Source organism: Callithrix jacchus, chromosome 16, assembly GCF_049354715.1.
Source record: "Callithrix jacchus isolate 240 chromosome 16, calJac240_pri, whole genome shotgun sequence".
NCBI lineage: Eukaryota > Metazoa > Chordata > Mammalia > Primates > Cebidae > Callithrix > Callithrix jacchus.
In genome coordinates, this window is record NC_133517.1 from 41,164,900 (window position 1) to 41,236,988 (window position 72,089).

The 72,089-nt window shown below is 37.5% G+C and overlaps 1 long non-coding RNA gene across 1 annotated transcript; it reads left to right on the forward strand.

Moving 5' to 3' along the window:
• The first annotated feature begins 2,311 nt into the window (after window positions 1-2,311).
• Window positions 2,312-44,747, forward strand: LOC118148629 (uncharacterized). Its single transcript, XR_004735553.3, has 2 exons — window positions 2,312-2,356; window positions 37,415-44,747. It is a non-coding gene; the product is annotated as an uncharacterized LOC118148629 (long non-coding RNA).
• The last annotated feature ends 27,342 nt before the right edge of the window (window positions 44,748-72,089 follow it).

Consider the following 72,089-nt stretch of genomic DNA (forward strand, 5'->3'; position numbering starts at 1 on the left):
TTTTCAAAGGTGAAAAATGGTGTTCTTCTTCTGAAGGAAGGAAGAACAGAGGAAAAGCATTCATGTTGATTTTCAGATCAACTGAAGTGAGAGCTGCTGATCCACTTGCACTAATTAAAATCGGTATCCCAACCAATGAATTGCCAGGATCATCTGGAAACAGGAGATGCTTGCCAAATGTAATTCTGTATTGACATGCAGGAAGAAGCCTATGTTTATCCTAAACAAACAGAGGGAAAAAAAGCCAGCCGTGAATTTAGTAAATCCTGGCAAACTTTTTTTTCCACAAAATTGATTCTACATATTTAGTTTTGAATGAAAGTAGAAATATCTCATCTATATTCTAATTAGCTCTTGTTAATTTTATTTTACTCTAATTAATTCTAACTATTCAGGTTGAAACAAAGGATAAATAAATATCTCAGAAAACCTCAAGACATCCTAGTGTGAGTTTCTCTGTATCACTTAGGAACACATGCAGAGTTCATTTTATTTTGAAAATAAATTTCAGAGTGGTTATCTATTTGTTGTACCTCACATAATAAATCAATTATTAGATAAGCTAAGAATTTAAATTTTGATTTGCACAGTTTGTGAACTACATAGTCACTCTAAGCTCCTTTCAAGAGTATAGCATCAACTGTAAGAGAAGCTTTTACCAGAACTGGGTCATCCAGTGAGACTTGGCTACTGTTTATCTTTAGTTACTCACACAGCTGGGAACACATTCCAATTTTTTTCACATTGTCTTAAAACATTTAAATCTTAAAGTCTACAAACAGGTATAAAAACTTTTATTATTGCCTTGACATAATCATCATTAGTGGAAATAATGTTATAAATGAAGTTTCTAATGTTTTTCAGGATAGATGTCCTTTTCAGTAAATGGCCTCTTGATAATTGCTCTGTGAACATCTAAACCCTGTGATTAGAGCTCTTCAAATGACCAGAAGTCATTACTCAAAAACTTCCTTACCACACAATTACTGGATCATGTGCTTCTCTTGTGCTTCTGTGCTACTCCAGCATGATCCAACTTTTGTTTGGGAAAAAATAGATGTTGTTTGTGTCAGTAACAAAAAAATCATTGTCTTTTATGGTAATTTGAAAAATTAAAACTTTCAGTCTTCTTATGAAATCAAGCAATGAAAAGTATGCCTTAGAAATATTGATTTCTATTATGTTACCAAATGTTTATTAATTATGTGCTTGATTTAACATTTTTATATAATTTAATCTGGACATCATTCTTTTGAGGTGGATTCTAAATTTAACTCCATTATGAAGAGAAGGAAACTGTTTAATAGTAATTCCTGTGTCACCCAGAGTCACATAATAAGTAGGGATATGTAAATAGTTCTTGGAAGAGATCATGAGTATCCTAATAGTAGTGACAGTGGAGAGGAGGAGGCCAATAAGGTGAAAAATAGACGGAACTGAAGGGACGATCGGGAACCCCTTGTTTGAGTCACCTGTCGGTGCCAAAGAATTAAAGGGGCCATTTCTAAACTTTCATGAGGCCTGTCTGTGATCTTCAAAAACCATCCTCTCTTTTGAGTCTTCTATATATGCCTTTAAACCTCTCTTTTGAGTTGAAAAGCACTACATAGGTTTGGGCTGATATTTCCAGTAAATCTCTCCAAATCTCCAACTAGGCCCTAGGGTTATCTGGAGCATGGGGACATAGGTTCCTATGTCTCCTTGGGGTTACCCTTAAAAAGACCACTTAACACACAATGGAAGTTTAAGAGATGGGTGATAGAGGGCAGAAAAGTGTACAGGTAGATTTGGGAATTGTCAAATTGGAGATCAATCACCTACAATTTTTACTTTATCATCAGCTTAGCCTTTCTTCCAAAGTTAAAACTCCTTGTCTGATAAAGGAGAAAATCAGACAATAACTTACAGTTTGTTTGTTTTTTTACTTTAAATCCCAAGTTGAATGAGACTAGATCCTAGTAAGCTACAGTTTTGTCTTGTTTTCCCCAACTAGAAATTACAATAGATAATATGTTGTCTTTTGTTCTTTGTCAGTGTTGTCAGATTCTAGTCTTTACATCTATTGTTAATTTTCATGATCACTACACCCTCCATATTTGGTTACAAAGCTCCAGGCCGCATATGTACAAACCAAGCAATAGGCCGGGAAGGACAAAAGTTCATTCATGAGACAGTGTCAGAGCTCCAGCAGCATATAGAAGCTGACTTTTTTCTTTTAAATGGGAATACAACACACAGGACAGATTGTTCTTGTTGTTTGTACTGTCACAAGGACAGATAGTTGTATTTGCAGCTCATTATTCTTTCCTTTATTCCTGCTGATAAACATCCACTCAGGCCATTCAGTGGAAAAGAGGTAGGAAAGATTTTACTCAAACATGAATGTTTATAAAAATGGTCAACAGATTCTCACTGGATTTTGAAATTAGTTTCATTTAAAATATTATTTCTGAGCTACCTTTTAATATTTAACATTAATATAAAATTAATCAAATTTAATAAATTAATCAGTTCATAAGTGATAATATAACACATTAATATTTAATATTAAAATCATCTTTTAATAATATTAACAATAAGTAAAATAATAATGACTTTTCATAGTATATAAAGAGAAGGATTTGATACAGGACTTCTGGGCATGAGGTAAGAAGAGGCAGTGGGCTCACTTCGATGTAATGGATGAATAATTTAAATTCCCTTCCTTGTTCTGTTAGACCCGGCATTTGGATTCTGGTAACAGCCATGGATTTAGGTGTATAAAGGAGAGTATCTCATAGAAGTCTTCAATATTTTGGTATAAAGCCCGATCTATCTGCCTCAAAATGTAATTGGCCTATTTCATTTCTCCAATTTACTACCATTTCTCAAATATAAGCCTTTCCTTAAGCCACCTCTGCAAACTAAATGACCAAAAAAAAAAAAAAGATAGAGAGACTTTGTTCAACCACTCATTCATTTATGAAATACTTACTAGCATGTACTATGTGTCAGGTACCATGCTAGAGGCAGGAGAACAAAGACGAATAAGCCATTCTCTCTTGCCTCAAGAAGCTCACAGATATTTTTCATAAGACCAGTAGTGGAGATCATTATAGTAGTAGCTAACATGTATTGAGCACTTACTATGTGGCACGCAGTTTTCTAAGAACTTTACACAAATAAACTCTTTTAATATAAAATAGTATCTTTTTGAGGATAGATATATTATTATTCCCATTTCCTTGGTGCTTAAGTTGAGGCACAGAGGGATTATGTGACTTGCCCAAAGTCACACAGGACAATGAAGGGTAGAGGTAGGATTTGAACACTGGCAATCTGATGCAGAACCCATGCTCTCACACACTGTGCACTGATTAATATGGTGCTATGGAAACCGTAGAAAGGGTGGGTGCCTCACCAGGGCTTATGACGGAGGCAAGCCAGGGAAGAAATTCCAAATGAAACAGAGCTGAGGCTGAACCCTAAAGAGTGAGTAGAAGTTAGCTAAGTAAAGAATGACAAAGAAAGGTCAGGGACATTGTAAATATGGCTGCAGGGTCAAACCGAGGTATGAGAGTGATGGCAGGGAGAAGGGGCATTTGGTGGTGGGTGAGTGTATAAAGGATTGGAGATGAGGTAACAGTGAGGCTGGAGAATGTTGGTAAGGTCCATTCGGGTGGCCCTTGAGGGTTTCCTTAGAAAATGTGGATTTTATCTTATTCTTGAAATTCTTCTACATTTTGTGTTTTGTTTTGTTTGTTTTATTGTTTGTTTATCTTCATGTGAACTGCAATTCATGAGCTGAGTAACCGCCAAGTCACTTGTCTGAGGCCCTCAGTTTCTTCCTATAAAATTTATGAGGTTTGGTTACTTAGATCTCTTCTTGTGTTGAGATTGATGCCTGTTTAACTTATCCTTTTAGTCTCTTACTTGTGTGATCAAGTTTTTTCTAAAGCTAAACCTAGCCAGGTTTATATATCCTTGCTTCAGCTCAGTGGAGAAGCATAGTCAGTGAAGTCCTAGGTAACTACAGTTTAAAGGAGTAATGCTTCCCCTTTCTCATGTCAAAGTAGACGGTCATGTTATTGAGGAATGACACAGCAGGAGTGCATTACAAGTTGTACAAGGTGCACATGTGGCCAAGTACAAGGTATCATATGGGCGAGGAGTGATTATCATAAAACATTACTACTTAAATATTAGTCCTTTGTTCTTTGGCTTTCCTGATTGGAATGAACTCTGATTCAGAGATGCAGTTTGAACTTTCATTTCTTCTCCCAATTGCTTCATTCCCACTTCTTGTTCCACCAAAATTATGCTATCCTGTAACAAATCAACTCTCTTCTCCCAGTCTCCTGTTCTCATCTGTGACCCTCCTCTATTTGGGAACCTGGCTTTGAAATCACATCTTTCATCTGCCCAGTGAAAACCCTTTTCTCTGTTAACACAGGCAGTGCGCTTTGCTTCCACCTTTCTCTAAGTATAGCTTATTTTATGTTCCTTGGTATACTTAGAATCGATTTCCACTTTGCCATAAGTTTCTCAAAAACTATTTGTTTTTAAAAATATCTCAGCTAATTTTGCTTTAAGATTTGAGAAATACATAGGAAGAAGGAAGTGGCAAATCTCACAAAGCATACATGTGTACTTTTTTCTTCCTTTCCTCTCCATTGATGCCTCTACCATTCCTTCCCCTTTTGTCCTTTCTTCTCCACCCAGAAAGGATGTAAAATGGTTTACAAAAGAAATATAACATGACTAGATGCAATCGAAGTAAAATTTTCTGGTTGGGAAGTCAAATCAGGGGAAAGAAAAGAGAGGGGTCAGGAATGTGGTTACTTTTAAAACAAAAGATACGATGTTCTTGCTCCGTGCTTGTAAGCGGCAGCCACAAATTTGGCTCTAGCCAGTTTAACAACTAATGCTTAGAGGAAATTCGGATTCACTGCATCTGAAGCATATAAACGAAGCCGCAACTTGAGGCTGAGAATTGAGAGAAATCGCTCCCATGAATCCTCATGAAGAAGACCATCTATGTACAGCATTATCCGCCATCCTTACAAAAACCAGCCACACATATGAGGCTTTTTACTGGTCGGTATTTGGGGGGCTTATATCATGCCAAAGCCAATTCACTAAATGTAACTTAGGGGTCTGGGATGTGCCACGGTAGCTCTCTGCTGGGCCAGTTAACTCAAGGATAGATTTTAGAGGCTGAAGAGCAGCCGTTATGTATTCTGCAGTTCATTAATCACAAGAGATGATCTGTGGGGAAAGAAAAGCTGGTAGGGTCAAATTAATTTGGATATGCAAATTCTCTTTAAAGATTCAAAGTGCACATTAACATAGAAGGGTTGTGAAAAGTGCTGTGGTAAAGACATATTTTTACTTTTCAGACGTTTGAACACAGAACTGGTTTTCGGTGTTACTTGCCGTTGCCTCTCAGGTCATCATGTGGGCCACTTCACTATGTTCAAGGAAGGCATGCGTAGTTCATGAAATTAATTGGGTTAATCAAACACAAATGTATTAGAAATCATACCAGCTTTTAAATCGTTACAAAATCATGATAAAAATGAGATGAAATGGAGTTAAATTTCAGAAAAGATTTCAATAACATTTACTTTAGGTCAAACAAAAGCTGTTCCCTTTGAAAACTAAGATGTCCATTTTGATATTTTAAAAATGACTGCTTAAAATATTACTGACATAAATTTAACCTACTTATTTATATGTATTTTCAAATATACTGAACATAATTGAAAAGGAAAGCCTTCAACTGGTGGAGGCTGAGGTTTTTGGAACAGCATCTCTTCTTTCTTTCTCTCTTTCTTTCTTTGTTTCTTTCATTCTTTCTTTTTTAGATGATCTAGTTAATCATTTTTAATATCATAGAGATATACCATACTAAATTTATAAAACAAATATTTCTTAGATATGCATCAAAAAACTCTTTCAGTGAGGCTTATATATTTAATCTCTGGGTATAGATGAACAATTAATAAGTTCTAGCCTAGTTTCCTTTTTCGGTGTAAACAGACAGGAAATTAATGAAGGATATTTAAAGAAACACTGTTGCAAGTCTTCTGGTTTTATTATTAGATGCAAAAATTTCACCAAAACTATTTTTCCCCCTAGCAAAAAAAAAAAAACCAAATAAATAAACATCAATGAATAAATTGTACATTAGTCAGAAGTTCTCTCAAAAAAAAAAAACTCCCAAGCAGCACCTTTGCAGGAATTAGCTGTTTCCCATTTTCAGTCCATTCTCTCCTCTTTAGTTATACAAACATGCTATTTTGGGATCACTATTTATCTGAGGTACAATGCAGATTCTAGCCCATCTTCATTTTCAGAATCCACATAACAATTAAATCCTCTTGCTGAGAAAATTACTAGGCAGAAAAGAGAAATTCTCCTTTACTACATTAGACTGCACTGGATTAGGAGGAGTTTTGCACACTGGATATTTTTAAAGAATTGTAAACTACTGGTTAAAACTTCCAGTGAGAGATATGCTTCCCTTTTGAAAGTTATAGACAGTATAAAATACTACAACTGGAAGGGGTCCTATCCCATAATTTTATAGATGCAGATATTGACAATAAGGGAGGGAAAGGGATTTTTCCTATATTATAGACAAGTTACCAGCAAAAATAAAAATGAAGCCTGGACATTTTTATTCCTAGACCAGTGGTTTTATTCATAGAAATCTCTATAGAATAGATAAATCATTTTTTCCTTCTGATCAAATGAGTTTATAAAAACATAAAGACAAATTTATAGAGATTTATTAAGTACTGAATGTGTTTGTAAATAACATAGTAGCAACACACAGAGCCAAGAGAGCCCAAGGTCTAAAGCAACTGTGGTGTTTGGAGGAAGCTCATCCACACTCAGGCTGCTTATTGGACTGAGAAAATGTGCAACATGCATTACTATCGCACAGCTAGTCCTTATTCTTATTCTTCTCTAAAGTCCAACTGCTATTTATAAGCTGGAAACATTGAAATACAGATCCAGCCTTCTGTCTTTTGGCCTGGCATCATAAATCCAACTGAAATCACCTTGCTACATTTTAGGTGCCTGAGAATGAATGTCCCATAGGCAGTTGGATCTCTCTGTTATCTTAGCCTTCAATCCTGTCCCCACCCTGAATTCCTGTCTCAGTAATGCCCTCAACATCCCTTCATCATCCCAACCTGAGAATCTGGCAGTGCCCTGGACACTTTTCTCTCTTTCAACCCTCACATCCAACCAATCACCTTGTTGTGGAGCTGTTAATTTTCCTTGGCAGCTTTGGCATCCATGACTTTCTCTCCATCTTCCCTACAGAGCTTTAGCTCAAGCCCCCACCATTTCTGATGCATTGTTCAGGCAACAGAAAATAGATTTGCTTGATTATTAGAATCTTTTTCAAATTCTATGTAAACTATTACTGTAAAGGTGGGAAGAGGATGATTCTTTTCCTCCCCGTTGTAAAGGTTCATAGTGGGCACCTCTATAATAAAAAGAAGTTAACAAGAGAAAAACAGAGCAAGTTTATTTTGTGAAACCTTTTTAGAGAAGAAAATTTCAGAGAGAGTCTCACAAAGTGCCTCCAGGAAAGAGGATCAGGGAGACAGGGAAAGGGTTAAAAGAGACCTTGGTTCCGAGGCTTATTTTTGAGACCTTTCAGTTTATAAAGCCATCAGCATGCCTGAGCACCTTATTTTGGGAAATATTTTTCTGGACCTCCATGGTCTTCACCATAGATCTTTGCTTGGGAACTGGCTGATGCTAAGGCATGTTGATTGGTTGAAGCTGCTGAGTTTCCTCTTATTAACAATAACCACATACTCTGTTTTCTCTTTGTTTTGTTAAATATCATGGGAGATGAAGAGTAATGTGGCAGGTATAGAGTGAGATTTGGGAACACTTAATTAAATAGGCTACAATAATTTTCATGAACCAAAAAAACTCATCACTTACATGCAACACATGTAGATATATATAAATACTGAAATGACACCATGTCTGTCTTCCCCTTTTTAAAGTGTTTCTTTAGTTCTATGAATGACATGAAGTTAGAAATGTACATAGATGTTAAGCAAATAAATGTTCACAGAGGATGATACAAATGAATTTGGGTCACAATCAATGAAAGAAGTTTTAGAATACATAAGTTTATGTGTGAATGCATGCATTTGTATGATTATCTCATTTTCTCCCATTCATGACCAATGCACTTTTAAGCTATTGCTTCGAAAAATATCAAGACTGCAGCTAACAGCCCTGACTTCTGAAAAAGGGCACATTTACTTTCTGGAAGTTACAATGGAGGATAAGTTGTTTACTCTCTTAATTCTCTTTACTATAATTTTCCTCCCAAGTGTACTGATTTGATCCATTTTCTAAATTTGTTTGTCAGAAAATCCATACTTTTGTCTCAATTCAAAGAAGTTAAAGAGTCTAATTAATGACACCTGCAGAAACCCAGGCAACCATATAGACTACCTGAATTTCATAGCCTGCCCTATGAGAAAGCACTTGGAATTACAGAAGGGCATTTATGCTTCAACCAATAGATGTGCTTTCTATACCTTTCCAACCCAATGCACTCTGCCAAATTACTCATATGATTCTTATTTAAAAGTAGAATCCTGAGAAAAACTCAATCAGTTGTCTCTATTTAGATACTTAGTTACATACATAGCCCAGAATTCCTCCCTTTCTTTTTATTCGTCTCCATTTCTAGAGTACTGTAAATAGTTAACATATCTGAGAAAGCCCATAAAACTGACATAAGATTAGGTATGAGAAAGCACATCAGCAGATAGGGGACTATGCAGAAGCAAAATAGATACAAAAATTCATAGGACTTTCAGAGTTAGATAAGAGCACAAAATCCAACTTACCTATCTCATAGATAAAATAAATAAATAAATAAAAACAACCTAATTTTGTCCCAGACAGATAATTCAGACTTGGGCTACACAGCCAGTACATGAACAAATTGTATTAGTATCCAAGATTATTATTCTTTCATCTGAAAGTCACTGGGGACAGGAAGGGTGATAGGAGCTGCATCAAGACGACCTGTTCTGATGTAGCATTTAACTAATGTCTATTCCCAAGCCCATATAATCAAATTACCTCTTCTAAGCTTAAGCATGTTGGATCTGAGAAGAAACTATAGAGGTCTAGAAATATGTAAAAGCATATCAAGTGACAATTATTTGAAGAGAATTGGGAAGGCTTTTATCCCAAACTTCTCCATTATTAGTCTATGTCACTGTTTGCCACTTCTCACTAAAGGAATTCCATCATCTGGGAGAATGAGCACATCAAGCAGGGTGCATATGGCCACAACCTGTATCAGATAAACATGGCAGTAACTGCCTGCCTTGTGACCTCTTTTCTCTCTCCATTCCTCTCTCCCTGCTTCTTTCTTTCATTGCTTTTCTTTTCCTCCACCTTTCCTTTCTTCTTTCCTTCCTAATGTATCTATTGAGTGTCTACCATGTACCAGGTACTGATAACAGGCACTGCAAATAGAAATATTAAAAACTCAAAGTTTTTTTTTTCTATGAGGAGCTCAAAGCCCAGTGGGAATGACAAATATATAATAACGTGTTTCGCTGTTACAGTGTGAGAAGTGCTAACGTGAAGCTCCTCACACAGTATTGCAGGAACCCAGATGAGCGGAAACCCAATACTGGGGTTGGACTGGAAGGTGGAGAGAGGATAGAAATGGTCAGGAAAGACTTCAAAGATTTTAAGAAAAGGGATCATGTTCATATGGTCTTATAGGAAAAGAGTGTGTGTGTGTGTGTGTGTGTGTGTGTGTGTGTGTTGTAAGAAAGAGAGAGAGAGAGAGAGAAAATTAGGGTATTGAGGAGGGACAAGGGGCACAAAGGTATATAAAATAATATCATAAATTTAGAGAATTAGAAGTGATACAGATGAGTGAATTATAAGTAGATAAGGAGGTGGTAGAAGATGAGATTCAAAGGAAAGCCTTTGCACGCCTCTCAAGAAGTTTAAAATGTATCTTCTAATTAGTAGGGGGCCATTGGCAGGAATAAGAACCACATAATGATAACTATAATTATTATAAGCACATTGAGTACTTACTATGTTATAAACACTGTTCTGGAGAACGATCCAAGATGGCCGATCGCTAACATCCTGGGATTGCAGCTCTCAGGGAAGGTGCGGAGAACTAAGGGACGCCACACTTTCAGACAAATTCTCGTCGCTCACGGAGCAGAAGATCCCCCAGTGGAGGAAACACACGGGTCGCCAGTGCGACTCTCGTGGCGGGCGCAGCGGTTCCGCCGGCACCTCGGCGCGGCAGCTCTCGGAGCAGAGTAAACAGGGTCAGAGGACCCACAAGGGTCCCCAGCACAGCACCAGAGCCCGGCGCAGCAGCTGTGAGGGCACCTCGGCGCAGAGTAAATGGGACCAGTTCCCCTTCTGACCGAGGTTTGGAGCCCCGGGAAGGCAGAGTCGCCTACTATGGACACAAGAAGGAAGCCAGACAGGAGAATCCTGGGCAGAAAAGCACCATCAGTCTTAACAGCGCTGCTCTGGCCCTGGGAACTAACAACCCGGACGTCCACTGGAGAGACCTAATCTGAAAGTTGGTAATTTCAAAGACGACAGGAGGATAAATTTACAATGACGGGAAGAAACCAGCATAAAAAAGCTGAGAATACTCAAAGTCAGAAAGCCTCTCCCTCTAAAGATGATCACAGTTCCACATCAACAATGGAACAAGGCTTGATGGAGAACGAGCGCATTCTGATGACAGAATCACTCTTCAAGGAATGGATAATAACAAACTTCGGTGAGTTAAAAGAACACGTTGTAGCCCAACGTAAAGAAACTAGGAACTTTGAAAAAAAGTTTGATGAAATCCTATTGAGAATAGACAACTTAAAGAGGAGTATAAGTGAATTAATGGAACTGAAGAATACAATACAGGAACTCTGAGAAGTATGCACAGGTTTAAACACTCGAATTGTTCAAGCAGAAGAAAGGATATCAGAGGTCGAAGTCCAACTTAATGAAATAAAACGCGAAGAAAAGATTAGAGAAAAAAGGATAAAAAGGAATGAGCAAAGTCTCCAAGAAATGTGGGACTATGTGAAAAGACCAAATTTACGTTTGATAGGTGTACCTGAATGCAACGGAGAGAATGAATCCAAGCTGGAAAATACCCTTCAGGATATTATTCAGGAAAATTTTCCTGAACTAGCAAAGCAGGTCAATATTCAACCCCAGGTAATACAGAGAACACCACAAAGATATTCCTCAAGAAGAGCAACCCCAAGGCACATAATTGTTAGATTCACCAGGGTTGAAACGAAGGAGAAAATACTAAGGGCAGCCAGAGAGAGAGGTCAGGTTACCCACAAAGGCAAGCCTATCAGACTTACAGCAGATCTCTCAGCAGAACCTCTACAAGCCAGAAGAGAGTGGGGGCCAATATTCAACATCCTCAAAGAACAGAACCTTCAGCCCAGAATTTCATATCCAGCCAAACTAAGCTTCACAACTGAAGGAAAAATAAAATCTTTTATGAACAAGCAAGAACTCAGAGATTTTATTACCACCAGGCCTGCTTTACAAGAGCTTCTGAAAGAAGCATTACACACAGAAAGAAACAACCAGTATTAGCCTTTCTAAAAATACACCAAAAAGTAAAGAGCACCAACATAAAGAAGAATTTACACCAACGAATGGATAAAACAGCCGGTCAACATCAAATGGCAGTAACCCTAAATTTAAATTGACTAAATCCCCCAATCAAAAGACACAGCCAAAACCCAACGGCATGTTACATCCAGACCTGTTTCACATGCAAGGATACACAAAGACTCAAACAAAGGGATGGAGAAAGATTTACCAACCAAACGGAGAGCAAAAATAAATAATAAATAAATAAAAAGCAGGAGTTGCAATTCTCGTATCGGATAAAATAGATTTTAAAGCACAAAGATATAGTGGTAAAAGGATTAATGCAACAACAAGAGCTAACGATCCTAACACCCAGATACGAGACTTAGATTCAATGAGACAGAAAATTAATAAGGATATCAAGGACTTGAACTCAGATCTGGAACAAGTAAACTTAATAAATATTTATAGAGCTCTCCACTTCAAATACACAAAATATACATTCTTGTCAATACCACATCACACCTACCCATAAGTTTAAATGAAACATTGGCCATTATTAATACCCAATTTTTTTCAAAATAAAGCAATATTTCCATTTACTCTCCCTCTTTCTCTTCCTCTTTCTTCCTCTCCTTTACTTGTTTTTTTTTTTCCTTCCTTCTCACAAAAAAAAAAAAAGAAATCAACTTGTAAACCTCTAGATCCAGGTCGGCAATGTCTCTCTCATTGCTTGATTTCCTTCCTTCTCTTCCCTCCCTCCCTCCCTCCCTCCTTCCTTCCCCCCCTCCCCGCTTCCTCCCTTCCTTCCTTCCTTCATCCCTTTCTTCCTCCCTACTGTCCTTCTTCCCTCCCTTTCTGCCTTCCTCCCCACCCCAAAAAATAAAAATAAAAAAAAAATAAACACTGTTCTTATTATCTTACAAGTATTACATAATTTAAAACTCACGACAGCTCTACTGCTGAGAGATCTCTGAGTCTCTCAGATCATAAATGATACAAGCTGGCCCAGTGATTTATCTGTCACTCGACTGCCTCTGTGTAACCTCTAACAACCCCATTGTTAGGTGAAAGTTCACTGCTACAGAGTTTCCCAATACAGGACCTGAGGGGGAACAAATGAACAATAACATGCCAAGAGTCAAAGATTACTTTTGATATTTCCACAAGCAATTTCCTTCTCCCTGCAAAATGGTCAATTCGTAGATTGCTCATGCTGTTTGATAGCTATGGATATAAAAATCTTGAGAATATGTTAGATTTTAGCCATGGACATAAAAGTTAGAGTTAAGAAAGAAATGTCTATGAATTTGAACATTCCTATGCTCTGGAAACACAATCTGCATGTTGTTTACCCCTGAGGGTGAATTGGCTCAGTTTGATCAGCCAGCTCCACAAGGATGTCAAAGCCCAGATCCCTCTGGATTTTAGTTTATGTGACATTCTCTCCTTGGCCTCATCACAGATAGCCCTTATCTGGAAACTACAACCAGTGATTTTCGCCTCAGTTATTTATTCCAATTACTTTAAGGTCTTTAAAGAAACTAGACAGGCTGCTATGTGGCATTACCTCCGGCTAGGCTAAACGGCTTCATTCCTTGCTTCCGGTATAATCCAGTGAAAGGGAAGGCCTGGGCAGAGTTTTCTAGATGAATAATGCAACTCTTATTCCTTGTTCTGGATTGAGTCTGGATTTGTTTGATTATAAGTAGAATTAGTCTGCTTGATGTTTTAAAAATATATATTTGTGTGTATAGTCATTAAGCCTCAGGTCCCATGCTCTACTTAATGTTTTCTAAAGTAAACAGCAAATGCAAAGTCTTGTGTATGCTCATTGAAGGTCAAGCCTGGAGCATAGGACCAAGACTCACAGAACCCACTGTGATCCCTGCTCCATTCTGCCAAAACATCCCGCTCCTCCAAAACAGTCCTGCATGCTTCTTTTAGAGAGGCTGACACTGCACACAAATATTTAGAACTAGCTTCCCTGAACTGTCTACAGAGCCACTTCATAAGCCACTCCAGAAAATGTGGCTTATTTGTTACCTGAGTATCAATACCTCAATTTTATTAAAAAAAAAAAAAAAAAAAAAAAAAAAAAACAATACCACCTTCCTGCTATTATCCAGTTTGGTTCCCCACCTTATTTATAATTAACTCTTGATGAATTTTGAAGTTTCTCACATATCAAGTCCTCCCTCAAGATAATGATTTGTCACTATTGAAAATACTGGTGTATTAAAGAAAGAAAAGTAATTGGGCATCAGAAGTTGAAAGTTTGAGTTCTTACATCTCAGATGTTGACTTTGTGAACAAAGTCACTCGCTTCTTCCAGTCTCCGTTTTCGGCTATCAAACATGGTTAGAAGTCATTCCTTCAAGTACATATTGAGCAGGATCCAGTTAGCAGTGTGCTTCCTGAATGTGAATTGTGATAACCCCCTGATTAATATAAGGACTGGATTAGACAATGTTTGTGCACTGGCTCCATGAATGAAAGTACACTTCTGACCCTGAAAAACAAAGGAAAAGAAGTTCTGAAAATGTGATCATTGGCAGCCTCAACAGAGTCAATATTTGTCTTACCAAGGTGCCTGGAACTCACTATTTATCAAATGAATAAATTTACTGAGCACTGGGACTGAAGAAGAAAACCAATAGCTATACTCATGGTCTATTGCAATATGTAAATAAATTATTAAATAATAATTCTCATAAAATGTATATTACCATATGTTAGGTGAGGTATCTGATATTATTTAACACTTGAACTTCATACCTTAAGAAAGGTTATGGTCGGGCGCAGTGGCTCACGCCTGTAATCCCAGCACTTTGGGAGGCTGAGGCAGGTGGATCACGAGGTCAAGAGATCGACACCATCTTGGTCAACAAGGTGAAACCCCATCCCTACTAAAAATACAAAAATTAGCTGGACATGGTGGTGCATGCCTGTAGTCCCAGCTACTCGGAAGGCTGAGGCAGGAGAATTGCTTGAACCCAGAAGGTGGAGGTTGCGGTTAGCCGAGATTGTGCCATTGCACTCCAGTCTGGGTAACAACAGCGAAACACCATCAAAAAAGAAAAAAAAGAAAGGTTATACTTCAACATTATACTGAGAATTGAGTGAGGCAGGCTGGATGTTGCAGGAGAAATGTCTTAGTCCTAATTTCTGTTGCTATAACAGAATACCACAGACTGGGTAATTATTAAAAAAAAAAAAAAAAAAAAAAGACATGTAAGTGGCTCACAGTTCTGAAGGATGGGAAGTCCAAGAATATGGCATGAGCACCTGGCAAGGGTCATCATGTGGAAGAGCAGAAGTGAGCATGCAAGACAGAGAGAGAGCATGAGTAGTGAACTCCCTTTCATAACAACACACTCTTGCAATAATTAACCAACTCCAGTATCTACTTGATCTATTGACGAGTGCTCTACCCCCACTGACCCAATTACTTCCCAACACTGCTACATTGGGAGTTAAGTTTTCAACACATGAATGTAGAGGACATATTCAAACCATAGATGGGACCTAAACTCAAAACAATAAAAGTCAGTGAGGCTCCAGCTAATACCACTATGGTTGTTAACAAAGCCCTTTATCTTTCCCTGTGATTGCCCTGGTCTAGGGAAATAAGGGGAATATCTTGGGGTTATGTGGTTATGTTTGTTGGTGGTGATGGTTATTGTTTAAATTAGAGGACGTATCTTGGCTGGCATTAAAATCTGGTTATGGCCCAAGGGTGCATAGCAGGAGATAAAATAGAAAAGACAGCTGGAAGTGGGCTGAATACGGGTTGGGAATGAGAAAGTCAGCTCAGGATTTCAACTTGGCTATTGCTGATCCACAGGGAAGGTAAATCATATAAAGGAGACTTAACAAAATACTAAAACATGAAGGTTTTGAGGGGGAATGTTTCTCTTTTAGAATTGCTTGCATCATTTCATGTACAGCCTATTTAATAGTACTTGGAATTTTAAAAAAATGTTTATTCATTAACATCACACATTAAAAAAAAAATTTAAAGTGGATTACTATTCCATTTTTGAATTCCTAGGTTGAATTTAAAAATTTTTTAAATCTTGCTAGTTAATTTATACTTTAAAATATTTAATGATCCAATCTTTATATAGTTTTCTAGTAAAAGTTTAACTTTTAAGGATGCCCTCGAATGGTAATATTACCATTAAGACTTCATAAAGTGCTTTTAATCTTTATCTTTAAAGTTCTTTCCGGAAAAGTACATTTCCTGGCACATAATATGTCCTACTTGATTTCAAGTCCCTGGGCTAGCAAAATATTGATAGGGAAAGTTGAATGAATCCAAGACATTGGGTGCTTTCAATTCTCTTCATGGTGAACTCAAAACCCAACGCAATCATTTAATGTTCTCTTCCATATTTAAATTGGTTTTCTCACTGGGCCAGCTTGACATGCCTTCATGTCTTAGGGCTCAATGCTGATGTGAATTACTAAACATAAAACTAGCAGACTGATCAAGTGGAAAAGTAGATTATAGGCTGCAGAAACCTGTCAGCCCAGAACCCAAAGGGAGGGGAAGCTTGAGCCAGCGGGCAAAAAGACCTAGGTGATTCCTGAAACTGAAAACAGAATCCAGCACTCTTGCTCTCTAGACACATGACAGCAGATAGAAAACAAGAGTTTTTGTCTATTTTTAAAGAAGTATCTTTACCACCTAAGGGCTTATCAAAACAGTCCCCAAATAAGACACATAGAAATATGATAACTAGGTCATTCTAATAGCTACATTATCAAATCCAAATTGGCTCCCTAGTTGTGAAATATGTATGTTTTTAAAATTATGTGGAAAAGTAATTGGCCAGAATATGTCTTCAAGGTATTAATTTGTTATTTGTTTTACATAATGACCTTCATTTGGTTTGGGAGATATTAATATTATTCATCCAAAAAGCATTTTAACATGCTTCTAAAGCAATCATAACAGGATAGGGGTGTCATCTGTTCTGTGGTCCACCACAGAAATCAGCCTTGAGCTGCTTGCCGGACATTTCATAGAAAGCAGGGAGCAGAAGTAGGCTGAAACTCACTGTATTCTGAACTTGGCCATCATCCTACCAGTATCCTTAGTTTTAAAATGTAATCACTGGCTTTGTAAAATATGAATCAGTGATCTGAATGTCTGGATATCTAATTTAGTAAAGGTACTCTGGATTTTTTAAATTTTAAAAATGCAGAACTGCCTGAGAATGTTGAAGTCCCAGCAAGAGGAGGCCAGTGCTATTTTCGGCTGTCTCTGAAGGATATCACAGAGAGGGGAGGGAGGAAAATGGAGGTAGACACATCTGGGATACTATTTTGAGGCTCCTGGATTCCAGAAAAACTCTGAAAAGCTGGAAAGATACCAGAATTTTGAAAGCAAATGATTTTTGAGTTAAATCATGGCAGAGCTATAAGAATAACTGTTTAGGGTATAGCTAAGAACTGAAAAACCAAGGACAGCAAGAAAAGGCAGAAAAGAAGTTGTGTCCCGAATCAGTCTTTGAGGGGATTACATATCTTATAAGAACCGAAGCTGTAATTATGACCTTGAGGCCTGTGGATCAGATATTCTGGAGACAGAACAGCAGCCCTCAGTCCTAGCTTAAAAACATGCATACTTCACAACTAAGCATACCAGCTTCCCCTGAGAAGCTTTAGAAAAATACCCATGCCTGGATCTCATTCCCAGAGTCCTTGTATAAGAATGAATGCAAATGCCTGTGAAGATCACAAGAATACTTATAAATTACACAAGAACATTTTTGTAAAGGAATATTCAGGTCAAAGATTCTTTTGAATGGCAGCATGATATTATAATGGAAATCTTAGTTAAATGGTTAAATATGGAAACTTTTAAATTTTAATTGGAGAAACAGTAATTAATAGTAATGAAAATTTATGGTGGCATCTTTTAACAATAATTATTTAAACAAAACTATGGAGACCTTTGTACTCTATACATCAGTTCTCTAACTTTAATGTGCATGAGAATCATCTCATAAAATTTATTGAAATTCAGATTCTGATCTGGTATGTTTGGTTGGAGCTTGAGATTCTACTTTCTTTAAAAAAATTTTTTTCTTAAATGTTTAAAAAGCTTTGGCACATGATTGTACATGTGTATGGGGTACAATGTGATATTTCAACACATGTATATATTCTGCAATGACAAAATTGGGTAACTAACATATCCATTGGCTCATTTCTTTGTAGTTAGAACATTCAAAATCCTGAACCAGCAACCAGTAGAATGGGAAAATTTTTTTTGCGATCTACCAATCTGAAAAGGGCTAATATCTAGAATCACAAAGAACTTAAACAAATTTACAAGAAAAAAATAAACAACCCCATTAAAAAGTGGGTGAAGGATATGAGCAGACACTTCTCAAAAGAAGACATTTACGCAGCCAACAAACATATGAAAAAAAGCTCATCATCACTGGTCATTAGAGAAATGCAAATCAAACCCACATTGAGATTCTATTTCATGCCAGTTAGAATGGTGATCATTAAAACAGGAGACAGATGCTGGAGAGAATGTACAGAAACAGGAACACTTTTACACTGTTGATGGGAGTGTAAATTGGTTCAACCATTGTGGAAGACTGTGGTGATTCCCCAAGGATCTAGAAATAGAAATACCATTTGACCCTGCAGTCCCATTACTGGGTATATATCCAAAGAATTATAAATCATTCTATTATACAGACACATGCACATGTGTGTTTACTGTGGCACTGTTCACAATAGCAAAGACTTAGAACCAACCAAATTCCCATCAGTGATAGACTGAATAAAGAAAACATGGTACATATACACCATGAAATACTATGCAGCCATAAAAATGGATGAGTTCATATCCTTTGTAAGGACATGGATAAAGCTGGAAACCATCATTCTCAGCAAACTGAAACACGAACAGAAAACCAAAAACCACCTGCCCTCACTCATAAGTGGGTGTTGAACAACGAGAACACATGGACACAAGAAGGAGAACAACACATGCTGGGGCCTGTCGGGGGGTGGGGGGATAGGAGAGGGGTAGCAGGGGGTGGGGGAACAGGGGAGGGATAGCATTATGAGAAATATCTAAGGTAGATGACTGGGTGATGGATGCAGCAAACCACTATGGCACGTGTATGTCTATATAACAAACCTGCACATTCTGCACATGTACCCCAGCACTTAAAGTATTATAAAAAAAAGAAATATTCAATAAATTATTTTTATTATAGTAACCCTATGTGCAATAAATAGGACACCAGAATGTGGATAAACCTGGAAGACATAATGTTAAGTGAAATAAGCCAGATACAGAAAGACAAATACAATATGATCTCACTCATGTGTGGAATCAAAAAAGTTGATTTCATAGAACAGTGGTTATGAGAGATCGGGGAGGGCAAGGAAGAGGGAGATAGGGAGAGGTTGGTCAGTATGTACAAAGTTACAATTACATAAGAAATCCTGCTTTCTTAAGGAACTTTCAGGTGAGACCAAAACCGCTGCTACAGGCACGCACCGAACAGTGAGGCTGTGGAATTTTACAAGATGTTTTCCCCATATTCTCAGACCTGGAAAACTTGCAGAAAATGATTTCTACATGAGATTTGGCATGTTCACTTCCAATCCAGAAAGCAAGGTTAAAAAAGAGAGGTTTTTTTTAATGCATCATAAATGACTCGGCATTTTGAGGAAGGCACATCTTAATTAAAGAAATTTCATCCCTACTATTTCCAAAAAGAGTCAATTTTTGCACTCTAAAATTAGGTCTTGACTTGAAGTAAAATGTTAAATCCTATAAATAAACTATGAGCACACACACACAAAACCAGCAATTTCTTTCATGCTAGAAAAATAACGTGGGGTCTGGCTGGTTTGTGCTGCAAATGTAGCACCTGCCCTGCAATCAGGGTCCGTGTGTGTGGCAAATAAGGTAAAGATTCCACTGGGAGGCCTGGCAGAGGCCAGGAAGCAAAGGTACTTGAAGTTAATATTTTTAAAAATGTTTTTGATTATACACTATCCCCAAGAATGATGTGCATATTCTTTGGGAAATTTATTGTTGAGTTTTTAATTTTCTTGACACAAAGTAAATTAAGCAGACAGACTCTCACCTTTCCAGTAAGAATTCGATTCTAAGCGAGTCACTTTAAAATTACAATTCTTTGCCAACTTTTAGTTTAGTTATAGATTTTTTTTTCAAGTTCAAATTTTTCAAGGCTTTAAAATATCTTCAAAATATCTGAGTGTTATGTTCTTAAATGCTCATCAATTTTTGACCCAGGGAACAGACTAAACTAAAACTCAAAATATGTCAAAGCCATGGCTGCTGTGCTCAGAAATGACAGTAGGATGTTCTTAGAAGCCAAAGGAAATAGAAGAAGAAAATGAAGGACAGCGCAGAAGCAAAGAACAGTTGATAAACTGGTAGAAATTAAAGGAGTAATGTGTTCTTCTTATTGCATAGTTTTTTCCTAATTGTATTCCCAAATAATCTGTTAAATCAAGTTTAGCCTAAAGTTGCCTGCTTATGTATCAGCCTAAAGGTTTCTCTGTACATCGTAAACTATAAAAAGGAGGGATATGAACAGACTGTAGCCTACTATTGTGCCAGTCTCCAAGTTCTGGCCAATCAAATGTGGCCAACTGTTCAAACCACGTTTAAATAAGGCAAACATCAAGCTATAACCAATTTAGCTATTTCTGTACCTCACTTTTGTTTTCTGTATGTCACTTTTCTTTTTCTGTTCATAAATCTTTTGCCACATGGCTGTGCTGGAGTCTCTCAGCCTACTCTGGCTCAGGAGGCTGCCCCATCCACAAATAGCTCTTTGTTCAATTAAACTCTGTTAAATTTAATTCAGCTGAAGTTTTTCTTTTGACCAATCACAGCCTTTCATATTTCAAAGAGAGTTATTCAAAGGATATTAGAAACTGTCCTATACTTGAAGGTTGTGCTTTTTCCAAAGTTTCCTTATTAACAGGATTTAAAAATGCCTTCTTTTTCCACATTCCTGTCTCAATTACCCTAGTCTCCAAACATCTTCTAAGAAGGTCTATATGTGTGCTATCCAATATGGCAGCCAGCAGACATGTGGCTACTGAGCACTTGAAATATAGCTCGTCAAAACTGAGGTATGCTATAAGTATAAAATACATACTTAATTTCTAAGACTTAGTATTAAAAATATAAAATATCCCATTAATAATTTTATAATGCTTTTATGTTGAAATTATATTTCAGATATATTGGGTTTAATAACATTAAAATATTAAAATTTCACTCACTTTAAAAAATAGCTGTTTTTAAAATCACTTGGTTTACATTCAATTTCTATTGAACAGTGCTATTATATAGTGGGTATTTAGATCACTCATTTTGTTTTGAAATGATATTCTATTTACTAAATATTTGTTATATCCTTAAGCTTATTAGCATTTTACCTGTATTAAATTACTTAATTTAATTGGCTCCACTTTACAAATATTGAGCTTACATAGAGCAGGTAACTTGCTCAGATTACACCTCCAGTAAGTGTGAGGGATGGATTCAAACCTACCTCTGTCTCAATCTAAGGCCTATGCTGTCAGCCAGGGGGTTAACCAAGGTAAGGCCAGTGAGGCACAAAATTTAAGGGGCTCTAGACAACTCAACAATTAAGATGTATAATATTTTAATAGAATATTTTTTAAAACTTGAATTAGCACGAAACGATTTCAGGATGAACAAAATATCACATTATTTGATCCTGCCCTTGCATGATGCAGCCTCACTTGCCTCCCCTTAATCTTGGCCTTGGCTGTGATTCCCTCTTGCAGCTCATTCTGTATGAGTTTCCTTTCAAATACACTGTGAGTTCTTGGAGGGTCAGGTCTAGGCCTCACATTTTATTACTGCTTCCAGTAGATCTCAGGCCTGGGGAAGTACTAAACAAATAGAAGGTAGTAACAAATACATGTACAGCAAAAAGACCAAAAGGAAACATGCTGAAATGTTTAGAGAGGTTTTCTCTGTGTAGATGGACCAGAGTGATTTTCAATTCAGTTCATACACACACACACACACACACACACACACACACACATACACCCCTGTATATGCATATATACACATATGTGAAACACGAAATTAAAAACAAACAAAGTTTTACAAAGTAAGTTCTGAATGCCATTCAAAACCATAGAGTAAGCACAACTCCCTGAGAAAGGTAATTAAAATAACTGTCTTACACAGGAAATTAAAAGCCCTTCATAGCCAAACTCAACACATCAACTGTATTGCTGGGAAATCCTAACCTACCCATCTAATTCTCATTGTTCATTATGTGACTCATAGGGTGGGTCTGTTTAAAACAGGCCCTTTCCAAATACCTATTGTAGGGTATGGGCCTGTAATGAAGGCTGAAGGAAGCTGATTATTCCTCTTCGTAAGAGATTCTCAATAAGGAGGGCCAAACAGAATCTTCCGTGAAACTGAAATTCTCCCTCTCCTTCCCAAATATGCACAATATTCTATATTTTTCTATCCTTCTTCTCAGCTAAGCTGCTTGAAAAAATAATTGATCCTTTAATTCCACTTCCTTTCTTTCCTTTCCTTGGTCAATTTGCTCCCATCTGACACCCACCCCTCTATATACTGAAACTTCATTTTTCATGGTTCAAATTGACCTTGTTATTAAATCTAATGGACAGTTTACAGCCTGCATTTTTCCACCTCCTTAGCTGCTTTGCACAGTTGACCATGGCTTTCTTTAAATACCCTTCTCTTGACTTCCTTGATTCCATATTCTCCTGATTTTCCTTCACATTCTTGGATATTCCTTCTGAGTCTCCTTTCAAGGAGGTTTCCTCATGGAAGCATCCCTCCTTCCCCTGCCCTCAATAACATCTCCTGCTTCTAATGTCTCCTCAAGAGCCAGCATGTAAATATTCATTCAGTTTTTAGAAATTTTACACTGTAAAGTTAACTCTTACAATGGGTTTGCTATTGCACCCCCAGGATCCATCCTCTTCCCTAAATTCAAATCAATTAGTCAACAGTAGCACCAATTTGGAGGTCAAATAGCCATCATAAATTATTCTGCTAAAATTATCTGGTTTCTTTGTTGCTCTTCCAATTAACCCTTGTCTATTTCATATTTACCACTGTATCCTCAGCATCTGGAGGGGAACCTGGCGCATGTCAGTATTAATTTGACAGCAAGTAATAAAAACTCTAACTCAAAATAATCTAAGCAAAATAGAAATGTAATCCGTCCTTTAACTGGAGGTCCAGCATAGAATACACCAGTGATTTCATGATGCTGGCAAGAACCAAAATTCTTCTAGTCCCACCACTTAGTTATATTCTACGTCACCTTCATCTAAGGCAGATGCTGTTCATGAGGCAAGAGAGGAACACCCATTACCCATTTGGAGTTTTTTACCCAGAAGTGAAAAATTCTTGGTATAGATAATATATAATGCCAATCAGATTTCATGTATATAATATGATTAGAGGCCATACTGATCCCTTGTAAGAAAAATATCTTTGAGATTCCCTTGGGTATAAAATCTCTTTCTATTCCTTAAAGTCAAGCCCTTTCAGGAACAAGTTTATAACCTTTGCTGTAAGAAAAGTGCTTTATCTTGAAAATTCCATTCTGCTTTTCCATTCCCCAATTCCTAGGACTAAGCACCCCAGAATTTCTGAGGAATAAAGATTTTTTTCTGTGTGGTTCTCTAAGTTTTGCTCTCAAATTAAGGAAAAAGAAAAATATATATATTATATATATATGTATATGTAAAACTTCAGAAGCACCCTAAAACTCTATTTTTCAAACGAATGGTACTGCTAAACAACTTTAATCTCTTCTGACTGATTCAAATTGCCCAAACTTCAAACACTGGCTTAAAAGCCATGAAAGGCAAGCTAGTTTCCCTTTCTCTGTGGTGTAATCCTCTACATATTTCCTAGCTTGGCTGTCATCCTTCCTCTTGCTCGGTTTCAAATCTGGGTTTCCTTTCCCTTGGCTTATCTGCTATTTTTAGCCCAATGCTTGTCCTTTGGATTTGTCAGCCACATTTATCCCAGATTAAACTCTCAGCATTGTCTCAAAGCTTTGCTTGAATGCCGCCCTGGCTGGTTCTGCTCTCATCTGTTCTGGACTGTCAGGTTCCAGGATACCAAATTCCTCCAGTTGCCCTGAGTGTGTATACTTTCTCCATTTCCTCATGCCCGCTCCCCTTGTTTTATGTTTTTTTTTCTTGTAATCCTTAATTATCTAAACACTAATTCCCCCTGTTCCTCATTCATTACAGAATAGCTTACACAAGAAGGCATTTGGGTTTATGTGAGGCGCCTTTGGCTCTCCCTGTCCAGGAGCATGGGCTCAGCTCAGGTTGGAAAAGCTGTCTCACTTTAATAGGGCTGGCCCCTGTTTGCTTTACTTGCGTTACATGAATGTGTCTAATTGAAGATCTAGCTCACTCCATAGATTCAATATCTGAGCCAATAATCAGTTTTATCTAACTAATTCAGGCTTGCTTCATTTTACAACATCTAAAAGGACTCTACATACAAATCTGGGAAAGTAGTAAGATCAATTATTAAGGGAAAAGCAACACAATCATTTATATCAGGGTGGCCAAAGTTTTTCTTTGAAGAGTCAAATAGTACATAAGTTCTCACTTTAATGTCCTTGATAGGTTCTTGGAAACTGCAACTTTAAGTTTCCAATCCTACCACAGGCTAATTAATCTAAACAAGAGTTAAATTCCTCCTGCATATTTCTGGTCACAAACACATCACCAAACTTCTAAATAAAAACCTAAAACCCTTCTAATATTAAACATTGAAATAAATGTGAGCTAGATATACATTTAAAATAGATTAATTAAAACAAATGAGAGAATTATTTCCCCAACTTTTGGTGAATCGGTGAGTGACGGCAGTTGTAGTCGTCATGGGTTAAATCAAAGAATAAATATTTGCAAAGTGAAAATTGTAAGTTGTACCTCCTACCAACACATAGTTCAAACAAACAAAAACCAACGTGGCAGGCTCTCTGAGTGCTTTCATACTGCGTCATTTATTGTTGTGTGTTTTTATGATTACTGAATACTTTATGACATTTTTATTCTGCAATAATTTGTATTAATTAGTTAATTCATTCATTTTCCAAACCACTTATTCAGGGTCAGAGTGGCTGGAGCCTATCCTTGCAGCTCAGTGAGCAAGGAGGAAATCCACACTGAACATGATGTCATCCCATGACAGGGACACTCACACACACACCTATAGTCACGTCTCCTGGGATAATTTGGATGTGCCAATCTATCTCATGTACACATCTCTGGGTTGTAGGAGGAAACCAGAGTACCTGTAGAAAACCCATGCACACAATGGTAGAATGTGCAAACTCCCCTTGTCTGGACCTGGCTGAGAATAAATTGTTTTCTCATCAACAAACATTGTGTTAAATGAAATGTTATTTGAGAACCTCCTATAAATAATTTTGGCTTTGTGACCCTACAGTATCTGTGGCAACTACTCAACTCTGCCTCTGTAGTATGAAAGCAGCCATAGTGGGTATGGCTGTGCTCTAGTAAAGTTTTATTTACAAAAACATGTGGTGGGCCAGATTCTGCCCTCAGGAGTACCTGTCAGCCTCTGAAGTAGTTGACCAATATACAGGTGACCAAAGCTGTAAAGTGTTTCCTTAGGTAGTATATGATATGTACCAGGAGGATCAGAAGGCCTGAGTCCTGCTTGCTGGAAGGTCACTTTATCTAATTGCAAATAATATAAAAATACTTTTATATTAAGACAAACTCAGACATTTTATGGAATGGAATACATAATGGCTAATTTTTGGTATCAACTTGACTGGATTACAAAATATCTAAATAGCTGGAAAAGCATCACTACTGGGTGTGTCTGTGAGGGTGTTTCCAGAGGAGATTGGAAATCCCTTCTCAAATAGCTATATCTACATATCTGTCTTACTGCTTCTGTCTCTCTGGAGAACCCTAAATAATATAGAATACAACATTTACATGCCTTTAAGAGGGAAGATGTGCAGTTTTAAAGGCCTTTGGACTTTGTTAAGACAGGCTCTTTTTTAGCTCTCCTCTGCTATTATGGGAATTTTGATGGAAAAATGTGAGAGACACTGATTTACAGATACTTATGTAACTAATTACTACATGGGAACACCAATGTGATCTCATTTAATCACAATCCCTTCATTTCTCCAGAGATGTTGGAAATGCATCTAGTGTTGTTCCCATTGCATTATTTTGAGGTTAATATGCTCAGTGCTCTTCTGATATTTCACATGGGTCTCTGCCTTCTAGTCACTGGGACTCTCAAACTCTTTTGTTTCTCAGAAGAAGCCAATTATTTCAGTAGAGTCCTGAGGTTTTCTGCTATTGTTTTGCAGAATTTGCTGCCATTGTTACATCTTTTCTGGCTAACCTCAAATTTGAACATTATCATTTCATATTTAGAGCCTCTTGCTTGTCTTGTGCCCCAGTTTCAGCCATTTATTAAGCCTGTCTTGTCTTTTTGGCCATCGACTTTTCTTAGGCAGGTCTTCAGAGGTCTTGTTACTCAGACAAAGATAAACAGCATGAGCATAACCTTGGAGCTTGCTAGAAATGCAGGATCTCAGGCCCCATCTCAGACCTACTGAGTTAGAATTTGTTATTCAAGGCCACTTGGAGTTTTGGTTTTTCTTGTACAGTTCATCCAATATTAGCTAAAATGTATATTGAAACTTTAAACATTTAACATGTAACCCTAAACTTAACTGGAACTGAAAAAGATGAAGAAAAAAGATACAAGAGTTTTATTTTTCCAAAGTGTTTTATCCAAAATTTTGGCCCACAGCCTTCATTAGATTATCTAACAGAGCAAATAAAGTCTAGCAATATGAACAGGTTCTATTTCATCAAAAATATAATTTGGATTCAAATGTCTTTAATCAGTTGGTAAGTTAATGTTACTGTTTTACTGTGTCAAGACTAAAATTTTGAAATGAAAGCTAAGGAATCTACTTTTGTCTATATATTTGTGTTGTCCGTATGTTTTTATATTGTGTGTAGGTGATATTTTCCACCAGAATATATGAAAGAGCTCTGATTAATTTGAAAGGAAAGAAGTATCTAAATAAAGTATTTTATCAAAAATATAATTACAAACCCAAATATTCTTAATGTTACTTAAGTAAATATTTGATGAATTATTTGGTTTTAAATTTGTTAATAAAACACAAATAGAAATGTTTTCAGAATTGTCAATATACATTTTTACCTAGATTTACTGGTCAGACAGTTTTATATTTGTCTCTGGCAGATGTTTTAAAGTGTGAAGTTCTGATACAAAGGTTGTAAAACTATAAATTTAGCCTAGAAACAGAATAATTTTGTTTAAGATGATTGATATAATGTTATGTTAAATAAAGTGATACTCATTAAATATCTAAGTCATTTTAAAATAAGATAAAATACTTGATATGTGAGAGATAGCTTATAATTTTTTGCCTCCTAAGATTTTACTAGAAATTAAGGTTACTAGGATTTTAACATTTTAATCAATATGTAGTTCTGAAGTATATCAAAAGATGTGTTTTAATGATAAAGGCATAAAAATATGTTCTTCATTGAGAAAAAATAATTTTATCTAAATTCAGAATTTATAATAAGTTGTCTCAAACGGTAAAATTTAGGAAGGAAATAGAAACAAGATAGAAAGGAACCAGTAAGTACAAGAGGAAAATGCAAAGAAATTTATAGGTACAGAAATGTATTTTTTGGTAAGAAAGGTTAAAAAGACAATAATTTTGTATGAGATAGAATCTTGTGTAGTAAATTTTTCTTCTGGAGTAAAATGACTGGTTATTTAAGAACGGGGAATTATAGGGCAAAACAGAAATTCTAAACATGTTACCAAAGGCCTATGCAGGTTGTGAAAGGTCTGTAACGGATGAATTTATAAAAGAAAGGTTTTTGTGTGATAAAGTTGGCTATTATTAGAAGGAAATTATTTATAAGCCTTTTAAATATTGAGCTTTAATATTAAAAATACATTAATACAAAACTAATAATGTGGTCCACTATGTTAGAACAAGGTTTATTTTGTTTTTTTTAAAAATGTATTTTAGAGATGAGGTCTCACTCTGCTGCTGAGGCTGAATTTGAACTACTGGGCTTAAGCAATCCTCCTGCCTCAGCCTCTCAAGTAGCTGGGACTACATGTGCACACCACTATGCCTAGTTTCTTTCTTTTCTTTTCTTTTCTTTTTTTCTTTCTTTCTTTCTTTTCTTTCTCTCTTTTTCTTTCTTTCTTTCTTTTTAACGAATTATCGATCTGTTCTTAGTAAACATTGCGAGAGGTTTTAATGCTTATTCAGAAATCTATTTCTTTAAATTTTTAATAATCTCCTGAATTGCAGCTTCTTCCTGTTTTACAGGTTCTATTTCTGTCACATTGCTTCCTGAGGTCCACTTAATTTCTCTAGCTTCAGGTTAAAAATGTTCTATTTCATTTAGAATGGTAAGTTCATTTCTTACGGCAGAGTTTTCTTATTGAGGCTTCTCAGATTTCTTCCTCGGAAATTCAACTTGCTGCATGTGATTTGCAGGTCATACATTATTGCTTTTCCTCTTTCTCCCCTTGACAAGGTCTGGAATGATAACGCTCTCCTTCCACTATTTTATCAGCTCCTGTAACTTTTTTTTCTTATGGTTCTAACTCTACTCTTATGGCCTGATGCCGAAATGTTTATCTTGAAGTTTTAGTAAAGCAATTATTCCCTCCAATATAACTTGATTCTATACTCAGCTTTTCTTGATGTGTCTGAATTATTCCATGTAATCCCTGTCTTGGGTTTACTTCTTTTATAATACAGTGTACATTCATAAACTTGGAAACATTCTCTTCTTTTGTAAAGTTAAACTAAAGTACTTATTCATTAGGTTCAAATTCCAGGTTCTCTAAACAGGCTTTCCATAAGAAAAAGGAACCATACTTCAGAAGGTATTTGGGTTTTTTGTTTGTTTATTTGTTTATTTTTATTTTTATTTTTTGGTAGTCAGCACAACAAAGATTTTGTATTTATCAAGATAATTTTATGTTGCTTTTATTAGGTTTTTGATTACTTAGGAAAACTGAGCTTTCAAAGAGTTAAGTATTTCTTTGTTTTTTTGTTTTTTTTTTATATCCATGTAACTCCTGTGTTGCTTTTGAAGTCTTTGGTTTATCACTCTGGTTAAATGAATGTTTATTATTTCACAGTGACCTGTGATCTGTTTTGATAAAGTGTTTTAAACATTCTGGCATATCTTATGGGCTTCCTTAGGGTCAAAATTACAAATTAAATCGTTTTGACCTAAAATTAACTTTGAGATTTTCTAGTCAGGCCCCTAAAGAACCTCAAAAGATGTATCTTTTTTCTTGCAAAGATATGAGATGAGTAGGCCTATTTGGTAAGTTACATGGGAAGTATTGGCAAATGATAAATGATACTAGATCTTCTTTCAGTTACATTTATAGGTATGTTTTTTATATCAGTGTTCATTGTTTAAAACTCTTAAAGATTTAATGTCATCAGTTATAATTCTGGTTAGTATGTTGTATGCCACAAAAATAACCAAACGCCCTGTCAATTGCTGATTATAATAAGCTTCCATCAAATTTTTAACCATGGTTATTCTAAGTTTTTTTAATTCACAGTTATTGTTTTAATTTTTCTCTAAAAATTATTTAATCACAGTTAGTTAACCTCTTAATTTTTTTTTTTTTTTTGAGGACATCTGCTCAGCAACTGCTTATCCATCAGTTTTGCTATCAGATTTATGGAAAAGACTCTAATAAGTACTCTTAAATACAGGTTTGTGATAATTTTAAGATGAATGAACTAAATAAAAAACTTCAGAACTCTAATGAATAAACTGTTGAATTTGTAAAACTACTAATCAAAATCAAGCAGAACAAAAAAATTAAGAGGTTAACTAACTGTGATTAAATAATTGATAAGATACAGTCTTTATGACTTTCATTTAAACCATTATTGGTTCTTTATTTAAATATTTTATTTTCCAGATTTAAGAAAACTTTCTCTCTTGTAAGCTATCTATAGCTTACAACAATTTGGTGAAGCATACTTTTGTGAACAAATATGTAAGGCTTTGCTTTTTCTCCCTACTTGATCCCTCCAAAGTTCAGAATCTGTTCATGTGAATTCTTATGGCAATAGGGTTGTTTGCATAAGTTAAATAAGAATTTGCTCATTCAACAGGATATAATTGTAAACTTTGTTTATGTTACCAAGGCTTTGATAGAAATGCAACATTTGAAAGTGTGCATGTAATGCCTATCTTCAAGGGTTCCTAGCCTTACAGTGAATAAGTAAAAATTGTTACTTCCTACAGACCCAAGAACTTTTAGACTATAGATTTTGAATCCGTTATTTGCTAAATTTTTGCAGAAGTACAACTCCTAACAGAATAATGCTAGCCCAACACTTTGAGATAACAAAAGATATGAAACAGACAAAATTGCACTTAACAGTGAACATCGTGTAGACCTAGCCTGAGAAGCACTCCCTCTAATCCTTTCTTGCCACTCAAATGTAGCTAAAGGGGTTTTGGCACTGGGTCCTAGCTGCCATTCAATGCCTTCAATGTGGAACCAGTCCAGCAACCCAGGACAGGTCCATCCTGGCACTGGAGAACAATAAAAACGTAACTATAGTTGATTGCTCAATGATTCTTTTGGAGAAAGTTCTTGATCAAAAGAGGGAAATGTGAAAGTTGTCAGAATCAAAATGGAGTCACTTATGTTAAGAAGAAAAAAAAAAACCCTGATAAATAAAGGCAGGAAAGGCCATGAAGAAGATTCTTATGCATAAATACTTGATAACAATCACTGTCATAAAAGACTGCAAAAACCATAGCCTTGCACCAAAGTTATTGCAATCTCAAACAAAAAAATACTTCTTTGAGGACATCTGCTCAGCAACTGCTTATTCAGCCTCAGACTTGTGCCAGGCTTGTTATTGATCCTCATGGCTCCAAGGATGATTACCTGAAAACAATTATGTAAACCGGGCGCGGTGGCTCACACCTATAATCCCAGCACTTTGGGAGGCCCAGGTGGGTGGATCACGAGGTCAAGAGATCGAGACCATCCTCGTCAACATGGTGAAACCCCGTCTCTACTAAAAATACAAAAATTAGCTGGGCGTGGTGACGTGTGCCTGTAGTCCCAGCTACTTGGGAGGCTGAGGCAGGAGAATTGCTTGAACCCAGGAGGCGGAGGTTGCTGTGAGCCGAGATCATGCCATTGCACTCCAGCCTGGGTGACAAGAGCGAAACTCCGTCTCAAAAAAAAAAAATTATGTAATCCTCCTCATTTTCTTTTCAAAATTGTTGTCTTCCTTCACCTCCTTGGCCCTGCACATAGTTTACTATGTCATGTGTATCCCCATTGTCATGTCCTATTCCCAGATAAATATTATTGTTTTTAGAGAGCCTCTCCATTTTTTATTTAGGCTGACAAAGTAAAGAATATTATTCATGAAAATGTGGGTGAGCCTTATCCAATTATTTGAAGGCCTTAAGGAAAAAAAGTGAGGCTTATTGGAGAAGTAGGAATTTTGTCTCAATACAGTAATACAGAAGTACTGCCTGAGTCTCCAGCCTTCTTTTGACCTGCATATTTTAAACTCAAGATTGCAACATCAGCTCTTCCTTGACTTTCCAGTTTGCTGGCCTGCTTTATAAATTTTGGACTTGCCTGCCTCCGTAATCATGTGAGCCGATTCGTGAAAACAAAACTTTCTCTCTCTCTCTCAATATATATATTTATATATGTGTATATATTTTATATATACACATATATAAAAAAAGAAGAGAAGAGACCACCTCTCCTCCTCACTGTTATTGCTTCCTTTCTGTAGTTCTCCAACTGAGCCTGCTGTTTCTTATTAGTTCAATGGAAATAACAGTGCAAAATGCCCCTAGGGTTATCATGAGGATTACATGAGTGAAAACAGAAAACTGAGCCTCAGATTTCTTGTTAGTAACATGAGGATGATAATAGTGTGACTTCTTCATAGGGTTGTAGTGAGGAAAATAATAAAGCTCTTGGTACAGCACTTGAAGTAGCCTCAGGGACACTGTGAATAAGAGCAAACCATGGGAGAGCAAAACCCAAGGGAGAACGAGATTATTTCCTGTTTGTTGTTCTTTCTTCTTCCTTTAGGAAATATTTCCTTTAGCTACTGTCTATGCCATATACGCAGTTTATTCTATTGGCCTTGGGTCATTGATGATATATACGCCAGGCACAAATTCTCTCTTTCCCACTCCTTTTGTTCATATTTATAGAATTCTACTTGTAGAAACTTGGTAACTCTGTTAGCATGGTTTGATTAGACTCTTCACATTTCTTCATGATATTTCAACCCATAACCAGTTTGTTTTATGTGTGTGTGTGTGTGTGTGTGTGTGTCTGTATACACATATATATGTATATATGTAACAAATATAAGTATTTATTATATATAATATATATTGAGAGAAATAAAACTATGAAATAAACTATATATATATAAACATAGTATGTACTTACACAAACCTAGGTAGTATAACCCTCTACACACCTAGCCTATATGGTAGAGCCTATTGCTCCTAGGCTATAAACCTATGTAGCATGTTACTGTGTTAAATACTGGAGGCAATTATAATAAAATGATATTAGTATACCTAAATATAGAAAAGGGCAGTAAAAATATGACATAAAAATTAAAAATGGTACACCTGTATAGGCACTTACTATGAATGGAGGTTGTGGGCTGGAAAGTGCTCTGGGTGAGTCTGTAAGTGAATGGTGAGTGAACGTGAAGGCCTAGGACATTACCGTACACTACTGTAGACTTTATAAACACCGTACACTTTACAAACATTTTTTTCTTCAATAATAAATTAACCTTAGCCTACTCTAACATTTTTGCATCATAAACACTTAACTGTTTTTAAGTTTTTGATGCTTTCATGACACTTACTTAGCTTATAACACACATTATAAAGCTGTAGAAAAATATTTTCTTCGTTTATGTCCTTATTCTACAGCCTTTTCTTGTTTTTAGATTTTTATTTGTTACTTTTTGAACTTTTCTATTAAAAACTAAGGCACAAACACACACATTAGTCTACACTTACACAGGATCAGGATCATTAATATCATTTCTTCCATGTTCACACCCTGTCCTCCTGGAAGGTCTTCAGAGGCAAAAACATGCATGGAGCTGTCGTCTCCTACGACAGCAATGCCTTCTGGAATACCTCATGAAGGTCCCGCCTGATGCTTTTCAGTTAACTTTTTTTTTTTGTAATAAGTCAAAGGCATACACTCCAAAATAATGACAAAAAGTATAGTATAGTAAACACATAATCCGTAACATAGTTATTTATTATCATCGTCAGGTATTATGTATTGTACATAATTATATAGGTTATACTTTTAAATGACAGGCAGTGCAGTAAGTTTGTTTCCACCAGTGTCATCACAAACACGTAAGTAATGTATTGCATTATGACAGCTACAACATCACTTGGCGATAGGAATTTTTCAGCTCCATTATAATCTTATGGGACTACCATCATAAATGTGTTCCATTCTTGACTGAAACATCATTGTACAGCACATTATTGTATATGCATATGTTATTGGTTTTGTGTCTGTAGAGACCCTAACCAATTCACGTGCCAAACAGTAACCTCTTGAGGACGGTTATGTATTTTAGCTTGACTGGTACCATCATCCATCCACCTACTCACTAATTCATTAATTCACTCAATAAGTTTTTAAAGCATCTATATATAATGCCTGTGAGAAACACCTCAAACAACTTCCATGCTAGTAAGACAGACAGCCTGCATATCAAACCCATAAATCACCCAGTCAAGGGGCAGTAATGGAGCCATGAAAAAAGTGCAGAAGTAGCAGAGAGAGTAACACCAGCTGGAGATGTTGTGTGAATACTTCCTGAAGGAAGTATTGTGAACACAAATCAGCTTTAAACCCTGCCAAATCATTCAGCAAAGAAGAAGGTGTTTTGAAACATTCATTAACCCTTTAAAATCCAATATGTAACATCATCTATGCATCCACACCAGAACTAGATTACAATAATATTCCATTTCTTTTTTAAAGATTGAGCACTTAACTTTATTTTTTTCTCAATTTAGAAATTTTAGTAAAATGCATTTAGCATAAGAAATAAAAATTTGTGGCCAGGTGCAGTGGCTCATGCCCATAATCCCAGGCCTTTGGGAGGTGGAGGCAGGCAGATCATGAGGTCAGAAGATTGAGACCATCCTGGCCAACATGGTGAAACCCTGCCTCTACTAAAAATACAAAAATGAGCCAGTCATGATGGCGTACACCTGTAGTCCCAGCTACTTGGGAGGCTGAGGCAGGAGAATTGCTTGAACCTGGAGGCAGAGGGTGCAGTGAGCCAAGATCATGTCACTGCATTTCAGGCTGGCAACAGAGCAAAACTCTGCAAAGAAAGAAAGGAAAGAGAGAAAAAAAGAAAGCAAGAAAGAAAGAAAAGAGAAAGAGAGAGAGGAAGGAAGGAAGGAAGGAAGGAAGGAAGGAAGGAAGGAAGGAAGGAAGGAAGGAAGGAAGGATTTGTAACAATGTCAGATTTATATGGACATTCATTATATATGTTTTTTAACTTTTATTTTAAGTTCATGGGTCCAAGTGCAGGTTTGCCACCCAGGTAAACTACAATAGTTTTTCCATGTGGGAACAAAAAATAACCACAATAAAATAAGCATATGTAAGAAATAGCGAGATAATATATACAGAGAGGAGTAAAGTTTTGTCAGATTGATCTTTCAATTGTCTTTTAATCTCAGTAGAATAATCCAATTTCCTTTTCTTTTTCTTATGTATTCTGATGAGCATTTTTCTGATCTACTTTTATATAATGTGATCCTGCTCAGGTCAGAACTCAACTTTCTTTTTTCCTACATGTCTTTTAGGAACTCACAAGTTAATTTTCCTTCCTCTATTAAGTTATAGGATAAAATTATGCAACAAAACCATAAGATTATGAACCAAATGAATTATTGATGTGTTTGAACAAAGTCATTCAGACCTTTGAGAACACCCTTGTGCTGTGAGTACAAGAAAGCTACAATTAAGCTTGCTACCATTTTTCACTGCTTGTCACAAAAATGCCTCAAAGCTGGTCTGTATCAGCCACTCCAGTTTACCATTGAGAAACCTGAGCCACTAGAAGGTAAAGTAATTTTATTTTGTGAGTCAGCAGAGTCCTGGAAGGCCATGAGGAAATATGAGCTGCAGGCATTTTGGGATAAGATGGTTCTTAAGTCAGTGAGCCACCTTCTGAAGAGGCAGATGTAAAATTAAAAGCTATAATTAACTCTCTAACCTGAAGCTTTCTACTGTCCTGTTAATTATGAAATAATGAAAACAATTTCACATAATTTGAAGAAATAAGCAGAGGAAGGCTGATTAGAAATGGGGAACCTCTGCGGGCTGTGCATGTGTAATGACACCATGCTAATGACACTGCCGCTGTTGTGGCTTATGTGACTGTGATCGCTATATTCATGTGGTAGGAGCCAACGTTCTAGTGTACATTGTGAGTAATATAGTATATGCAGATAATAACGTACTCCTGAATACAGGGGCCTCTGAATCATCCAGAAAAATATTTTGAAAACCACCAGACTCCTCACAGTCCACTTCTATAGCTGGTAGGAAGCTGACGCATTATAATTTAAGTGATGGAGTTTGAGGTTTGGACCAAGAATAATAACCCAAGATGGCAGCCCAGGCAGAGATAGGAGGTTGAGAACTTGAAGAAACTGAGAGATTGGAGTGCTTGGCTTATACACTCTGCTATTCCCTGAATTGCTTCATCTTTCTGGGCAGTTTTTTTTCCTGTCTGTTTCTTCATTTGCAATGAAAGAGAGCTGGATTAGGTGATTTCCAGGGTCCCATATACTCTTACATTCTCTGATTGCATATTTGTGTAACCTGTTTCCCCTGGAGTCCCAGGAGAGACCTGCTCTGCAGCCAGCACCTGCAGGGCCACTTCCAAGCAAACAAATCAATAAACAGCTGATCATATTCTGTAAACTCAGCACTGTTGCTCTTTTCCCTCTTCCTGTGGTAGTGACCTCCCCTTCCCAAGAGAGGCTACTCTTTAACTGGGAAGACGGCTCTGAGGCTCCTCCCAGCATATGATGGAAACAGCAAGTAATTTCAAATCTGATTTGAAGAGTAGAGTTCAAATCCTATTTTCTGTAATTACTGACTGTGTGCTGGCAGTGGTTTCATATGGACTAGCTGTGTGACCTGAGTCTCTTTCTAAGCCACAGTTTCTTCATCCGCAAAATGAATATTATAATAGTATCTATTTCACAGTTTTATTGCATGGATTAAAGAAAAAAAGATAATGATAAGTGATTTTGCCTAAAAGACTACCTGGCACATGTCAGATTTCAAATATGTTAGCTCTGTGCCTACTCTCTTCACACTCCATGCTTTATTAGTGCTTACAGATAAAAGGATGATACTCCAAAAGTCAAATTTTAGACAACATCCGGTGATGAAGGACAGATTTGGCTTCTCATCCTTGCAATTTCATTATTTAGGCAGTTCTACTGAAACAGCAGGTCTAGATCTTAAGTACACCACCAATTCTCTTTTTATTAGACTAGAAACTTGGGCCTTAAGCTAGCAACCCACTAAAGACTGGGTAAGAGTAAATAGCAGCTTGAAGGCACTTTATACAAGTCTGACATTCCTTATTTATGCCATACCTGTGGAGCTGAAGAGGCAAAACAGAATGTAGAGATTTCCAATGTGGTCAATAGGGGGAATGTAATGGATGATGATGTAATGCTTTTGTGAGCCAAAAGAAGCTGGAGCAACTCAATTTTCTAGAGAAACAAAAGGAAATAGGCAGGATCATGGCCCAAGAGTGAGGACTAGGGTATGGTAATGTAAGCACTGTGGTTTTGTTCATTTGTTTTGTATATTTAAAACCAACTACAACAAGGAAGAGGTAAGATATTTACCCACTGAATTCAAATCTTCTACAAATATCATTGCTTCCTACCAAGATCTAAAGCTTCCACAAAATGAAATTTCTTTTTGGGGGGACACCAGCAGCTGCTCATTGGCTAGAGAAATCAAAACTGAATAATGTAAAAGTTCCTCACTATCCATTAACTCTGAAGAATACAAAGAACACTTAAGATAAGATGTCTATGTGGACAAAGTGTTCTTGGTCCCTTTGCTAGAAGAAACCTTTTGTAGAATGCAAATACCCTGAGGCCAAATGGTCTTGCTACTACTTACTAAGTTGGTTCCCCATCTCCATATCCCCCACCTGCATTTTTTTTAATCCATCTTAGCCTAAGTTCTAAGAAAATAAACCATGTGAAGAAGCACGGCCAAAAAAAAAAAAAGTGCTTTATACGTCACTTACATTGTCTGGGTCCTCATAAGACATAGGGAGACTAAATTGCCTAAAGCTGCACACTAGCGACTGTGCTATAAAGAGAAACCAAGTTACCTGTCAGAGAGTCAAGGATGGTTCTGGTATAAAGCTGAGTTTGGAAGTTGCAAAATATAAAGAAGGTGTGGTCTCTGACCTTACGGCACTGAAAAATGAATGAGTCTAACAGACTTTCTCCTTTGCTATTGTGACAGGTTGGAACTCGGCATCGAGAGCTTCCATTTGCAAAGGTAGATGCCCAAAGAGCAAAGTGGTCAAGGTGACTCAGACAGTGTAAACCTAAGGGCAGAATGGTGCTAACCTTGCCACCACACCCACTGCATGACTGGTCTTTACCTTTGTCTTTTCTGAGTCACATTTTGCAGACCAACGGCCAAGAATAAGGAATGATCCTGGGACCCATGGACAAGTTTGACACTATGAAGCAATTGCCAGACATCATATTACCATGGGCTTCTTGTTCACACCCTTGATTTACACATAGCAATGTACCTCTCTATGTGCTGCATCCATTATCACACCGCTTAGTGTTTCCCTAAAGAAAATGCTTAAAATTAAGCTAATGTGTTATCTTCAAAACAAAGGAAATCAAAATGCAATGCTAGTTTTGTTAGTTGTTCTAAGATCTTGAGAAATTGAACACATACAGGACCAATCCCTGCTATTCTCAGGCAGACGTATTTGCAGTCTCTAAAACGCAGAGATTACCAACGAAATGTTTTAGATTCCAATTTAAATGAATCACGGTTCTTGGTTTTCTTGGCATGAATCACGGTGAGCTTGCACTTTTGAGACAAATATCATGCCTTATGAATTATTGACTGAAAATGAAGGACAAAATTATTATTTGCAAATGCACAGTATATAAGAACTATAAGGTGTGTCTGGGACTATATAGTTAAATGATGCCATCTGAATGATTCATTTAAATTATTGGTGTTTCTCAAGCTACTTTTATTTTCTCACATTAGTAATTGTGTGAAAATTACTAATGTTTTAAGTAAAGTTGAGTAAGTTGAGTTGGTGCGATCAAGGGTCAGCCAGGATCCAAGCTTTTATTTTGTACCAACTTGACAAAATGCTTCTGCAGGAGTGATGGAGGCGTCTGTGGTCAGGCTTTGGCATGCACACAGAAGCCACAGAGCCTGACCAGCTCAGCAGTAAGAGTTTTAAGAGGCTCTCAAGGAAATGGCAGGATCTTTTGTAGAAGACAGTAGATATTGGTGGACTTACTTAAATATAAGATTTTGATCTATTTCTTCTCCATGAAAATGCACATTAGGTTAGAGACCTTCCTGAGAAAAACAATTTGAAAGAAACATCCATCCTCAGATTCTTTTTTCACTCTAGCAAGATAGGTTAATACAGGGGAAAAAACCAAGTGTGGTTGTATTAGTCCATTTTCACACTGCTGATAAAGACATACCTGAGACTGGGCAATTTACAAAAGAAAGAGGTTTAAATGAACTTACAGTTCCACGTGGCTGGTGAGGCCTCACAATCATGGCAGAAAGTAAAAGGCATGTCTCACATGGTGGCAGATAGGAGAAGAGAGGGTGCACAGGGAAACTCACTTTTATAAAACCATCAGATCTCATGAGACTTGCTCACTATCATGAGAACAGCAAGGGAAAGACCTGCTCCCATGATTCAATTACCTCCCACCAGATCCCTCCCACAACATGCAGGAATTCAAGATGAGATTTGGGTGAGGACACAGACAAACCATATCAGCAGTTAACAGATAAGTAAGTACTTTCACTTGAAGGTAAACATTGAAAGTCAAATGCTGAAGGTATTCACACAAAGCTCACTAACTTAAGAATGAGCCAGCTAACTCTTAATCTCTGAATGTGTTTGTTTTGTTTTGAGACAGAATCTCTGTTGCACAGGCTGGAGTGCAGTGATGCAATCTTGGCTCACTGTAACCTAACCTACCAGGTGCAAGTGATTCTCTTGCCTCAGCCTCCTGAGTAGCTGGGACTACAGGCATGTGCCACCACACCCAGCTAATTTTTGTATTTTTTGTAGAGATGGGGTTTCACTATGTTGGTCAGACTGGTCTCAAACTCCTGACCTCATGATCTACCCGCCCTGGCCTCCCAAAGTGCTGGTATTATAGGCATGAGCCACCACACCTGGCCAAGAGTCTTTTCAAACTGGCCATGTTTATACAAAATTAGAAAGGAGAAGGCTTTTCCCTACTCTATGTACTCCTATATACTCCCGCAAATCTAATGAACAAGTACATGAGGACTTTGTGCAAAGCAGAAGTGACCTTAATGTAGTTTGAAAGAGCTAGAGATGCTGCAGGAGATATGGCCCACAGTTCTTCACCCTGCTCCAGCCCTCTACTGCTGCAGGCACTGTTGATGTGGTGAAAGTAGAAAATATCCTTACATTAGTGAGCTCCCTTTAAAAATCACTGCTCTGAAAAAATAAACAAGAGAGCCCGTTGGGTTCTGTGCAAGATTAGAGACTTGAGTAGCGGAAAACACAAAATTGGATCTATAACTTATACTCAGTTACCAGGATAAATTCCATGTGGATCAAAAACTTAGATTTTAAAAAAGGGAAAACTCCAATAAAAGAAGAAGAAACATGAAAATTTCTTTGTAATTAGAAACCAAAATTCATGAAGGAAAAGTTGTTTTTTAGATGAAATAAAATTTTTGTAAAGTTTATTTAAGCAAAAAATTTGTGAACAAAATAGAAAACAATTGACATATTGGAAAAAATATTTGCAATTCATACAACAAAAGGTTAGTCTCCTTAATATATAACATTTCTAGAAATTCATAACATAACCCAACAATCCAAAAGAAAAATAGGCAAGAAATGAACAAATGGTCCACAAAAAAAGTGAAGAATGACTCTTACACATATGAAGAAACACAACCTCTTCAATAGTCAGATACATGCAAAATGAAACTACATTGAAACACAATTTTCTACCAATCGATAAAAATCCAAAGTAGAAGCACTGTTGTCCTAACTGCAGAGAAATGGATGCTGTGATGTATTGCTTGTGGGAAGGTAAATTACTGTGACTCCTAGAGAGAACAGTTTGCATCATCTATCAAAATTACAAATGCATCTTTCATTTGACCAAACAATTTCACTGCTTGATGTTTACCCAAATTTTTCACTACAGCACTTTTTTGTAATAGTACAATCGGTGAGATAAATTAAATAAGTTGATACATTTATATGATAGAATTCTATATAATAGTTTATCAAAGAAAGAGGAAATGAAGTATCTACTGATATGGAATAACCTTATGATTCAGTGATAAGAAAGAAATGGTGCATTCTAGAATGTACAACATGTCCATTTGGGGGAGTGGGAAATTGATGAGGAACCTGTATGCACATTTGCTGGCATATTCAAGAAGTAACTCTGGAAGGACATCTAAGATGTTGCTAACAGTGGCTACCTGGATGGTAAATGGATGGAGTCTGAGGGTAGAAAGAAGAATTTCAGTTCTCCAAAAGAATGAGTTTCCAGAACTACAGCTTCCTGGGATTAGAGATACAGAGTAGGATCATAGAACTGACCAGTCTTCGTGGCCTACTCAGGATCAGTAACATGGTTTTGGCTTCATTATCGCAGAATTCACGCCAGCAGCACTGGCCAGCTCTCAGACCATAGGAGCACAGCACATTCTAGAATCAAAGATTAAAGTTAGAAGCTACATTAAGGAGCCTTTGAAATAAGATTTGAGCTCAAGTCTTCTAAGTCCTTCTTTTATTCTACTTAACTTCCATTAGACCAACAGTTCTTAACTGGGGATAATTTTGTCCCCAGGGCACAATTATGATTGTCACTGCTAGGAAAGGCGGGAGTATGCTAGAGGCCAAGGAAGCCACTAAACATCACACAATGCATAGGAGCAAAAACAAAATAAAATAAATTTGACATAAAATATTAAAGTTGAGATTGAGAACCTTGCCCTAGATAGGATACCAAAGGAAAGATGAAACTTGTGAGGCAAATTAAGGAATCTTCTACCATAAATAACCTTTCAGTGCATCCCTGTATCTGAGGAGTCCCGTGTAGGGGCAAGAGATGGATGATTTTTCTATACGCTGGTGTGACAAACACTATAAAACTTAATCTTGACTCAAACACAAGCTAGATCTTAAAGCACAGTGCCATAGTTAAAGAATAACAATTCCTTAAATTTCTACATGTACTGGAAATTGTTTTCCAGTGTTGGCACCTGTCTTTACTGCCCATTTCACTCAAAGTCACAATGAGGCTTGATTTACAGGAGACCCGCTATTTAGAAACCCTGCAGAGAATCAGTAAAATCAGTGCTCCCACTGCAGAAAGGCTGCTGTCTCTGGGAGGTAGTTGAGCAGCTGCTAGGGAGTCTCCCTTTACTGCCGTCAGCAAAGAGAAAGAAGAACGAAGTGCTGATTCACCAACTGCCAGACAAATGGGGCGGGGGTGCAGGGAATGTGGCGAGAGACGTCTGGAAGAGATGAGAGAATCACTCAGGGAATCATTTCCGATGGCAGAAACACAACAAAACTGCATTCTGATGCCAGGGAAAGCATAATTAGAATGATAGCAAGTAGTAAGAATAGATAATCAGCAGAGTGGAAGAGAGAGCTGGCATTCTCCTCAAATGAGCACCACTGTTCCCAAGCCCCTAAAAGACTTCCCATGGGAGCTGCATGGTGAGGACCAGATCAGAACCTGGGGCATTCTGAGAGTGGGCACGCAGCTTCCCTCAGGAGGTCTGGTATTTATCTAGGGCCTGTGGGAAATGGTCACTTTCTCACTTTTGCAGCCATTGAAAAACAAGAAGAAGAAGGGGTGGTGCCCCTCTGCCCTGCAGCACTCTGTCTGGACACTTGGCTTCATGGAGCTTTTCCTGGCTTCCTTATGGAGCCAATTTAACACTCTCAATGAATGAAACAGTGGCCTTCATGGCACTTCCTCACTCCTCTACTCTCCTTCAATTGATTGTCACTGAGTCGTCATGTCACAATCTCTTTTTAAACTGTTCTTTCTTCTGCTGGTTTCAATTTTTCCCTCATGGCCAAGATTGTGACTCTGGCTGGTGTTGAACAAGGGGTGAAAATCAGGCACTTAGAGATACAGTACTAGTGAACTCAGTGGGGAGTAAGGAAGTTAGTCAGACTCCTAGGTTAAAACAACTCAAACAATATTGACCAGTTGTGTTTGTTTACCACTTTATACCCTCACGGGAAAGTACCAGCAATGAAAAATCGTTGAAAAATGACAGAAAATAGCATGCTCCTCAAGAAATGAAAGGAGTAAGAATCTACTTACAATCTTTCTCTCCTTTGAAGGCTCACTGAGAAAACTATTCCATTCAGAGATGAAGATTCAGGATTAGCCACTAGAATTGTCTAGCTACTGAGCCAGATTTGGCATTTCCTTGGGATGGTGCTAAAAATCAGAAGAACTTTGGTTTGCATGACCTTTAGTGCTGTATTTAAGGCGGTTGCCATATATACCTTATCTTATTCAACCCTTGCAACATCCCTGGAAAATTGCTGTAGTATTTCCCATTCCAAAGATCAAGAAACCAAGGTCCAGAAAAATGACTTTAAAATGCTTAAGATTGCAGAGCTCATAACATAGATGGTTTTCCTACGCTCTGGTACTACACACACTTTGTAACAACCAGAAAGAACTCGAGAGAATAGAAACAACAAAGATTTATTTAGCATTCACTATGTGTCAAGCACTGTGTTAAAGGTTTGCATTCTTTTTCTTTTTAATCCTAATCACAATCCTGTCATGTAGGTGCCATCATTTTCAACATCGACTAATGGGAGATTATCTAAATACATATACAAGATACATATACATGGCAGGAAGGTGGGATCTCATTAATAAAAATTGAGAGGATGACCTGTTTCACCAGCTGAAAAGGTTGTCAGATCTCCTATATTTGCTCTTAACAATTTAGGAATTCACATACACTCATACTAGAAAGTCTAAGATCTCATTCCCAGGGTATCAACACTGTATACATGTTCTCTCACTGAGACTATTCAAGAACTCCACAATCTTACTCTGTTCAAAAGACTTAATTCTCTTTCCAAATGCCAGGCAGAGAGTAAACTAGCTTCTGGCTGGTCCCCTCATGTCACTGATTCTCACTGATTTTTGGGGTCCTCACCGTCTGTTATTGTCATACAGTGTCTTACAGAACACTTCGGTGTTTCCAAGGTCCTAAGGTCCATAGGATAATCACTGTCTCTGTTGGTAAAGCCTCTACTTGTCCTGATTATAGCAGAGGCTGCTGAAAAACCCGCCTATTTGAGCTGTTTGCTTTGCACACAAATATTCAACCGTTGATACCAAAACAGGACCAACACGTCAGAGTAGAGTGGGTCTGCAGGTTACCAGCCCTACTGCCTCCTGCACTGTCAGCCCTGTGCCAGGGGTCTCTAGGCCCAAGTTACAATACAAGCTCCCTTTTCATTCGTGGCAAACTTCTCTCCAAGACCCGTGATGTCCTTTCCTACCAGGGACATCTTTCATTGCAATTCCAACACAGTAGAAAGGTTTTTCTAACACCAAAACCCCAAAAGAAAATAAAATAAACTTTATCTCTTTACTTCCAAGCAGTTATTTGGTGTCTGGGTAAATTTTCCCACTTTCTTTTCAGGACCATTTTCTAAACCAAAAGATATTGGAAGGGTCATTTTCAGGAGACCACACACGGTCTATCATTTCTCCCCCATCCTAGGACAATAGTTATATGTTGGTCTTACCTTACCATAATTAATGTAGGCCCCTCGAGTAATTTCCCCTATAATAATAACAATAAAATGTGCCTCAAGGTGACTCTGGCTCTAGGCATAGAAGAACTTGGCACCATTTTCAGAGTTCCACCTCATTAGACACTCTTGACTTCGTGTGTGAATCCATCAGTGGGACAACACTGTTGATCCTACCACTGCTATCTGTTCCCCCTAAATATGCCCAGCAAAACTGTTTATATTGAAATCTAAGCTCTGTATTTTCTCAAACTACTGGCATAAAACAGAAGCAAACATCTAAATCATTTCAAAACATCTTAATAACTAACCCATCACTGCGGAAGTTACAGCTCATAAATATCTTGGTTCTATCAACATACAGTTATATGATGTTAGACTTGGTGCTACAGATGGTATGTTTCCTTCTGACACATTATAAGCAAGATAAAAATGCATAAATGTCTGAAGACAACTGCAAAAGAGAGAAACAAAATCCTAACCTTAGGAAGCAGGCTAGAATCGTATTTTGTGAAGCCATGAGCCATGTCACATAATGCAAAGAAACTTCCTTTACCCCTTTACTCTGAGAGGAATGTTGAACATTTAAAGGAATGTTACCTCACCGGATAGACGGTGTTAAACACATGTGCTTTCTTCTTTTGTTTCCTTGCAGCTCCTCAAAACACAAATGAACTTTGAGACAAAACACAATGAACTGTGTCTTAAAGGTATAGAAAAGGGACAAAGAAATGGGAAAGGGCACAGCATCATCAAAAATCTTGAAAACTGAAAAGATAAAAAAGGCATCCCCAGGTGTAATGGCTCACACCCATAATCTCAGTACTTTGGGAGGCTTAGTCAGGCAGATTGCTTGAGCTCAGAAATTTGAGGCCAGTCTGGGCAACATGGCAAAACTCCATCTCTACTCGGGAAACTGAGGTAGAAGGATTGCTTGAGCCCAGGAGATTGAGCCTGCAGTGAGCTGAGATCACACCACTGTACTCCAGCCTGGGCAACAGAGTGAGACTGGAAGGGAAGGGAAGTGGGGGAAGGGAGAAGGGGAATGGGGGAGCCAAAGGAGGAGGGAAGTGGGGAGCCAAGTGCTGAAGAAAGGTGGGAAAGGGAAGGGGAAGGAAAGGGATAGGAAGTGGGGAGGGAGGAAGGGAAGAGGTAGCCTAGAGGGGAGGGAAGGGAGCGGAGGGGAGGAGGAGGGGAAGGGAAAGGGAAAGAAAAGAAAACAAAGGAAAAGAAAAGAAAAAAGGCAGCAGGCCTGGGGAAAGTGAATCCAAAACTAGTGGTAAGGAAACGTGAAAAGCAATCTAATTTGCGCCATGAAAGACCAAACGTTCTGAAGTTGACAGCCCCAGATAACTCTTGAAGGAGGCTGAGGAGAGATGCGCTGGCTAAAATAGGGAGAATGAGTTGAAACTATAAGAGGCTGCTGAACCCCAGAACCCTTTTCTCACTCAATCCACTAGCTGGACAGCTAAGCCTTCCCACTCCAGTAGAAGACAGGAAGTTTACTCTGCACAGAGTGTAAAACAGTCTCCAAACTGGAACATTAACCACAGTTAAGGGTGAAGTGCTCTTCTGCAGTAAATGCTTTAGTGGAATTCATGCCTTCTCTACAACCTGACATTTCCACTCCGAGGAATACACACAACAAGCAGGGGTGCACAGCCCACCAAAAGACAGGTTCAAGGATGTTCATAGAATTACTATTTGGAGAAGTAAAAAACTGGAAACAGTGCAAAGATGTATCTACAACATAATGGCCAAATAAATTGTGGCATGTTCTTCCAATGGAAACTCACAAACACAATATTGAATGAAAGACATCTGACAGAAAGGTTTCTTATAAGTTTCTAGTTATAAAAAAGTTCACAAAGAGGCAAACCTAATTCTATGATATCAAAAATCAGGGTAATGGTTAATCTGAGAGAAGTAGGAGGATCTAAAGCCTGGGAGGGGACATTAAGGGAGCCTTTGGGATGCTGGCAAGCTTCTATTTCTTGAGATGAGTGTGGTTATGTGGGTGTGTTCACTCTGTGATCCTCTGTTGAGCTGAACACTTATGATCTGGTCACTTTTTATATGAATGTCATACTTCAACAATAAAGTTAATTTTTAAAAAGTGAGTCAACTAACAGATCAGCAGATTGCATATCAAGTCCAGAAGTCTTAAAGAACCCCTATTTTCAGTGTAGGAGTGGGTTTCTTTGTAAAAACTTGCCATCAGTGGAAAGGAATAGGGGAGGTTGATGGAATGTCTTTTAATCCAGGAATCTCTGCAGAGAGGCCAGGCTGTGATTTTATCACTTATAGTTACTAGACACAAACAGCCCGCTGCACACTGGATATCCAGCATAAAAAAGTTTTCTTCATTTCTTTCCAAACCATTTTGGTGGGCAGAATCCTAAAATGGTCCCAAGATTTAAGGCCACTGCTATACTCACACCTTCTCCCAATTATTCAATTAAACACCAATCTACATTCTGAAGTGAAGGGATTTCTTGGATGTAATTAAGATGCCAAATCAGCTGATTTTAAGATAAGGAGACTATCCTGGGAGAGCCTGACCTACAATGAGACCTTAAAAGGCAGAGAGTTTTTCCTGGTTGGCCAGAGCAGAAGAGATCAGAGAGAGATGCTTGGGCTAGCCTGGAACAATGTAAACCTTTATGCATGAGCTGCCTGTGGGGGCCAGAGGCAAGGACCTATGGCATCTTCTAGAAGATTTGAACGGCCCCTGGATAAAAGTCAGCAGGAAAATGGAAATTGCACTTCTACTACTGAGAAAAAGATGAATTTTTCCAAAAACCAGTGAGCTTGAAAACACTCCATTTGAAAACCACACCCCTGTTGAAAGCTTCATTTCAGCCTGATGAATCCCTGAGCAGAAAGCCCAGCTCTGCCCTTCCTGGGCTTCCAACCTACAGAAACTGTTAGATAATAAACTTGTGTTGTTTGAAGTCACTGAGTTTGTGGTAACTTTTTATGCTGCAGTAGAACATTAATGCAACCACTTCCTCCCAGTATTCCTCTCATCCACCATCTCATTTTCTATGTTATATTGAAAAGATGCTAATTCCTAGTAACAGTTGCCCTTTTCAGACTTTCTAAAATCTCTAATACAAGAGTTTTCTTTCACCACTCTTAGCAGCAGGTCAGTGGAGTCCATATTAACGCCTTATTAGCATTTAGAACTCATGGGCCTATAACTTCAAAGACTGAAAAAAGGTCAAAATTGAAATCTTGAAGATAAAGAATAGTGTGAAGAAAGGAGCACACGTTTGTTGACCAGAGGCATTAAAACCAATGAGTAATCTCTGAGAGATGAGTAAGGCCAAAAAAATTTTAAAAATAATATGTAAGTAATTAACCATAAAATTTGTTTCAACCGAGGTATATAGAGATAATTTAATAGATTTTTAAAGCGTTAAACCAATCGGGGTGTTACAGAAGCAATACGTCAGAGAATAATGGTCTGGTGCCAAAAGAACCCCACAGGCCAGTCTAGAAGGTTCTTTTGGCACCAGACCATTGTCTTGGATTGCGGGTGGAGCCATGCCGCAGGTCCTTTGTCTCTGTTGCGCTGATTGCGTAATTAGTCCACGTAACTCTCCCTGCCTCTCATCCTTCTGCCAAACCTATGTAGGCTGCTTTGTATTTCTTCGTCATTGTTATGTTCAGCATGAGGCCATTGTTCAAAAACATTATAAATAGGATTTGATAACAAACTTCCTAACTGCAATGAAAGTAACACCCACGGTTTCAAGCACACACATGCGCTATATTAAAATGAGGCCCCATCTGAGAAAAGCTGTATTTTGTGAGTGATTGCCCTCACAGGTGCTGGCTGAATGCTTGAGGATTTATAGGAGTAGAAAATTCTGCAGACCTCTGTGGGCTGTGCCATCAGGGTCAGGAAAGTTTTGAGAAATGACCTAATTAAATCAGCACACAATGGGAGAAGAAAAACGCCTTACAGGCGTAAAGACACAATGCATCTTTGACCAAATGCAGACTTTCGCTGATTTAAAGAAAGTGCAGCTAAAGAAAGAAGTGGTCAGCAGGAAAGACAGCAAATAACACAAGACCCTCATTGTGTCCACAGCGCTGGTTAAGTGAGAGAAAGTGTACTTGGGAGGCAAGAGTGTTCTCAGTGAGTAGATGAAATTTCACTGGTGGCAGAGTTGTTTCATCAAGATTTCCTAGACTTTAGAGAAGCTGTTTCCCCAAACTAATATCCCTTTCCTGATTTGTTATGAGGAAGGTGTTCTGGATAAATAACTGGAGCATCGTAAGTATTTTTTGTTTGGGTTTTGTTTTTGTTTTTGTGTTTGAGACAGGGTGTTACTCTGTCACCCAGGCTGGAGGACAGTGAAACAAACACAGCTCACTGCAACTTCAAACTCCTGGGGTCAAGCAATCCTACCATCTCAGCCTTCGAGTAGCTAGGAGTACAGGCAAACACCACCATGCCCAGCTAATTTTTAAAATTTTTAGTAGACAGGAGTCTTGCTGTGTTGCCCAGGCTGGTCTCAAATTCCAGGGCTCAAAGTATCTTCCTGCCTCAGCCTCCCAGAGTGCTGGTATTACAGGTGTGAGCCACTGGGCCCAGCCAAGCATTGTAAGGTTTATGTTTTGTTGTGACATTGGTTGTTAATGACGCTTTAAATATCTTACCTTTGAAAATTTATAAAACTTTAAAGCCACCATGTCAGCTTTGTGATAACTTCATTTCAGTCGATGAGCTAGATTCTACTATTAGCCCATTTAACTAATGAAAAAACTGAGACACAGTGGTTAACTTACCCATTTACCTGGCTAGTCAGGCAGTGGTTACAAGAGTGGGAGGAGGGTCATGGTGAGACTCTGACTTTACTGTAATGGTCCACAGATCTGTTAATATTGGAAATCCCTTCATTGGAGGCTTGAAAATTAGTTCCCAGCCTCCTTTCATTTTCTCTTTTTTTCTTTACTATTTTCTTTCTTCTAAAAATTCATTTACTGACCAGCCTGACCAACATGGAGAAACCCTGTCCCCACTAAAACTACAATTTAGCCTAGTGTGGTGGCGCATGCCTGTAATCCCAGCTACTTGGGAGGCTGAGACAGGAGAATCGATTGAACCTGGGAAGCAGAGGTTGCCTTGAGCCAAGATTGTGCCATTGCACTCCAGCCTGGGCAACAAGAGTGAAACTCTTTGTTTAGTTCTTTCTTTGTTTTCCTTCTTATATACCTAAGACCTTGTGGCATATAATTGAAAAGGCTGATTCTATAACGTGTTTACCAAAATAGGCAGTCCCTATTCTTCTACTTGAGGAAATAACTGTCAACTCTTTTTTTTTTTTAGTTCTTTTGTTATTTATCTCCATATAACTAAATAATTTGCTTATATTGCTACTTACTATTTCTTCAGTTTTGGAATTTTCTATTGGCCTCCCACTAGGAAGACAGTGATTTACTTCTCTTTCACGCCTTCACCCTGTTCCACCTCTTTTGTGATAAATGTTTGTCTTAATTTAATTAGATCAATATTAGTATTTAAATTATTATGACTATTTTGTTATAAACATGCAAATGCTACTCACAATTGAGCCATCTACCGTCTAGAATAATTTTTCTTTCCTCCACAAGTTTTAATTTTTACTGGAATTGTGTAGTTTATTCATTTGCTTGCCATTTTGTATAATTATCACAAACTAAACCACAACTCTCTGCCAGGGTCTAAATCACCTCTCAAGATGATGAGAGGTGTCTGTTACAGTATCAGAAGTATGACAGTCCCTACTGTTCTACACTATTGTCAACACTTGAATTTGTCATTTAAAATTTTTGATCATTCTGGAAGGGAGTTCTATAGATACATCCTCCAGTTGTTTTAATCTGCATTTTTTTGATGACTAGTGAAATTGCTCACCTTTTTATTTCTTTATTAGACGTGTAGCTATCTTCTTTTATAATAGATTTTTTTCATCCTTTTTTCCATTTTTAATTGGATTTTCTGTATTTTTTCTTAATGATTTGTAAACATTCTTTATTCTGGATACTAGTCTTAAGGTTAGATGTATTATAAATTTATTCTCCCACTTTCTGTGTCTTTTTACTCTCTTAATAAGGTTGTTTGATGAATTTAAGTTCCTAATTTTAATGTAGGATGATTTATCTATTCTTTACAGGCCCAGCTACGTAATTTGCAGGGCTTAGGACAAAATCAAAATGTAGGATCCTATATTCAAAATTAGTAAAAATTTCAAGAGGAGGACATAGAACGTTAAACCAAGCATGAAGCCCTTTTACACTCAGGTCCCGTGCAGCTGTATGAATCACATGCCAATGAAACTGGCTCTGATTTCATGTTATGTGTAGTGTTATTTGAGGCCTTATTTAGAGAATCTTTGGCTACACCATGGTCATGGAGATATTTTCTTATATTATTTCCTAGAAGCTTTTATGTTTTGCCTTTTACTTTTATAACTAAAATCTACCTGGAATTGATTTTAAAACTCTTTTTGTATTTTTTTGTATGTGAGTAAGGTGAGATGGGGTAAAGATAAACTTTTTTTCTGATATAGATATCCAAGTGGTCTGAACTGTTTTTAAAAAGGCCATTTTTTTTTCTCCACCAATCTCCAGTTCTACCTTTGTCATAAATCAAGTGTCATATACTTATGGAACTGGTTCTGTTGCCTCTTTTCACTACATTGATCTGTGGTCCTCTGTGCCACTACCACACTGCCTCAGTTACTGCAACTTTATTATGTTTTAATACCTGAAAGTGCATCTTCCAACTTAGTTCTGCTTCCTTGAGATTGTCTTGGCTATTATTTATCTTTTGTATTTCTATACATTTTAGAGTCCACGTGTCAATTGCTACTAAAAAGGACATGCGGAGATTCTTTAAGGAGATTGCACTGAGTTTATTTAGAGGAATAAAATCTTCATAACATTAAGTCTTCCAATCCATGAATGTGGTATATTTCTTTATTTATTCTGACTTCTTTAACTTTTTAATCATGTTTTATAGTTTTCTTTGTAGAAGCTTCACACATCTTTAATTTATAGGTACTTATGGAATTTTATTTTTGCATTTGCAATTTTTGTATTTTTAACATCTAATTGATTGTTATGTAAAAATACAGTTGCTTTTATACAGAGAGCTTATATCCAGCAAAATTGTTATATTTCTTTATTAATTCTATGACCTATAGGTAGATGTGCTTGTGTTTTCTGTGCACACAAATGTGTCATCTTGATAAAAACAATTTTATTCTCTTTAAATTTCATATCCTTTATTTCTTCCTCTTGGCTTAGTACACTGGCTAGGACCTTACAATGTTGATTACTGGGTGTTCTCATCTCATTCCTCTTCTCACCATTTAGTTTGCTGTAAGATTTTTCTAGATATCTTTACCAAGTTAAGGAAGTTTTCTGATTTCTTAGATTTCTCATAATAATTATTCTTTATTATGAGTAACTGTTATATTTTAACAAAAGCAGTTATGCATCTATCAAGATAATCATGTGATTTTTTTCCTCCATTCTGTTAATGTACTAAGTTATATTGATTAAGTTCAAAGGTAAATTTGAGACCTAGAACTCCTGGAATAAACCCAACTTGGTCATGAAGTATTATTCCTTTTACATATAACTAGATTTGGTGTGCCAGTACTTGGCTCAATATTGTTACATTTGTGACTATGAGAGATTTCTTGTGATTTTTCTTTCTTGTAATGTCCTTGTTAAGTTTCAATATTGAAGTTTTGATAGTCTCATATAAGTAGCTAGGAATTCTCTCTTTCTCTATTTGTTGATGGATTTGTGGGAGATTTACACTAATTCTTTCTTGTTTGGAAAAATTTACTGATGAAACATCCATGATCTAGTATATTCTTTGTAACAGAAGTCAATTTATTATAAAGCTGAAATTATGCTGCTTTATCTGGTGTCCTCACACTAAGATATAGGACAAGAGGTTGTCTTGCATTGTAGTCTTATCCTATTGCACTCAGCATCAAATGGTGACAAAAATACAGAATTCAAAATTAATTTGAGGAAAATTCTTCCATTATTAGATGAGTAGATTGTAAGCAGAGGATTTGGTTCTCTTTTTTTGAGATGGAGTCTCGCTCTATCACCAGCCTGGAGTGCCGTGGTGCAATTCCAGCTCACTGCAACTTCCGTTTTCCAGTTTCAAGCAATTCTCCTGCCTCAGCCTCCCAAGTAGCTGAGACTATAGGCACGCACCACCCCACCCAGCAAAACTTTTTGTGTTTTTAGTAGAGACGGGGTTTCACCGTGTTGACCAGGATGGTTTCAATCTCTTGACCTCATGATCTGCCAGCCTCGACCTCCCAAAGTGCTGGGATTACAGGCAGGAGCCACCATGCCTAGCCTAGGATTTGGTTCTTGATACACTTGATAATGTATCAATACACTTGATGATGACCTGACATGTTATAGTTCATATGTGAAAGAAACTTGATAGAGGTGTCTCTCAAATTTGACAATCCTAATTTATGTAACATTTCAATAATGACTTATGAATCTGAAAAAAACTTTTTTCTTTCTTTTTTTTTTTCTGAAACAGAGTCTCACTCTGTCACCCAACCTGGAGTGCAGTGGTGCAATCTCAGCCAACTACAACCTCCACCTCCTGGGTTCAAGTGATTCTCCTGTCTCAGCCTCCAGAGTAGCTGGGATTACAGGTGTGCACCCCCACACCTGACTAATTTTTGTGGTTATGTATATCTGCAAGTTTTTTTTTTAACTGAAAAACAAGCCAACATTGGTAGTAAATAGCTTGCTGAAAATCACCCTTCAAGTTAAATGATGGGCCAGATAGAGAAAAACATGAATTCTGAAGACAGACACAACTCAGCTTTGATCAATAACCTCCAACTTGCTAACTTCATGCCTGTGGGAAAATTATGTACCCACTCTCATTGCCAGTTTCATCAGCTGTGAAATGGATAATTCACAAGGATAAAGGATAAAGCCTATTCAGGAGTCACTGCGAAAAATCAGTGACTACATGTATGTCAGTACCTAACACAAGGCAACACTGAAGAATAAGCATTATTCTTCCCACACACTCTAGAGCCATCCACATCAACCTGGGAAAGTTATTTTAATGTTTTCATTTCACATGTATGCTGACATCTTTTCAAAGCCACACTTGAATTTATGCCAAACCAGAAATGACTTCCTCAAAGATTCATTACCTATATCACTCATTATTTATATCCTACCCCGCTCATGCCTAACTACCTGCAGCAAATATATATATATATACACATAAATATATATACACATAACAAATATATATATATATATATATATATACATGCACACATAACAAATATATATATATTTGTTACAGGTAGTTTAGACAGTCATGAACCAGATAAGAGAGGGCTCTTTTCCATCCGCTAGGAATATCAGGTACTATTTTGTCAATTATCACATTGCCTCTCTAAAAGTGGCAGCTGGTGCCAGGAAGAGGCCATTTCTTGATGCTCCACTCCTGTTGCACTGAAGTGTCAACCGAATGCAGGCACCAGGGAAAGCAACTTGCTGGGCACGCACATTAAGGGACAAAATGCGGAGTACGATCTTCCAAAGTCACACACTGGAAAAGGGGAATAGCCTCAGATGGGCATGCATACAACTTCCTAGCCCTTTTATGCCTGAGGTTGCAATTTTTTAAATTTTTGCAATCAGACCTTAGTAATGACCTTGAGCAGTAACTTTAAATATAAGAAAACTGATACTCAAAGGGTTTAAAAGGCTTGACCAAGGTTACAAAGCCAGTAGCAGGATTCACACTCAGAAGGTTTTCCTCCAGAGCCCTTTTCTTAATCACTATATTATACAGATTCTCACGGGGATGTTGTGAAACCTGTGTGTTCACAGAGCACGTGAGTGTGCATGTGTGTGCACCTCATTGGTAGATGAGTGTTCATACAATGAAAGCTTTTAAAAATCTCTTGAAATGCTACCAAGTGTTAGTGTCTTGACTTAAATGAGTTTTATTAGATTGTCATTGCTTAGCAAAGGAGTGGAAGAAATACCCTACAGGTGGTGTGTGAGATTAAGAGAGCAGGGCCTTCTTCACTTCACTCAAGAGGTTAAGACAGATTATATAACCAGTCCCTTTAGATAAGAGGGCAATCCCTCTTCTTGAGGAGATATATCAGGGATTAGGAGCCAGTTAGGATATATCAATGGTTAAAATGTAGTTTTAACTTGTTCAACTTGTTCATTTGAATTTAGCTGTAGATTTTTTTTTTCTTAATGAGAAATAGAGCGGCCTGTTAACAGGATAAGTGGGAAACAGCACATGTGTATTTATGCCACTGTATCCACAATAGGCAGTGCTAAGCACAGAACAAAAGGTCTTATTTAGAGCCCTTATGACTTCAATTACACCTCTTAGTAAAGCAAGCAAAGGATTGTTTATACAGGTTTCTAGGTTGGTCACAGTCATGCTTTCTAAGAATGATGCTTAGTGGTTTAAACTTGTGACTCAGTGCTCTCTAACCTTCCTGAATCTGTTTTATTGCCTTTTAACTGTTATCCATCATCCAGGTTTTAGAAGACAATTTAGTTTGTGAATGAACAGGGGCAAATTAGAGGATGAATTTCTATGTGTTTCTTTAGAATATTTTCCTCACTGAATACAGGGATGATATAAACTGCAAAGCCTGTAGTCTGAAGTGTAGTCATATGTAGTGAAGTTATATGACTGAGCAGTTCCTCAGAGTCAAGCAATTCAGCAAGAACCACACACACACACACACACACACACGTGCACAACATGAAACATAAGTGAATACATTTATATAATAGCTAACAAGAGGACTTTTTTTTACAAAATGCTCAAATTTGCATGATGTCTTTCACAACTTGTGTATATTTCTCAACTTCACGGGGATGTTATTGTGTATATGCACAACATATTTATAAGCAATTGGTTCAACTAACGGAAAATATGCCATTTACTTCCTTTCTCTTTGGGATCTGACAGTAACTCTGCAACTTACTGTTTCAGTACCCCATTTTCTTGCCTAAAATGAGGTTAACAATATGACTCATAAACTTGTTGTGAAGACTGAATAGGATAAAGCATGCAAAGTCTTAAGAAGACATGACATTTAGTAACTAATCAAAAATGTTACCTCTCTCAGTATCATTATTACCTTAGAAAAAGCCTTGAAACTTGCCAAACTAATCACATCTCCTTTAGTAATGAGTGTGGCAATGTACCTTCTTGGTTCCAGAGACCCGTATTTCATCCAGGCTTCTAAGGCATCCATTACATCATAGTAAAATAACTAATATTCCTTTTTCCTTCCTCTTTGTCAACAGCTGCTATGACCTTAATTATCTGTAAAAGATCTTTGGAATGACATTTTTGATAATATGCATTACAAGTAAACTTATTCTATAATTACATTCTGTGGCAGTGACTATCGACTGTCCTGTTTCTTGTCTTGTAAAAAGATAAAGTACGAGTACCATTATCTATGTCCCCTGAGATAGCCAAGGCTCTATTTCCTGTTTCCTGTTCCATCAGTGCCCAATGACTGCCCTCTTTCGAGGTGCTCTGTAAGCACCTCGACATACTACAACACAGCTGGGCCTTGCCCTCCTGCAACGTATAGGATAACATTAAACAGGTGTGTAGAGGATGCACCGTATATATTGACTTGGAAGAGCAAACAAATCTGGTGTATATTTATCATTACAGTTACAGTAACTTTTATCTCAAAAAATTAGTATTAGTCCAAGGATTTTTCTAATCAAATATGAAACTTTTGTCACATGGCACAATGACATGACTTTGATGAACAATTACCTGAGGAAAAGTAAACACTCTTGCCCATCATGTTCTAATTAAATAGAACAAAATGGAGGACTTTCTATGCGAAGAAAAATCAAATTTAGGTAAACTTTTTTAAAAGCCATCAATATTTCTTTCTCTTTTTTTGGCAGTACTATATACGAGTTAAATTGAAACCTATAGAGTTCTGTTGCATGATCGATTATTGAAGGCTTTAAAATTGAGTAACTTGTTATATCTTGGTGGTCTGTATGCAAACACATGTATACATATTTTTTCTGAAGATTTTTTTTTGAGATAGAGTCTTGCTCTGTTGCCCAGGCTAGGGCATAATGGTGCAATCATAACTCACTGCAGCCTTGAACTCCTGGGCTCAAACAATCCTTTCGCCTCAGCCTCCTGAGTAGCTGGGACTACAGGCATGTACCACCATGCCTGGCCAATTTTTAACATTTTTGTGTTAAGAATCAAGGTCTCACTATGTTGCACAATCTGTTTTTTTTTTCCCAGCACATAGAAACATCAGAAAATCTATTTCACTAGGAGAGAGAGAGATCTAATAGACATCCAAGAGTGAGGAAAATGGTGGATGACGTTAAATTTTTTAGTTGAGAACATTCCCAATATAAAATTAAGAAAGGAAAATAAAACAAGTAGGCCAGGAGTGGTGGCTCAACATCTGTAAACCCAGCACTTTGGGAAGCTGAGGCGGGTGGATCATGAGGTCAGGAGATTGAGACCATCCTGGCCAAAATGGTGAAACCCCATCTCTACTAAAATACAAAAAATTAACTGGGAGAGGTGGCACGGGCCTGTAGTCCCAGCTACTATGGAGGCTGAGGCAGGGGAATTGCTTGAACCCAGGAGGTGGAGATTGCAGTGAGCTGCTGAGATCTCTCCACTGCATTCCAGCCTGGCAACAGAGCAAGACTCTTTTTAAAAAAAAAAAAGTGTTTACCTTCTAACTATTTAAGATAGAAAACTAAGTAATATATAGAGCACAGAATTATATCTGTAATTAAACGTAAAATTCTCAACATTTTATTTTTTTTTCTATATGTTAACTTTGTTTCAAAATATAAATGTATTTCAACATTGCTGGCTCCAAACAACACTGAATTGATTTGAATATGTGAAAGATAAGAGCTTTAATTGACCATCTCCACTTAGGATATCTGAGAGTTCAGAGACAGATGTAAAGCACTGTGGTTTGGCTGAAGGGGTTGTTCTCCACTGGCTCCTGAAAGGCAAGGCTGGGATGTGGCTTCCTCATGCCTGAGCCAGTGTGCTTTGCTCTGTTCCTGGGACGCCGACAATGCTCCTGAGCCTCTTGCTCAGATCCTTTTCTCTAGATCCATATGGAAACACAACAAATGAGTATCTGATTGGCACAAATTCCCTCCAACTGGTAGAAGAAATAGCTGACTGCACATGCTCTAGTGAGGCCAGGCCAATGGCTTTTTTATTCAGTGAGAAGAACAGTGTTTGTCTTGAGTAGAGATTACATAAAATCCTGGTGATTTTGCGTTCTGTAAGTTTCTCAGATTCATCCACTTTTTTCTTCTCCACTACTATTTCTCTATTCCAAAGTACTATATTCTCTCATCTACCTGGGAATAGCTTCCTAAAATGGATCCTCCTTTCTCCATACTGTATCTCCTCCCGCCCAATTGTTTCTTTTTTCTGTAGCTAGCATTGACCTTTTAGAATTACACCTGCTCTCATCCATGTCCATCAACAATGCTGCCTTCCCGTCGACCACTACCACCTCAGTGGCCTCCCATCCCTCTGATAAAAGAAAATCTTCAGCCAAATTAAACTTAAAGGATTGAACTGAACAACGAACAATTCAATTCGCAAATCGGGCAGCCCCCAGAATCACAGCAGATTCACAGATACTACAGTGCAGCCACGTAGTGGAAGAATATTTATAGACAAAAAAGGGAAATGACATACAGAAATTGGGAAGTGAGGTACAGAACAGCTGGATTGGTGACAGGTCGGCATTTGTCTTATTTGAACACCGTTTGTACACTCAACAGTGTGTGGCTGGTTGAAGCACAGCTCTGGGATTGGCCAAAACTCAGCTATTGTTACAGGCGCATACTCCTCAGTTAGGCTTTCAATCTTGTCTACCTATTAAGCTGGGTTGCAGTTTTTCCACAAGGACTCAAGAAGTACAAAGCCCTTCTCAGGTCATATTTAGTTCACTTTAACACCTCCCAAGGTAAAATAGAATACTGTTAACATGTTTACAGGTAGCTCTGAGCCCTCCTACCCCTCTGGCCTTATCTTGAAGCAACTCCCTTTTCTCTATTCTATCCTCAAAAGCCTTTTTCAGCCCCTTTTGTTTGCGGTGCTCCCTCCCCCGACAGGGGTCTTTCCCCTGCTGCCTCCTGCACCCAGAGAGCATCTTAGCATCCTTTCCTACTTCCTGCTAGGGCTTCATGCCTCACAGTTCCACAGCCTCAGAGCAGGCTTCTCTGACTTTGGAGGGTAGGCCACTCATCATAGCACTTGTAAGAGTGGCATTTCTACACTTTTTTTGCAATAATTTAATTAATGAAGCATTTTGAGAGCAAGTACAATCTCTCACAGATGGGCTGTCTCAAACTTAATAAAGGGTGCTTAGGTAAACATAAAGAGCTGATTCTGACCTAAAAATAAACAGCAATCACAGCCCTTGTGTCAAAAAACAGTGAGTACCAAATATCACCTAAATAAGTTTAAGTTGTTTAAATTCTTTTAAATTCTATTTTTGGAAAGACATTTGTTGAATTTAAACAGTCAAAGAAGTGATTTTACTAATTTTGATTTCTTAATTTTCTAAATTGAACACAGTTGACTTATCTTAAAAGTTATCTTGAGATTTTTAAGCTCTAATCAGTCTTTTTTCTGCACATAGATATGGATCAACTTTATTTTCTTAATTTGTACACGTTTTAATTCTAAGTTCTTCAGTTTCTGACTGTAGATATTTTGCCAATATAAGTTTATTACAAATGTTACTTATATATAGGATGTATCAAGCAAATTTACAAATAATAATAAACTACAAAGTACTTATTATTGTAAATTAAATGTAGTCAATTGACTCTCAAAGGATGTTTTCACTGATATTTGCCAAAATACATCCATACATAGTAAATCTACATTTGCAATTGACAAATAGTGTAGTTTTGAAATAAGTGCTGGTTTATATTTTCATCTATGTTAATAAGTAAAATTAAAATGAAACAACTAATATGTCAAAACTTCACTTATTTGTCAATGATGTGAGTAACTTCTTTGCTAAACCAGATAACAGTCTTTGAATATTGGAAGATTATTTCCGTGTGTGTGTGTGTGTGTGCATGTGTGTGCAGTATTCACAATGTAACGGGTAAAGGAAAACATACTTTTAAGTTTATATATCTGTATTGCTTACATTTTTCTCCATCATCACTTTTTAAGGTCTAGGCCACTGTCCAATAGAAATATAATGTGAGCCATATATATATAAATTTATAGTAACTACTTAAGAAAATAAACTGATTAAAATTAACCTTGATAATATATCTTATTTGAACAAATATATTCAAAATAGTTTAATTTCAATCTGTAGTAGATATGCAAATTATTAGAGGTATTTTACTCTCTTTCTCCACAGTTTCTTCAGAATCTGATGTGCATTTTGTATTTCTAACTCGTCTTAATTTGTACTAGTCATATTTCACATGCTTGATAGCCACATGTGCGTAGGTGCTACCGTCTAGGAAGGTACTGATTTACACCATCAACAAAACAATAAATCAAGCTGTGATCTGGGGTGTTTGCATTTTTTTGTGATATAAATGCTCCCACCATGGTCAGTTTCAAGTTATGAATGTTATGGGAAGAGATGCGCTGAGCACATTTTTATATAGCGTTTCTACCAATTATGTAACATTTCTACCAAACAGCCACAATGGACATAAAAACCCTCAACACATAGGGACTAGTCAAATAAGTAGGAATTGATGAGTTTGAAGCATATATTGTTTGTTTTTAATATAACATTACATTGTAGGTTCATTTAGTTTAATTTTAAGTTATCAACTGGCTCAGAAAATTCCTGGAAATTTTACAACTGGTTCTCAGGAGCCAGGATGAGATTGCTCCAGAACACCACTGAATTGAGTGATCAAAGTGGATAAATGTCACAGAAGTATGCTGGTGAAGGGAAAACCTGGCTAGGGAGATCACAAAGCATTGCAAATCTTTTTTTTCTTTTTAGATAGAGTTTCACTCTTGTTGCCCAGGCTGGAGTGCAATGGTGCCATCTCAGCTCACCGCAACATCCGCCTCCCGAGCGCAAGCGGTTGTCCTGCCTCAGCCTCCGGAGTAGCTGGGATTACAGGCATGCGCCACCACACCCAGCTAATTTTGTATTATTAGTAGAGACGGGGTTTCTCCATGTTGGTCAGGCTGGTCTCAAACTTTCGACCTCAGATGATCCACCCACCTCCGCCTCCCAAAGTGCTGGGATTACAGGCATCAGACACTGCGCCAGGCCGCAAATTGTATCTTTGTTCAAAGCCAAGTAGTGCATGCAAAACTGATCAGTTTGTGGAAATACAGAAAGCTAAATGGCGGAAGAATATCACTGGCTGAAACTAAGTTTTCTATAACATTAAAAATGTTGACGTAAAAAATAGAGGAATTAAGAATATGGGCCTTGGGGTCAGACAGCTCCATATTTGATTCCTGTGTTATTTCACTGCTTGAACAACTGAACAAGAATCTTAATCATTCTGAAATTATCCATATATCTATAAATGAGAATACTAACATCTACCTTCCTGGTTTCCTATAATGAAAAATGGACACAGTGTTGTCATTGCCGAAGTGTGTTCCACAAAAAAACTGGTTCTGTGAAATGTCAGTAGGTATTAATTTGGGCGAAATTCTGGATAAATAAGTTAGGAAATTTGAATTTTTCAGCGTACTTAAGTAGCTAAGAAATGAATATCATAAGAAACACTCTTGAAATGTGTTTGTACATTGATCTCAATTTGTAACAAGTATCTAGATGGCCTATTTATTGTATTCCAAGGAAAACACGGATAAATACTTACAAAGTATTCGGCGTAGGTCTAGCATGTGATTATGTGGTTGAGAAAGGGGTACAACAATAATAGAATTACTAATAATATGATAAAATATGACTTGCATGTAACTAAGGTAGGGTATATAGTTCAATGGGGGAAATAAAGGCTTCATGCACAAGCAGATAGTCAATTCATGCACAAGGCCTTTCTTTTTTTAAAGATGGGTTCTCAGTCTGTTGCCCTGGGTGGAGTGTAGTGGTGCAATCATGGCTCATTATATCTTTGACCTCCTAGACTCAAGAGATCCTCCTGCCTTGGCTTCCCAAAATACTGGGATTATAGGTGGTGTGGGCCACTCACCTGTCCACAAGGAAATTAAAATAAGAAATACATGACTCCTTCAACCAATTTTCATATTTCCAGATAGACTAAAATCAAAATGAACTGAAAGGCTAGGACAATTAGCCAGAAAAACACTGGAAGCCGAAGCCAAAGCTAAAAGAAACCCAGGATGAATCAAGGGAAGATTCCTTTTAAGTGATACATTAAAAAGGAAAAGAGGCTTGATTTAAAATGAAGAACAAATAAAATATTCCTGTCTTCTTACGATGTCTCAGCCAATTTATTAAGAAAGACAAATGAAAAAATGAATGGCTACCAGAGACTAAAGAGTTTGGGTCAAGCTAGAACATTCCTGAGAGTCCTACCAAGTTTCAGTAGCATGATAAACAGCATTAGGGGGCTGGGACAATCCTCATGGGACAGAGACAGAAAGCAGAGCAAAAGCAACCTGAAAAGAAAAAAACTTGCTTGAAGGAAGCCAGTTTGCTATAAACTGATTTGCTCCCAGTGAATTAACAAACAAACACATGAATGAATGGAATTACAATTACAAGGTGAGAGACTGTCTGCGAAAATTGATCAAAAGAAGGGGGCAATTTGCAGAGGGGCTGGTTATGACTTCTGTGTGGGAGAAGCACTTCCATGTTCAGGTACACAGAGAGATAACAATTGCAGTCAGCAGTTTGGGCTCCCAAATGGAGGCCAATGAAAAAAGACTTGGCTTTCCAGAATCAGGGGCAAGAAATAAGCAATTGCCTGGTGTTTATGCAGTTTGGATGTGCAAAATTCAGGCTGACGTATTAAGACCTGTCAGGTGCCCTGAGGCCTACCTTTGGAGGTACATTAAAAATATAACCTGTTCCAGGACAATACTTACTGTAAAGGAGCATTGAAAAAAAATTTTTTTAAGCTAATTAGGCATGCATATGATATGGGGATAACCAGTTCTGGAGAAGTGTACAGTATGGACAATAACTGAGTCTAACTTCCACCATCTGGAATTGCCCTTGGAACCTCAGCAGCAGACTCTGGCCAGTACTAAATCTAGGAAAGTTCTGTTTGAGGATATCAGATTACACCTTTCACCCTTCACCTAGATTGAAGAAACTACATAATAATCATCCCAATTCCTTAGCAAAAACGTAAGAAACAAACAAACAAACAAAAGCAATGATTTTTTTTTAGAGGAACGTATCACCGTTAATTCACAATTCTGGAAATGTGAATTTATAAATTCCAGAAATGATCCTACTAACCCAAGAATCAAGATTAATCTCTTTCATTCTTCTGAGGCATTCCTTTAATCTGTAGTTCAGGATTTCCTTCTGACCTTGTCACTTAAATTGAACTGCAAGACATATTGATGCTTAGATAATCTTTCCAAATAAAGATCTAGTGAGCACTGACCTTTATGGAGTATGCACCATCAGCACTATGGTGCCCAGGCTAAAATGCTTTGAAAGAAGGGCCAGGGTGACCGGTTGTTTTTATTACAGCTTCTCAAGGGCATTTGTGGTATCTCCTCAATTCAAAGTATTTTGACATTTAAAAATTCACAACACAATTGCTGAAGTACTTCATTACACATCCTCTTAGTCCCTTAGGCACAGATTCTTTTTGAGACATCTCTACCACATGGCCTTGCTCCTGCCAATGACGCCATCTTGCCCCTGGCATTCAGCGCTGACCCAGTCTGACAGAAGCAGGGCAGGCTGAAAATAGCAACAGCAGAGGCAGCCAGGCTTGCACGCTGCTCTAAGGATGCTTTTGCATGTTTTTTTCTTTTTTTTTTTTAAATGAGGCAATGAAGGTTGATTACAAGTCTAAAGAGTGAACTTCTGCTACAGCTAAGCAGATATACTATATATGAAATGCACACACACACACAATTGTATATATGACTGATACTAAACAATATAAATGCATTTATGTTTCTAGTTCCATACCCTGAATTCTCAGCAGATATTTTGCACTTAGGCCAGGAATAACTAGTTGTCCTTTTGCTCTGCTGCAATTGTTCTTTCCTCAGACAAGTTTGCACCTCAAGTGTCTGGCATATGGTGATAATTTAATAAATGTTGACTAAGTACCATAATTAGAACATAATATCAGTATAGCCAACTATACTGTTCTAACAAGTGACTCCACTGTTTATTTCTTGCTTGTGCTTTATGCCCTTCAGGGTCAGCTATGATTCTTTTCATGTCACTTCTTTCATTGGCCGGAGCAAGTCACATGTATGAGCCTGACATCTATAGGTTGGGAGAATATCATCTGTTTCCACATATCACAAACACTTACTTCTCTTCAATGCCCACAAACAGAACACACTTACCTACTCCTCTATAGGAGATAACCCTATTATTCATGGCACCAAGCTCAATGAATAGTAGGGGCTTGTGATGGTCTTTACATCGACCTAGAGACCTATGAATAAGTTATATTGTTGGGCTGTTCTTCCACTGCTATTAAAAAATACCTGAGACTGGGTAATTTGTAAGAAAAGATGCTTAGTTGCGTCGCAGTTCTGCAGGCTATACAGGAATCATGGCAGCATCTGCTTCAGGGAGGCCTCAGGAAGCTTCCAGTTATGGCAGAAGGCAAAGGGGGAGCAGTCACATCACATGGCAAAAGCAGGAGCAAGAAAGTGGGGGAAGTGCCACAAACTTTTAAACAGCCAGATCGCAAAAGAACTCACTATCATGAGAATAGCACCAAAGAACAGTGTTAAGCCATTCATGATAAATCCACTTCCATGATCCAGTCACCTTCCACCAGGCCCCACCTCCAGTACTGAGGATTATAATTCGACACAAGATTTCAGTGGGGACACATATCCAAACTGTATCAGTTATTGACCCCATGCAAGTGACTGAGCAGGCTCAGGATAAATGCAATATTTATTTGCATTTGGAAGAGGAAAGACCAGGAGATACAATAGTCATGGTCCGTTAAAGTTTGAAATCCCACTGGGAAGTTATAAGGGGCCCCTACTTCCCTGAGGGTGGGGAATGTTCCTTGATAATTCTCTGAACCCACCCCCAGGAATGCCTTTACAGTTCACTGTTCTCCACAGGCCCTAGCTTTGCCCTCTTGGAGGTCTTACTTTTCCATTATCATCTTGGCTACATCTGAAAAGAACGTTGGAGATCATGGTCTCACTGGGGGCCAAGGTGCAGTCCCAGCCTGCTTTTAATGCAGGAAAGTTTAGTGGCCAAAGACTCAAGAAGCCACAGTCTCTTTTAGTCCCTGTTGTGTTTTATCAATATAATCACTCACTCAGAAACATACTTGGCTTCTTATCCATTTGATTCCATCCATTCTTTTTGCCAATAGATATGTTTTTCTCTTTAAAACCAATGAGAGTCCATTAATCCTTATAACTAATATATAAATTAGAAAGTGTTTGAATGTAACTGTCCTTTAACAAACAGAAAATTGAAATAAAGAAAACAAAAGAAGTGCACAAAGTATTTCAGGAAATCAATTGCAGGACCTTGTCTTTGCTTGCACCATTTAGAGCTGGATTTTACATTTAACCCATTCTATTTCCATCACGCTTTTGCATGGGTACATTGACTACATGGTAAACCTAGGGAGAGATGTTTCTGTTGCAAGGGGAATTATGTTACAGAACCAGTGTATACAATATACAGCAAGAACCTTAGTCCGCTATGCACATCCAGAACCTGAATTTAATGGGCCACAGTTGGTGGGCAATTAGAATTAGAACTGATGATAATAGTATCCATAAGACAGTCCTCAGTGTTTACTTGAAGTATCAGTTTGTTGTGATCAACCAATATTTTAATTCATTTGATTTTTAATTTTTTCTTACAATCGTAATTTAAGAAATTACATAGATAGTGTATTAGGATTCTCTAGAGGGACAGAACTAATAGGATAAATATATATATATATATATATATATATATATATATATATATATATATATATAAAGGGGAATGTATTAGGAAATATTAGCTCACATGATCACAAGGTCCCACAACAGGCCATCTGCAAGCAAAAGAGCAAGGAAGCCAATCAAAGTTCCAAAACTGAGGAATTTGGGGTTCAATGTTCAAAGGCAGGAACAGATGTAGGCTGTGAGGCTAAGCCAGTCTAGTCTTTTCACGTTCTTCTGCCTTCTTTTTATTCTGCCTGCACCGGCAGCTGGTTAGATTGTACCCACCCAGATTAAGGGTTGGTCTGCCTTTCCCAGTTCACTGACTCAAATGTTAATCTCCTTTGGCAACACCCTCATAGACACACCGAGGATCGATACTTTGCATCCTTCAATCCAATCAAGTATTAACCATCACACGTATGTTTACTGAACATAGAGTTTAGAGAGATCTTATGAATTTTGATCATGTTTACAAGGAAGCCAAAATGTCGATGAAATTGGTTTAAAAAAAAAAAACAAATGTGGTTCACCCACTTTCAATTTTGTTCTATCAGTTGTTAGAAGCAACTAGGATCAAAAAGGAAAGAAAATGTTTCTCCAGATAATTTGTCTTATGTAGTCTGACCCAGCCAAAAATAAGAACAGACAGTACAACAATAATTGGAGGGGGAGTTTTCTCATGTATAATATTTCAAAAATCTCATATTGCTGTTATTTTCAGATTCTACTTGGAGTGAAGACTACAGAATATCTAAAGAGTAGGGAGTGTATTTAATAAATGGCCAGGCACCTGGCTCACACCTGCAATCCCTGAATTTTGGGAGGCTGAGGCAGGTGGATCACCTGAGGTCAGTAGTTCGAGACCAGCCTGACCAACATAATGAAACTAAAATACAAAAAAAAAAAAAAAAATTAGCTGGACATGGTACATATCTGTAATCCCAGGTACTCGGGAGACTAAGGCAGGAGAAGCACTTGAACCTGGGAGGCAAAGGTTGCAGTAAGTGGAGACCCTGCCACTGCACTCCAGCCTGGGTGACAAGAGTGAAACTCCATCTCAAAATAAATAAATAAATAACCACTGAAATTTAGAGTGTGTTAGAAGAATTTTTTACATGTTTTCTTTTCTCTAGAATAAACTCAACTCCAACTTTTGCATACTAATCTTTTTCTGTTATTCTTCTAATATAACTGATGTTAATATTCAAATTATCCCTGATTTATTCAGTCATCAAAATTTAGGAGGCACCTACTATGTACAAGTCTCAGTTAGACATTCTTTAAATATTTTAACAATAAGAAGATAATAATTCCTAAAAAAATATTCCTACAAAATAGTATTTCACAAGAGTGAAGACTCAGTTTTTTTTTCTGAAACGTCACATTCATAAGAAGACTTGATTTTTAAGAGTAAAATTAGTCATTTGTTTAATGAACCAGGGAAAAATTGACAACTTCAATTTGGTTAAATTTTTTTTTTTTTTATTTTTTTGGGATGGAGCCTTGCTCTGTCATCCAGGCTAGAAGAATGCAGTGGCAAGATCTCAGCTCACTGCAACCTCCGCCTCCCAGGTTCAAGCGATTCCTGATCTGCCTGCCTTGGCCTTCCGAAGTACTGGGATTACAGGCATCAGCCACCTCTCCCACCCTCATTTTTTCTTAACACTGTAAAGCTACATGAATGTGGTCATTAGCAAAGCCTTTTTCCCTGAAGACTTAGATCAGAGGATTTGTAACTTGCTGAGGGCTTGCGAGGCTTTTGGCTACTGCAGAATTTTATTGCTGCCTGAATAGAATTTAAGTGCTTTCAAACAAGGGCCAATTCTTGCTTTCTGTTTTATATTATTTCCACAGTTGTCAAGTGTATTGGGAGATAGTTAATGAGCATATTACTGCCATTTAAAATCAGTTGGCACAGATGGGTTGAGTAGGAGGGAGCTGAAGGCTCAAGGCAAAACATTATCCCATCTCCTTTTCAATGATAAAAGAGATATTGCAAATTATTGTCATTAAATCTCAGATTCACCAAAATTGTTTTTATTCCAGAAACATGTTTATTGATACTGCCCTCCTGTTTATCTCCAAAACACTCTTTCTATGCCCCTTGACTTCTGAGCGTGTCATTATCTCCACCCTGAAAAGACACAGGTACCTGGCTAAACTCATTCAAAATCTCCCCGCCTTCCCCCTTAGTCCCAACCACTTAGATAAACAATCTTATGGGAATAACATTTTGAAAGGGGAAAAGAAAGGGGGAGCAAAACATTCTGCCTAATTTAGCTTCTCTGATTTCTAGATTGGAGTATACAGATACCCCTAGACTTAAGATGGGATTATGTGTCAAAAAAAATCATAAAGTGAAAATATTTTAAGTGAAAAATGCATTTAATACACCTAAACTATTGAACACCACATCTTAGCCCAACCTACCTTAATTATGCTCAGAACATTTATATTAGCATGCCATTGGGCAAAATCATCTAACACAAAACCGATTTTATAATAAAGTCCTGGCCAGGTACTGTGGCTCACACCTATAATCCCAGCACTTTAAGAGACTGAGGGAGGAGGATCACTCGCAACCAGGAATTCAAGGCCAGCCTAGGCAACATAGTGAGATCTCATCTCTACAAAAAACTAAACAATCAGCCAAGTGTGCTTGTGCACACCCATAGCCCTAGCTACTCTGGAATCTGAGAATTTCTTAATCCCAACAGTTCTAGGCTGCAGTGAACTATGATGGCACAACTGCATTCTAGGCTGAGTGACATGGTGAGACCCTGTCTCAAAAATTTTTTTAAAATAAGAACAGTGTTCAATATCTTATGGAATGTATGGAATATTGTACTGAAAGTGAAAAACAGAATGGTTCTATGGATACTTGAAGTATGATTTCTACTGAATGCATGTTGCTGTTGTGTCATCTATATCTGAAAAATCATATGGAACTATTGTATGACCAGATTGTCTGTAATCCACACATATTTCTATCAATGAAGATGCTTTCCGTTGAAAATGATAGACTATAAATTGAGTACATAGCAACATCACAATAAATATTTTTATCTTTTAGGATAATATATAATTAGATTCTTTCTTGAGAAAATCCATTTCAGGCTATTTTATTAGGGCCAATCCAAGTTATAGGGTCTGGATTTAGCCAGACATGACCAATCAAATTATATCTCATTTCTGATCACAGTAGTTGGTTCTGTAATGACAGCTGAAACAAGCTGAGCCAATTAGATCCTACTTAGGATGTTTTGTAAAAACTACTGGGAAAGATCATTTCTTTCTGCTAATAGGATATGCATCTAGGGATGCTGGTGGCTGTCTTTCCCACCACATGAAGAGGGCTTATCTGGAAATACTGAGTTAGCAACCTGAAACTATCATTCGATCCCCTGGATTTAACCGTGCGCAAAACCACCTTTGCCCTATTACATATGTCCATGTTCTCTTTTCTGTTTAAATAGGTGTGAAGTGGATTCTGTTACTTTATCCCAAAAGAGTTCTGGTTGATATTCAGAGTGGAATGTCATAGGTGACAAACACCAAAACATGAAATAAACTCAACTGAGTTACAACTGCAATAAAGCACAAAGATGATCCTTTTAGCATCATTTTGGAAGATGGCAAGTCTTATTAGGGTGTGTTTAGGTCAGCTGACTGTGAGCCAAAGTAGCAAATGTAAGAAACCATGTTTGCTTGTTTCTGCTTGCCAGCATAGTTTCATAAAGCCCCTGACTCTGACAACCTGCAGCTTCAGAGGGATGCTTTGAAGACAAAACAGGATAGAGGATACGGCCCCCACGTCTCTTGCCTGAGTCACTATACTCCTTAAAAAATAAATGACCCTAGTTCTTGCCTTTTCCTGTACATAAGAGAACATCTGACAGGCATAGTGACTATGCCTCTGTAACCAGATGTACTCTTCAACCCAAATTTTGCTGTAATTTTGAACAGACTGTACTCCTACTACCTGTGTATAAGCTGTGAGCTAAAACACTGTTTTGGAGGAGTCTGACAAAACATCTCTGAAGTCCTCCTGGTCTCTAGTCTTCAGCCAACAGTCCTCCCCAAGACTTCTGAATGAAACTAATTTTTTAAGAGCTTGATATTTTTTTCATTTAGTCAACAAGCTAATTTAACAGTCACTTGTATCTTGTAACATAGGTCATATTATCACTGAGGTTAGAGCACTAGGAGACAGCAAAAACATCAGGCTGCATTTTTTCAGTCATTAGTAAAATTCTAAAAAAGCTGAATATCTAAAAACAGACACATCTGGAAACAGAACCAGCATGTAGCCATGCTAAGGAAGTCCTTGTTGCTAGAGGCCAGACTCCAAAGTCTCTGAGAGCCAGATAATCATGGACCCTGGGGGATTTAAGAAGCTGAATTTTTCTGGCCCAAGTTATTTAAAATTAATATTAGCAAAGACAGGGAAGTAGGAAGCACAGAGGAAAATAAGCTTTGGACACAGGAATAGCCAAAGAACTAGCTGAATTCTGTTGACTGAAGGTCACCAAACACTTGGCTGAATATTCTTGGCTCCCATAAAAGAATAATTATCTCCAATACAGGGCACTATCCCATGGAATGAAGCCTGGGTACAGGATGTAGTAGAGGCCAGCCTCATTAGTGTAACCCATGGGTTCGTATTAGCAGGGTGAATGTTAGGCTAAAGGTAAATGTAGCAGCTAGTTGAGAATTGAGCGATACAAGGTAGAGTCCAGATTCAAGTGTCACATCCTGGCCTTGGTTTCTAACCTACACAGTCTCAAGAATTCAATTTAGTCATCAGTAGGATGAGGCATTAAGGAAGTTGGGAGATCCAAGGAGACCCAAGGCTGGTAACCAGGCTGTTTGTTCAAACCTGAGACCATCTTCAAGTTCCTGAACCTACAGTGACAGGAATTGTTTAAACAGAATGTTTCCCCAGAAGAGGAACCTCTCAAATGTGGCTTGCATAAGAAGCTGTGACAGGTAATAGAAAAATGAACTCCTCTTATGGAGTGATAATGGAAGCCACCAGATTGGCCAAGAAACTCATTCTTTTCTCCATTTAATGGGGCATCATGTCACAGAGACCTCTACATGTTGTTTAGCCTTCTCCTCTTTTCTAAATAGGAACTTTTGTTAGAGTTTTGCTGAATGGGCTTATCGGTAATCTAATGTTGTTAAATTTTCATTTGGACTAACTAAAAGAATATGTATATCCTTCAGAGATCTTGGAATTGGATGCAGTAACTTAGATAGACTTTGGGTTGTTTCAACTTGCAGCATGGATGAATGCCTTTCAATTTCATACATGTCAAATGCAGGAATTTCTGAAATTGCATGTATTGAGAAGAAGATATATATAAATGTGATATAGCCACGTGTTAGAATGTAGTCAACATCTGTTATTTCTACCTGCCCAGTACCCATTCTCATTTCTGTTGATAATATAATCTCTTCCTTGAGGAACTGTAATAGAATCAGTGGGCTTTGACCAAAGAACATTTGTCTAGATTATGACCTCTGTTAGAACAGTTGTTTAACACTACAGATAAATAAATTGTAATTGAGAACTATTCCTGACAGAACTGAAAAAGGCATAAGCTCTGATGTGGCAGGGGTTTCTGAGCCTTCTTCAGGTGTTCTGATTTTACCATACCTCTATACTGATGACTACAAAGATTAGTAAATGACATATTAACAATTTATGATGAAACTCTTTTGTTTAAAACTAACACCTCAACAATTACACATTCTTTACAGGTACTTATTCCAGATGTTTCAGGTGGATATGGCCCACAGTTTCCCAGCCTCAAAAATGAGTATGTGACTTGATCTAGCCACTTAAAGTGTCCCATAATCCAGAGACATTCAGAGATTGGGTTTAACAAAAACAATGCCAAGTTGGCTCCTCCTAGCCCCTTTTCTGCCAAAACAATAAGAAAAGACATTCATTGCCTTTCCAGGAGGTTATGCTGTAGGAAATGCATTTGTGGCTGCTGGCAGCAATCTTTTCTTCTGCATGGAGAAAGCTTATCCAAAAAAGGAGAAAGAACCCTGACAATCACAGCATCATTTGAAACCTTGCATCTAGATATGGTTATGTAAACCAATCAAGAATTTTGTTTATGTATAATGCATTTATTTAATATTTTATTACTTTGATTTAATTTGTTTTGCATAAATTACTTTGAGTTCTTGCAACCATGAGAACCCTAAATGACAATTTCTTGCAAAAGAATTTTAAAAGCTCATGTTATGATAATGTAGTAAGAAATATACAGCTTGTTGGTATGTGAAATGTCATTGTGAAAGGATGTTTTCAGCCTTTATAGAATTTTTCATTGAAAGGATTTTGAAGATTGTATTGAAATCAGCAAGACAAACAGCTTGAGTAGATATCTATTAAAGTATATTTAAAAATCCTTTAAGTTTGGCTGTTTCAATAGGTAAAGAGAATTAGAATCTTTGAAGAATTATTATAATCTACTAATTGGTTTTTAAAATGTTTATTGAGCACATATTAGGTGTTAAACATTGTGCTACGCCTATTCTATGGAAATAGTGTTGTAAAAAACTGAATCTAGTCTGTGCAGTCAAAGAGCCAATAATCTGGAACATTTGTAATATGTCAGATATAATGGCTTTGTATCAGCCAAATGTAATTATTGAATGAATGTGTCCATCAGTGTTCAGTTGCAGAGAACTGAATTCACACTAGCTGGTTTAAGCAGAATAGAATGTTGACAATGGATTTTATAATTGCCAGAGAAGAAACTTACCACAAGAAAGAGTCTTGTCTGGGATGATAACCTGCCTCCAATGTCAAGGCTCTGGGTGTCAGAGAGAAGGACTGGAAGGGCAGTATAGATGTGCCGAACTTAGCTTGCCTTGAATAAAATGTCTCTGTTTGGAATTCAGGAGCTGAGCACTAAAAGCAATCCCAG